Source organism: Cyanistes caeruleus, chromosome 25 (genome assembly GCF_971803275.1).
Source record: "Cyanistes caeruleus chromosome 25, bCyaCae1.hap1.1, whole genome shotgun sequence".
NCBI lineage: Eukaryota > Metazoa > Chordata > Aves > Passeriformes > Paridae > Cyanistes > Cyanistes caeruleus.
In genome coordinates this window covers 997,203-1,058,150 of record NC_141725.1, presented here as the reverse complement: position 1 = coordinate 1,058,150, position 60,948 = coordinate 997,203, and the positions used below count along the sequence as shown (strand labels likewise).

The following is a 60,948-nucleotide window of genomic DNA, read 5'->3' as shown; positions in this document are numbered from 1 at the left end:
CTCACGTCCTGCTGACTGGGAGTTACTTCGTTTTCCCACTCGAGGGTGCTGTTCCCATTGGCAAAGGCCACCCTTCTGCTTTTCCAGTGCCCAGCATCACGTCCCAGAGCTCACAAACAAAACGGCCATTAGGCTTGCTCAAAGCTTCATTTGGATTCACTGAACAGAGTTTTAGAGGGTAACATTCTCATGGACTCTAACTAGAGGATTTGTTTGACCTCAGAACACAATATCATCCTGTTCACAATGGGCATCTGCTGGATAAATTATTACATTTTTATAAACCCGTGTATACTCATAAATATACTGTCATATAAATACTAACTCAGCAGAGGTTCAGCAGTCCATATTCCAAAATAGTAAGTGATTTTTAAGTACCTCATATACTAATTGTTTCATGAAGTATTGAACAAACCTGATAGGTACGAGACTGTGTGTCCATCTTTGTCCTTCAGACCCCTTTGGATGTCTTAATGTACAGATCCTAAAAAGAAAGTCTCTTTCATGACTTGAAGGCAGAACTCTGCAGAGGGACTGAGTAGCAGTATTCAGCACTTGTAATTCTAAACTCACCATGATTTATGATTATGGACTGCTGAAGCATGCAGGATTAGGACTTCTACCAAGGCTCTGTTTTCTGAACTGCTTTGCTGTGCAGAGCCTGGCAAGTTTGTGCTGGGTTGTGGTGCTGCTGTGGGTCTGTGTGCTACGGACCCTCTGGTGAGGGCACACAGATGGGTCCTCCTGAAGGGGAGGACTCGGGTCATACCTCTGTAACTAAAAGAGCCACAGCGAACCCAAGGAAAATAAAAGGCAAACAACACCTGAGCACCTTCTTTTGCTCCAGGAGTCTTAGATGTTTTTGTTCCACCTATTGCACACACTGAAACAAGCAGACTTTAGTTCATAGGAAACCCAATCTCAATCCTTTGGAAGTCAGTGGGAGTTTTCATTCACATCAGTGAGTTTTGGATCAGCCCCAGAAAAACTGGCTTTATCAATATAGACATTGCAGATCAAGCACTGTTTAAGGCTGTTTCAGTGATGCCACACAAGGAGATACCGGACAGCAATCTGCCCGTAAGAGCACTGGGGTCCCCCGAGGCTCTGAGATGGCCAGAGTTTCCTGACAGGATTGGTAACTCCAGGGCCCCAGTACTTGGTGTAACTATGTTCTCTAACACGCTTTGGCAACCTGGCTACTGTAACAGACTGTTCACAAACTATCCCTTTGCCAGCAGCAGGACTGTGCACTGCCTAGTGGGAATGGAGCAGGTGGACTTAAAGAGGTAAGCAAGAAAACTATTAGCAAGTCACTGTGTTTGTTTAAAAATTGTTCACATTTCTGTCTGCAAAGATATTTATAACCATGCTCATCATAACCGTGCTGACTACAGCTTTAGAGAAGTCTGGCAAGAAAGAGCTGATGGACAGCATTTTGGTGCGACAAGGGAACACAGCCTTAAGTGCTCCAAGAATGCATTATAGCACAGGAACAGCAAACAGGATCTGTTCTCCCAAGGCTTGAGAGCGAGAATGACGGAGTGGAATTTTTTTTGGCCTGCGTAACACAGGACAGAATAGATCATCTTAAGGGTGTTTTCTTTCCGGCCTTAAAATCTACACACTGTACTGCGCTGATTCCAAAGCCGTGGTCCGCAGAAGGAGCACTTTCTCGTTGTTTCGACTGAAATACTATACATTAGTTTAACCACTGTTTTTCCGCGCAAAGAGCAGCTGCAATTTCGCTGAAGGAGTGCTGGGCCCCCCGCGCCGAGCTCTCCCCGCGAGGCCGCCGTGAGCCGGGCCCCGGGCGGGCAGAGCCGGGCAGGGCGGAGCGGGGCAGCGGAGCGGGGCCGGGCCCGGGCCCGCCGGGCTCGCTCCGCCCGGGAGCGCAGGGGCCGCTGGCGGAGCCCGGAGGTGAGCGGGCAGGGACGGGGGGAGCCCCGGGAACGGGCCGGGGAACCCTGGGGCCGGGCCGGGGGTGCGGGCTCCGCTCAGCCCGGGGCGAGACGGGGGTGTCGCTTTTACCCTGTGGCATGAAAAACGGTGGAACTGAAGGAAGATCTTCTTGCTGGCAGTGAAAACTGTTCCCAGAGAAAAGGACGGCAAAGCTGGAAAGGAAGCTGAGGTATTTAGTTTGTGGTTTGAATTGTTTTTAGAAAGATTTGTGTAATGGTCAAAATTCAAGTAGGGCAACGACAAAAAACCAAGCAACCAAACCAACCAACCCTAATTTTAGACTGGAGTTGCCGAAAACCTCAAATCAGATACTTGACAGCAAATTCCACTTCTGGAATCATTTAAAACCAGACCAGCTGGTAAGTTTTAGGAGGTAATGGCAATGGGATAAGAGTAAAGTCAGGTGTCAGGGCATGAGGTGAGCATTTCTGGAACAGACCGGTGTTAATTTGCAGTCTGATAGCTGAAGTTCAGTTCACCAGACTGGAAAATGCATCTTTATCTACATCAGTTTATCAAAATTTAAAGGTAATTCCTTCTCTTGAAAGTGTAATTGGGAGTTTTGTGAGTTTAGTTTTGTCAAAGTCAGATGGAAGGTGTGTATGAAATGGCACACATGGTGAAGTTTGTCCTCAGAAGGAACCAACAATGAAAACTGGGGTGAGGTGTGAGACTCGGTTGGTGATTGATGAATCTAGCTCAGGTTTATCAAGATGGCCAGAAAATGTAGAAGATTTTTTTCTGTATTTCTGTTTAAAAAAAACAAAACAAAACAACAAAAGTTTGTTTAAACCAGGGGTTGTAAACTGGAAGATAAGACTTTGTGATATGATTATGTACACAGCAGCAAAGAAAAGTCCATCTTATATTAAGTCAAAAGAGCTTTTTACTGTGAAGGAAAGCTGCTGAGAGTTATTAGCTGTTAACACCTGTTGGAATTAGCATATAATACTAATTTTCTTAATCTGATTCCCATCTCATGTCAGAGTTATGTTAATGAGATAGAGATTTTGCAGCTTGACAACTGCTTCCAGACAGGAAGGAGAGTAAACACCTACAATGAAAAATTATTATTTCCCTGTCCTTTTGTTAGAGTCTACCAAAATCCACATAGGTTTACTTTTGCTGTCTGTCACACCAGTAGCTACAAAAGACTTGGCTTCTCTGTTCATGTGGCAAAGATTAGATTCATGCTGCCAACTTTTCATGTTGGGTTTAAGGAACTAATTCTGTATTTCAGCTCTAATCAAAATAAAAACTCATCTGAGTTGGTGTCCTTTTCCCATGTTGTTGGACAGTGTCTGGGAAGAAAAAACCCTGCATTGCCAAAAGAGAGACAAGTGGTGCTTGAGGATGTCTTAACTATCTGCTCTTGCCTCCCAAGACTGTTTGGGGACACCAACCTGTCTGAACTCCAAAGCCCTGAGGTTGCGTAGTTGTTCAGGTATCATAAGAGGCTTCAAAGTTCAATTTCCTGGTACATGCCTTTTTGGTGAAATAGAGCTAAAGAAGGCTTCTTTTTAAATCTTCTCCTCATGATGGAGCTTTTTTTCTTCATTTCATGAGGTCACCAGATTGATGGAGTGCATTTTCATTGGGTTTTTTAATACCACTTACAGTTTCTGATGTCCTTTTGAGTGCAGAACTTAAATGATGTCTGATGTGAAGGAGAGCATGAGCTTTGGAAAGTCAATATCTTGACATCAGCCAGTCTTTTATAAATCTGGCAGTGCCTAGTAAACACAAAAAATAACTAAATCAGGCATTCCTGCAATTCATGTTTTTTTTGAAAGGCAGCTAATGAGAATCCTTGATGATATTCATGAGCCCAAGAAGGTTCAAGAAGCAAAAAGATGTGAGGAAAGTCCAATTGCTTTCTGTTCTATGAGATACATAAAAAGAAAATTGATTCTGTTTTTCTAAAATTTTATTCTGTATTATAACTCTTTTATAATACCCTAGACTCTTCTCTGCAGAGCTTTTGGGGGGAAATTGATTTCAGGTTCAGAGAGCTATCTAAATTTTTATTTTCTGACATGTTTATGGCAGAGAACAATACAGGGCAGGGAAGGAAGTGAAAGCCTCTGTAGATCACTTATTTTAGCATTATTCTAGGAAGCAGCTTATTTGGGCTCAATACCAAAATCAAACTGCAAACCTGCTAATTCTGCTTGTGAGAAGTGATTATGGTAAAGGAGCCTTTAGTCAATACAGCTGCAGGTGACAAGGCTCCAGCATGCCTAAGCTTTGTCTCTTTTTCTTCCAAGGCAGAAATCCATGGGACTTCTCTTTTTGGAGAGCACTGTGCACAGAACTAATACATGAGCTGGGTTTGTGACCAGTGCTTTCAGCAGACCGAGGGACCTCACAACTGAGCTGTTGCAGCTGGGTTGCCACCTGCCAAGGTCATGATCATTTGTCCAGACTTTGGAAGCAGTTGTTGTAAATGAAAGATCCCTCAGGGAATCTTCAGATCTTAATTCATAACAAATTTCTCTGCAAGAGGGTAAAATGCAGCTAGAATGTTATTGTACACTACTTTTTCATGTCTGAGATGAGGAGGGGATAGTTCAATAGGCTTCCTACTCATTCCTGAGAGAAATAGGAGAGAAATACAGACATGGTGTTTGGTGTGATATGATGCAGAAGGTGGGTCCCTGCAAGTTAGTTGTGTATGTACACCCAGAATTTTCTTGGGGCTGCATCTATCATATATTTAGGTTTAATTTTCTGGTTTTCTGTGTTTTGGGTTTTTTCTGTGTTTTGTTGTTGTTTTTTTTTTTTAGGTTTGTCCTAGTTTAGGGCAAATTTGGGAGGAAACTTCCAAAGGGGTCTCTCTAGAAAGCAAATTCTCTAGAAAGCGGCCCCTCCCCCTACTGGTTGGGGAAAAGATTTCTTTGGAGAAAAGTGGAAAAAAACTGTTTATTTAACAAGCAAAGTATTCACAAGCATAAAAATGAGTAATATTAAACAATAGAACCTCTTGCAGTTCTGAAGAGATGGCAAATTCAGAAAGTCTTTGTTGTGGGCTGTAGCTCAGCTCGCGCAGTCTCTTTAGCAGTCACTTCAGTGCTGGAAAATGCTGTGTCCCAGGCCCTGGTGGGCCACAGGTGTGAGCCCGTGGTGTTTTTCTGGGTTCTCAGTCCAGAGGCAGGGCCAGGTGCTTCCGAGGAAAAGAAATGCCACAGTCCAGGGAGCTTCTCTGCCTCAGCTAGCTAAAAAAAACCAAACAACTAACTTAAAAGAAAGGAGAGCTCTGTTTCACAGTGTGTGCTGCAGACAACACAGTCCAGAGAAGGAATGTGGGTAAGTAAATGCAGTTTCTGCAAACAAAAAAATGCGCTGCTTCTCCCCCTCTATGCTCTCGGAATAAGCCTTAAAGGTGCAGAACTTAATATCCAGCATGAACAGAGCAGAGGACTGGGGATGCAAACATCAGAAAGTCACCCTAGGACAAGGTTCCTTTTGCAGAGATCAGTAAGGAATTGATGATACAAATCCAGATATTTCCTGGTGTGATGTAGCAGATGGGTATTTGGAGCTCAGTGGAGGTAAAGCTCATTATCTTGAGCTGTGTTTCTGTAGAGAGAGGTGCTACATTTGCCAGGTCTGGGCCACTTGTCATTTCCCCTTATGCCTTGCATTGAGCCTGCACAAATTATTTTGAAGCCAGGAAGTGAATTGCACTGAGGGACTGGCATGGGGTAAAATCACCCCCAAGTGAAAACAAAAAGTTTGGTTTAAGCCCAAATCTTTTTCTCAAGCTTCTCTGTGGAGCCTCACAAATTCCTGCATTGAGCATGGCAGGGTAGTGGGAGAGCTGGCCAGGAATGGGTGGAGGCCAGGGTCCAGTCTTTGATGATTCTGTTGGTTTACACTGGCTGTCTTGAAAGGAACCTGTCTCAGCAGGGGAATCTTCATGCTGGAAAGTACAGCAATTTCATTTTAAGGATTGTAGTGGATCTCTCCACCCACTGATATAATCTTAAAGGAAACACATCTGTTTCTTTTCCCACTGTGGTCCTCCAGTCTTAGGCTTTGTTCAGGTGAAAGCAAACATAGAAGAAAGGAGATTATAAAATGTTATAAATGCATATCATATTATTGGCTTTTCACAAATATTATAATGAATAGTTATAGGTATAAGATTAGAAAATTTTGTTGTATTAATATAGTTTCCTTTATTTCTGTTATTGATGAAACTTAGAAATAGTGGTATAATACATATATGTTAGGCTATAACATGATATTAAGGCACAAACTACTTTTTTGCTTATATAACCCAGAGACTAAAAAAGAAAATAGTCAGAGACCCCCCTGCATCCTAAGATTATCTTGTCCAGATAAAGACAAGCAGTCCTCCAAGCCCTCCAAAAGAAAAATTTATGGCACCCGTTATCGAAGGACATAAAACCTAGTGGTACCTGGAAGATTGATCTATTGGGAAGGGGGGGCAAAGAAAAAACAGAGGAACACCAAAAATACTAAGAAGAATGTCTGAATATGTATGAGAATTTATGGATATGTAGTAGGATTCTGTTTTTAAGGGACAACCCTTTGTTAGTAAGGTGTGCTTTCTTGACTGAATGCAGAGACACCTGGGCATATCTTTATTTTTATCTCCCGATTGTCTTTTTATTAAACTTTTAAATTCTATTAAAAAAATATGTGAACCTCGTTTTTCACATAGAACATCAAAGAACTAACATGCATGAGTCAGAACAAATAGTCCATCTTGATTTTCCATACTGTAGGGTCTAAGTAACATGTACTTGTTCTTTGAAATGCTTAAAATTATATCACATTCTATCACAGCATTATCTGAAAAATCACATTTGTTTAATAAATTCAGACTCATGGGATGTATCCAGACATTACTATGACATAACAAGTGCACACTAAAATCCAGCGGGGGTGAAGTTAAACTAAGGGGCATGCAGTTTTGAACTGACTCAACTTTAGCTGTGAATTTAGAGACTGTTGATAAGAACAAAAGTGTCATGAGATTTATGGAGTCAGAGTTGTTGATTGTGCTCTGTGTTTTATATCCTGCTTGTATTTCTAATGATATAATGACATTTCTAATGTCTAATGTTCTTCCTGTAGGAGAAGATCCACACTTTCATGTAAAAGAAAAGCAGAAGTCAAAAGTCTTATTTAAAAATAGATTGTCCTTTAGGAAGCCAAAATCTTGCAGTTATTTCTTACTAGTAAAATTAATTATCCTTTTTCTAGTTAAAATTCATTGAGTAATTGAACACTTCAATGGAGTATGTAGCAGATGTAGAGTTTACGCATTTCCAGCACTGTTTCACTGCAGTGCACACACTGCAGGTTCTGTTGTAAAAGCTGCAACTTTCAGAGTCCCTAGACCCGGACTAAACCTGAGTGGAGGTGTACAGGAACCTCTGCCAGGAGCTGGGGCACTGTCCCCTGCCCAGCTGTGTGGACAACCCTGGCATGCTCAGCGCAGGCTCCGGTTCTGGATCAATTCCATGAGCTGTTACCCAGCCCAGACTGGGGCCTGCTGTGAAGCTGCCATGAAGTGCTAAGGATGCAAAGCATTGTTCTCCACTGGAGGCATCCTGGCCACCACAGATGTCGGCAGAGCTCCCCTCCTTGGGCCTGCTGTGCACTCATGGTGTGACTCAGTGATCCTGATCTCACACACTGACCTGGCTGTAGAGGGTTTTCCACCCTAACTAGGTGTCTGCAAGTCTGTGTTCTGTGCCCTTAGCCACCCTCTTCGTTCAAATAAAGGTTTGCATTTTATTGTGCATCTCTGCTATATGCATGCATTCACCTTTAGTATATTTGTATTAAAGGTTTAATATTTAATTCTGCTGGCACTCTATGGCAGGTTCTTCTTAAGTAAAAAGAAAACAAATCTCATAATTTTCCCAGTTTTGAAAGTCCACTTAAGGCTGTTCTGTTTGGAGTAATTTTTGTAGTGTTTTCATCTTTACTGACGAGTACCCTTCAGCAGGTTTGTCCAGAATTAAATAGCAATGTCAATAACCCAGTGGATGTTCCCCACTCCTTTTCCAATATGCTATAGTTTTAATTAATTCAGGAGTTTTATTTGGGAAAATAGGAAATATGTTCAAAGAGGACTGCAGTAATTCCATAAACTTCAAAACTGATTCACCTTTTACCAAAACTGGTTTTGACAAGAACTAGTGTCTTTGTTTTAAAAGTCAGTTCCAAAAATAAAGAAATTCTTCAACTACTTTTCTTTGTGAGGTTGCTCCGCTGGTAGCCACAGGTATGGCATATGGCTTCCAACCCAACAAATGCTGAGGCTTTGAATCAAAACAGATAAGGAAAAATGTGCAAGAGGTAAACTGCAGGCTTTGTTCAGATTATTTTGTTTGTAATAAGCAGTGTTATTTTTATCCTGAGGTACTATAAGAGCTTTTGGGACTACAGTTCCCTGTTAATCTGTCTGTCTTCGTACATATGTGAAAGATCCTTCTTCAGAGTTTGAAAGATGAATTGTCAGAGTTTGTGTTTAATGTTTTCAGAGAAAAGATCACAAGAATGTTTCTGTTTAGAGAGGATACTGAATTAAAAGCATGAAAGCAGAATTCCCCAAATAATCACTTCTGTGTGACTTGTAAGTTGTGGTGAATTGAAGCAAGGAGAAAGTGACCCTCAAAGTCACTTTGTACTGGTATTTTAAAAATAAACCCTGAGCTCAGCCAGCATGAATCAGGGCTGTGCTGTGAAAACTGGAGCTGCTGATGGTGTGCTGGGGGATCCAACTGGCTGAGACTGGCACCGCCCTTTGCTCGGGGCTGGGGTCTTCAACCTCTGCAGCTGCTGCAGGCAGGATGGTGTCGGCTCAGGCAGGGCAGAAGAGCTGGCTGCAGTGAGGTAAATTAGTGTCTGTTCTGCAGAGGAATTGGCCCAGGGAGAAATAAATGTGGTGTCAGAGCTCTCTCACAGATCTGCTGGTGCCTGCAGCAAACACAGGGTTCCTCAGCAGCAGAGCAGGAGGAGGAGTCCAGCTTCAAGAGTCAGAAGACCGAGATGACCACCAGGGCTAAGCAATCCAAATAAGCCATGTCCAGCAGGATCACTCATTAAAGCAGTCCCACTGCATGTGCAGTTAAGCCATCCCATAAATCCAGAATTGCTGGATAAATAGCACAGTGGTTGCAGCCTTCAAACCTTGACAAGGAATATGCTGTCCCATAGTGATTTGTTTACCTGTGTAACAGATGAAGCTCCATTGGAGGCAGGCATGTTAGGCACTACTTCAGCAAAGAAAAGAAGACAATGCCTATGGAAACAACTGGAGTTTTACATTCTGCTTTATAAGCTGCCCCTATCACAGAGCTTTTAAATTATCTGTGTTAATGAAGAATAATTCATATTCACATTTGTTTTTAAATGAACATCATTATGTGATAGATTGCAATACTCATTAAGCTATTATGCTTGTGAAAAGTGAGTCTCAATGCTTTTAATCTTAGAGAAAGGGAAATCTTTCTATCTGTTGCTCTCTCAATGTTTTCGACATACTTTGCTTTTGCAGTAATGTTGGGAATGTAAATGTTCTCAGATAAGGTTTTAAGTTTTGTGTTTTGAAATGAAAAATCATGAAAGCATGTACTACTTCTACAGGTAGGAGTATAATTTAAAATAATCTTAATTTTAGCCTGATTAATTTTTGTTTTTTTCTAAGATTTGGAACAGGCTGGGGAATTTGCTGGAACTAATACCTGGGAAACTGATGGAACTGTTGATACTGACATTTAAAGCCAACTCATAGAAAATAATTAAAGCCTGTGTGTTTCTCACATAAGGGAGGTGAGCAAGGGTTGTGTGTAAAGTCATTGACTGCTTGTGTAGGTATACTGCATTGTAATACAGGATTCCTCCCTCAACTTCATGCAACAGATTAATCCCAAATGGTAGGTAAGCACTTTTCTAATGTATGTTGGCATTCAAGATGATCCAGTTCCATTTTGATGTTTGATCTTTGCGATGTCTGGCAGAGGTTGCACAAGTCCCTCAGGCCTCCTTATTTAACACAGCAGGTTCTCTCGTTTTGACCCAAGATTAGTTGTTCAGGAGTTCAGTGCTTCGCTGAGATGGATGCTCAGAGGTGCTGATGTGATGAATTAGAAAATTTGTCTTTGGGAAAATGGCCTGGTTGGAGGAGAAAGAAGGATTAGAGTGCTTGATTAACTGTAGTGCTTGACTGTACGATTTAGAAGCAATGGTGATACTTTGGACTGCAGGGAAGTAGGAATTGTAGGTGAAACTACAGCCAAAGAGCTTCTGAGGGCTGCTACAAACTGTGGAACCTAGTGTGTGGCTGAAGGCAGAAGGACAGAAGAGGAGGAACTGTCCTGGAAGGGATCATAAGGGCTTGCCAAGGGTGATTCTTAGAGGATAGGTTAAGAGAGGGCCATCAGACTACAACAGTGGAACTATATAGGAATGTTTATGCTTCAAAGGGGCTGAGAGTCAGGTAATGCATTGAAGAAGCATTAAACTGTCCCATGAGTTCACAAGAAAGAGGCTTTATTGAGAGCAGTGTTGGTATTTTAATGTGACTCAAGTATGGCTTGGAAGCTGGAACCTACTACCTGCTTGTTATTATTCTCATTTTTTAATTTAGAATTAAACTTTTTGAGGCCTGGTTTGTGTTTGTTGAGTAACAGGGTTAGTGATAATCAGTTGAGTGATTTCAGTTGGCAATAGAAAAAGTGCCAGGGGTATGTATTGTCGTGACTGATCTGGGCAGGTATTTTTTGCTTCTCCAGTATCTGAACATCCATGCACATAAACTGGGTTGTAAGGCCAGAACTTGCCTTTGGAAGAGTGTCATGGTTTTAAAGCAGTAACTAAAAAAATCATTAGAAAACTTACTTATTTCTTGCTGTGAGATGTGGATTAGAACAAGAGCAAAACAGGCTTAAAACTTAAAAGGAATAAAGAAAGTTTATTAACAAAACTACAAGAATAAGAAAACCAGAATAAAATTTCCAGAAAACCCTTTTTCCCCCACTACCCAACCATTCTCTTGTTCACATGAAAACATAGAGACAAAGAAACTTTGGAACTTTGGTGTTTAAAACAGTCCCAATTCCTACTAGAGTCTTTTCATCAGTCTTTGTAGAGAAACAAGCCTTCTTCTGCTAATCTATGGAGTTTCTCACATGAAAACATTTTGTTATAGCTTTCTATTTCTCTGATGCCAGCTGCCCGGAAAAATCTGCCATCAGTTCTCTTGTCTCATTTCACATCACTCTGAGGTGTGTTATGGGTCAATGAGTCTAGGGATGTCATTTTTAAGGATGAGTTATTCAAAGGCAAAAGTTCTTTTCATCTGTCTCTGTGAGCTTCCCTGGAAACAGAAGTTTTCTCTTTGCCTCTCAAGGCCCCAAATCTTCAGCTATTACTTCTGCCCGCTCTGTTCCAGCACCTCACTGTATCACAATTACTCCACCTTTTGCTCAAAATCCACACTTTGAACACTCCATTCCTCCCAATATACTCTGTCATGAATTAAAGGAGCTTTTTTTCAGAAAGCTATTGTCCATCTCCATAGCTTTAACAGAAAAATATTTCAGCTTAATTAAAGCATCTCCTTATTCTCTCTTCCTCATCTAAAACTTAACTCTTTTCTTCACTGTCTTTGATGGTTTTATGATGTCTTCTTCATGTTGATTATTTCTCTCTCTCTCTGGGAAAAAAGAAGTAATCTGTAAGTCTCATTTAAGTAGTAAAAGAGTTAAAGTCTTGGAAAGCTGCAGATGTTCATGGTGTCAGGTTTCAGTTCAGCAGCAGAAACTGCAAACCAAGCCAGGCTGGCCGGCTCCGTTTCTCCCCCCCCCCGCCCTCTGCGGCCTTGTCCGGCCTGGAGGGGGAGAGAAGGCCGAGACAGCCCTGTTACCTCTTCAGAAGCCAGAAACCAAAGAGAACAAGAGATCCCTGGCTTTAGATCTTAAGGTAAAGGTGGTGTTCACAAGTAAGTTCACAAGGTAAAGGTGGTTTTCACAAGTTGATCTCACTTCTCAGTGGTTAAAACCGCTGCCAATTCTCAGAAATGACCAATAATTGGTCAAAAGAAAAAACTCCCATCAGCCTCCAGCAGCTTCAACTTCCCTAGCTCCCTAAACTATCTTAAAGGTAAAGTCACCCCAGGACAAAGAGTTTCTCACAAAGTTATTGCTGCCAGGGTCAAAGTCCTGAGCCTTACTCAGTGTGTTTTCTCACAGCATGATTCCTTTTTGAGCCTTCCTCTTCCAAAAGACTTCTACTGGTGTATGAACTGCTTGTTGGTACAATGTTTGTGGATAAACAGCATTTCTGTTTAGAGGCTTTTGGGCAGTTTTTACTGTCTCTTAACTCAGATTGAAGGACACAATTTCATTATGATTGCCTGACTCCTTATTTGGTACCGATGAATTTAGAGAAAGATCAGGTGAGCAGTTCTAGGAGAAGTAATTTCCCTTTTCATTTTTTGAGTGATCTGCCAACCTGATTTCTTAGCTGACTGTGGCCTGATGAAAATAACTTGATTTTCTTCCTCAGTTCTATCAAGTGATGTCAGACATTGACAGTTGTTTTTACTGAGACTGGAGGAAATTGTAGATGTCAGGAGAAAGAATGAAGAAAAAAATGCAAAGAAATTGATAAGTAGCTTATTTTATATTTATAGGTGTCTCCTTATATTTCACATTTGCACTCTTGAGAAACACACACAGGTCTGGGACTACGTGTCTGTGTTTCACGGAGATGTTGTAGCTGGTGCTTCGGGTGCCTTGGTTGCTTTACTTGGACACCAGTGGTGTCTGATGTTCTTACTAAGCTGTAGTATGGTCTGTAGCTTTCTGCAGAGTGATGTGGCCTTACCCAAACAATCAGCATGCAGTGTCCAGTGGTCTTCTGCTGAATTTTTTTTGTTGTTTGTAGAGTTAATGTTTGGTAGCAGAACATTGTTCCCAAGTGCCAGGACAACAAGGTTTATGTTACCTAACTCTGCCCTGGAAGTAGCACAGGAATGTTACTTCATTTAATAATTCAGCCATGGACTAGGTACCAGCCAAACAGCAAAGGTTTTCAACTTTTGTCTCTGTTGCTTTTACCCTGATAATTTAATACAGCACTTTGTTTTTCAAAGTGTTTGTTGATTGCTGCAGTTCAGCCCAGGTTTTGCAGCATTAGTAGGGAAGTAAAATTAGAAGTAGGATTTCCTCCAGATTCTTGGAGGAAAAATATGGCAGGAACACCTGTGGTATTTCAAAATTTGAATGTACCTTCTTGGGTTTTTCTTAACTTTCCAGAGAGCAGATCTGTGCTTCTTCAGGGATCTACTTGGCATTTTATGGGAGACTCTCCTGGCAGGTAAAGGTGTTAATCTTCCGGGACAGCCAGTTCCAAGCACATGTAGTCCATTGCAGTCCAAGGCAAACAAGCATGAGCATGGAACTGTTGTTTGAGCTTAAACACAAGCAGGAAGCTCAGGAAGGTGGGAGCACTATCAATGGCCAAGAGCATTACAGAAGTGTTGCCTGGGCAAGGAAGGATGCAGGTAGGAAAGATAAAGCTCAGATGGTGTGAGGTATGTGAAGAGCACCAGAACAGCTTCTGAAAGCACATTGGAAGCAAGAGGGAAGCTATGAAAAATTTGGGTGGACTGCTCTGTGCACCTTCTGATCAAAGACATGAGGAAGCCAGAGGTATTTAGGGCCTTTTCTCACCTTGTTTTTAGCTGAATAAACTAATGCTTGTTTTTCACTGGGCAAAACCAGGAAGTTGTAGTCATACCCCTCAGTGAGGAATGATTGAATGAGAAGAGCTGTCTGATTTGCATTCTGACGTGGTGAGTGACATCAGCTGAAACCTGTGCTGTGGGTCATACCTGGCAGTCTGCTTGGGAGCCAGGCACTCGCAGGCAGAGCAGCCCAGCAAGGAAGGAGCTGGCAGGTGGCGTGTAAGGTATGGGAGGTTAGTATGTAATTTATGCTGGGTGAGGAAGATGTTCTCTGCAGGTATAGGTAAGCAAGTTTGTCTATTCTGGAACTTTTATTTGCAGTTTCAAATGGTTGGGCTTTTTATGTTTTTTCTGGAACAGAGCTCTCCCAAAAGATGGTGTACATGAAAATATTGCCTTTGAACAGAGCAGCACATGACTTGGAAAATGAATTTATTATTGTGTAAGCAGCAGACATGAAATAATTTGGTAGGAAATGTCAGCTGGTAGATCTAAGTGAGGAGAACATCTGAAAGCTAGGAAGTTGAGAGTAACTGGACATTGATGGAGAAACAATGCTGCACAAATAATTCCAGATTTTCAATTACCTTCAAAAGAAGAGCATATGAAGAACAGAGTCTGGGTGAGGAGGGTGAGCCTGGAGAACATAGTGCTGGTGATTAAGAAGAAAAGGAGGTTGTGGTTTCATTTCTCTTGCTACTGGTCAGAGTTGAAACATTTTATTTCATGCAAAATCAAATAGAGGGTCTGTCAAAAGCTATAGTTTTAGGGAAAAGGGCATGTAGAGTCACAAGAGAAAGAGATGAGAAGGCTGGGGAACTAGAGAAATAAAGCAGAATTAGCTGCAGGTAAAAAGACATTAATACCAGAATCTGTACATGTGATTGGAAATCATGCATCAGTTTTGGCCAGAGCAAGCAGGCTTGTAAAAATCTGCAAAAGAAGTTCAAAGAAATGGAGGTGTAGAGGGTAATGGGTTCTGTAGGAACGTTATTTTAACAGGGTGAGGAGGCATGCTAGGAGAGCTAAGGTCAATAGGTAGTTCATGGACTGGAACTATATGGAAAGGTTTAAATATTTTTTCATTACCATGGGAAGACCTTCTTAGGCATTTTTCTTAATTGATAAATTTTAGCTGAGTCTCTTGGACACTGTCCATCCATGCTTAAATTTGCATTATAAGAAAAGCTTTAAAATGGTAAAGAACCAAGAGCAACATAATTTAAAAAAGGGATCTCAGGCAAAGGAAATGTTGTTTTGGATAAGGCAATATCTGAAAGCATGTGTGACTCAAGGATGGCTAACAGAGATGAGGAAATGGAAATGAACATATCAAAGCTGAAGTGAAATTTGAAATTCTTAGTGTATTCCCTTCAGGCAGAAGACTCTAACTAACTAATCTCCATCTCAGTATGCTGGAAATAATGCTACTTGTAATTAAGAATTTTGGAGCAAAGATTTTTTTTAAATCCATAAATTCTAGCAAACTTTTAGTGATTTTTTTTTAATCTATAAATTTTACAAAATTTTAATATAGATTAGAAGAAACTTACAAAATATTTTACACCAAAAAAAAAAGGCAAAACTTATTCTAGAACTATAATCCTATAATACCAATATTGTGGTCATTAGTGTGGAAGTTTAAAAAAAGAAAAACTTTTGGAAATGGAGATTAAGATATTAAATAAAATATGGGTGTTCAAAAGATAGCCTGTGCTGTATTAGTCAGAGCTTTATTTGTTAAAATTATTTCTTTCTGCCTAAAAGAGATGCAGTAAGTTTCATGTCTAAACTAGTAACTTCTCTAACAAGTAGTTTTAGATGAAAACATCAGGCTTAAGGGAAGTATCAAACAAGAAACTGCCTAGAAAAGTATCAGGAGAGGATTTACCCATGGAGCTCTTGAATAATTGCTTTCTTAGTATAATGAGTTAAAGGTTCAAATGCATAATAGGCAGTGGAAACTCAAATTTAGGCAGTATGGACCAGAATAGGGCAGGAACACAATGGCTCTACCAGTCTGAAATAACAGGAACCTTTAGAATTTTTGGAGGACTTTGTTTCTTAACCCCAGTATCTCAGGAAGATAGGACAAGCCTCTCCATTTTGGTCTCCAGCATATCAAGACTGAAGAGGCTCTTTTGGTTTTCTTTAGCCTTGGAAAAATAAAGCAACTTGACTCAAGAAGCAGCGTAACTGCATCCTTGTGGTGGTGTGCTTCCCCATTAACTCGTGATTTCCCCTGTGGCAGTACTTTGCTGCTAGGTATAATTGCATCCTGGGAAAGCAGGCTGTACCAGGAAGGCTGCTGCAGGAATCCCTGTGCTGGTCTGGCAGCCAGGTCATTATCATGATGCTGCACTTAGCTAATAAGACTTGGCTGACCTAAATGGCTTGGCCCGGAGCCACTGCAGGGATGTTTGTACCTGTGGCATGGTTCACCCACAAACCTGTATAATCCACCTGCCTACAATGGACCATGTCTGCTGTAATTGAGCACTTGAAGGCCTTTGTAGCCAGTTCTTTCCAAGATGTGTAAACTGTTTCTCTGTGTTTCATCTCCACCCTTATCTATTATATTCACACATGTAAATTTACATGAATATTTGTGTACCTATATATTCATGTTTTGCTTGGGAATGGAGCCTGTAAGTGAAGCAGCAGAGTAACTCTTTGAATATGTAAGCAACAGTTGCCTGGATAAACCTGCTTAGCCGTTTTACCTGTGAGACAAGGAATAACCTCTTTAGCTGGATGTCCTGCTTCTTCTCAAACAGTTCTGCTTCGAAAGCAAAACCAAGTATACACCTGGCTCCAAGGGGTTAAGTACAGTGATGTTCTGTGGCTCAGGGTGGGGAACCCTGCAGTGCTGCTCTGCTGCAGGCACTGCAGATGCAGCAGTTCCTGCTCTCTTTGGAGCAGCTCAGCAAGCCCAACAACAGAGTCCTTTGTAATACTTCAGATTCAGATAAAGCCACCATGTTCATAAAAAACAAAAAGCAAGCAGCACCAGGAAAGGCAAGATTCAACAAAGTAAATACAGTGGATGGGGCTACTGGGCTGCAGAATCCAGTTGCTTCAAGACCTTCTGACTGCGTCACCTCAAAGGAGCTCAGTGAATTCTACTTTGCCTGTCTCCTCTTGCTGCACTATGGGCTTAGGAAGTGCCAAAGCCTTGTCCTCCCTGTCCCCATGGTATAGCTGTGATATTTCTCTGGTTTTGATTTCATCCTTACATGTACCTTCTACAACCAACCTAAAGTTATTCTTTCAGCATTTACTATTTTGTTGGCTGTTTGTGAAGTCCTTATGTTGATCTGTCCAGTGTTTCCCAGTGTTGTTTATCTCTGTTCTTGCTGAGCTCTGTGTGAGAGGGTGTCTTCTCTGTTACACCTGTATTCAGAGCTGAAGGGCTTGGTTCTCACAGTACAAAGCTACAGTGCAGGACAGCTGCTGTGTGAAGGGTAAAGAACTTCTGAGAATGAAATAGGCCCACACACTCACACTTTTCTCTGAAAAGGGCCTTTTAGACACACCATTGTCTTCAGCTTTCCAGCAGCCTTGACTTGAGAACTTGACCTGTATAAATTACAAAAAGACATATGTGTTGCTTCATGTCATATCCTGTTCTGTATTTTTGCAATGTATAGAAGCTTAAAGACAGCTGTGAAGATGAAGAAATACTCCACAAGGGTAATCCTGACTATCTACATTTTGCACATGAGAGTTGATTACGTAATTGCTGTTTGCTTCCTTAGCACTTTGAATCTATATATATTCCCCCTAAGCAAATTGGACATTTATTTTGTATTCTCCCACAGAGAGTCCCCAGTGGAGTTCTGCTGCTGTTCTCTATCAAGTGTGGTTTTGTGTTGTTGCCAGATATATACAGTTCTGGAGGGAGAATGTGGGATTGTATAGCTGCAAAGCTGGCTGTGATGGCAGCTTTCTGCAGCATGCCTTTTGTCTACACAGTAGGAGAACCTACTGAAGAGATGTTTTTTGAAGAGCTGAGCCAAGAAGGAATTTCTCCCTGGAGTTCTCCTAATGCTTTTCCTGTTTAGAGCTGAGATTTTTAACAGCTGAGAAAGTTTACCAGCATTTTGAGGTTGCCTCTAAAGTTCTTTTCAATTCAGGCACCTCACTTAGGTTATCTGGCTCTTCCAAGCTGGTATCCAGTACTGTCTAAAGTGCACAAGCTGTTTTGGTGTGGCGTCACCATGCTTCATGGTGACAGGATGTTGAATTCAGTGTAGCTAAGCCCATATACAGTTTGCTTCTACAGACACACTCTGCTCTAAAAATGTAGACTACTATGGAAAAACCTGGGTTCACATGGTCAGTAGGAAGTTTGGGGATATCCTGAAAAAATGGTTCACTGAGGCTTGGAGGTTCAGTCACCCTGTCCCATGGGTACAGGGCTGTGTCACCCAAATGGAGCTGTACTGGTGAGCAGCATGTTTACTGAGTAGTCTGAAAAGCTTTTTCTGGCAGGTGTGTATGTGTGCTTCAGCTAGCTCTGTCACCAGTGAGCTGACACCAACCTCCGTGGTCCTGGCTTTAGGTGTTTTTGCTGGAGCAGTAAAGGCGAAGGAAGGGAGCTGTTGCTAAAGGATCCTACAGGCCTGCCAGAGGAACAGGTGGTTGGTAGCAGATGTTCCCACCTCCAGACAATCTTGGTGTGGACAGGTAGGTTATACTCTAGGCCCCAGAGGGATGTAGAGAGTTGAGGTTTGACAGACAATTAAAAAACTGTTGCATTCTGCTTGTCAGGCTCTTAAAACAGCATTTGAAGAGTCTATAAACCCTGTTTATCTTCATTTTGTGTGCCAGTGGTTTTTGTCCAGGCATTGTCTGGAAGGAGAGCTAGAATAAGGAATGGAGAGCAGCCTGGAAGTGGGATCAAAACTGCAGTTTCCAGCGGCCCAGAAGCTACATCAGAAAGAAAATACTATTGATTATTGTCAAACTGAACTCTGGTGAAAGACTTAGATGTTATTTTCAGTGCTAGTGAAGCCATATTTCCACTTCTTTTGGTTGCAGTTCTTCAGAATGTCAGGCTCTTGATTTTTAGGAGGATTTTTATGCTGTGGGTTTTACTATGAAAAGCTGAAATCAGGCAGTTCACAGTGGAGGAGAAGAATGCATTTTTCGTAAGCTGGTTTTCCATTCTCTCTGGGGAAAAGGGGGAATGTTTTCCTGCTTTCTTTATATGATATATAAATTCTATATGTAATATGTGGTTTTTTATAAGTGATTAGAAAATTTGCATCCACTCACTATTACTTAGACTATATTTTTAATCAGCTTTGTCCTCAAACCAAATTGACTGTGCATGTGCCAGGAGAAATTACTCAAATTTGAAGAAACAGCATCGTGTTCTTCCCTGATGTAGTCAGATCAAAAGACACATTGAGGTGAACAGTAAAGTCCAAATCAAGAAGAGATGTTAGATTTCCTTCCCGTGCCTGAAGGGAGCCTACAAGAGAGATGGAGAGAGGGCTTGGAATGACAGCACATGGATGAATGGCTTCAAACTGAGAGACAGTAGATTTAGATTAGATATTAGGAAGAAATTCTACCCCATGAGAGTGGGAAGGCCCTGGCACAGATAGCCCAGAGCAGCTGTGGCTGCCCCATAATCCCTGGGAGTGTCCAAGGCCAGGCTGGACAGGGCTTGGAACACTTTGGGGTACTGGAAGATGTCCCTGCCTGTGGCAGGCATGAGATTCAAGGTCCTGTCTAACCCAGCCCATTCTATGACTCCATGGCATGATTCAGAAAATGTCCCTTAGACTCCAAACTTATCGAATGAGCTTAACAGAGAAATTGCAGCAGAATTAAAGATATCTTCAAAATAAAATGACTGATTCATGTTTTATTTAATAGGCAGTTCTTGCAGAAAATGGGCCAGGCCTTAGGACTGTTCTTGGAGAAAAGCTTTCTAATACTTGGGCCAGACACTTTAATTGTATGCTTTTTCCCTTGGTTTCCTAAGATGACATTTCCTGTGCACTGTTCTGATTACCTCAATGAACATTTCATTCCCATTTCCTTCTTCTGTGCCTGCACATAGTGTGTTTGACTTCAGAGCTTGTGTTTGGGATGTTGGTTACAGCTAAGAATGAGCAACCTGTATTGGAGGGTGGAGAAGCTTGCATTTGTGTACAAGGTAGAGTTATCTAGAAACAGTATTTGTGTGTTAATGGTCATACCAATATTCTGCTGCCCTTTTTGCTGCTAAATTCACTCATCATACACAAAGATTCTGATAACAAAGACACTGATAATACATAGAGATTCCACATTCAAACATGGTCTTTAAAATTACATTAAGAATCCAGTACAAAATCCACCCAGCACAACAATTCTTACCTAGTAGTACCTTCCTTAACAATTCAAAGTGAAAATCTGAGGTTTTTTTTCTTTATAAGGTGAAGTCTCAGAATAATAAGTATAATGCATACACACACACACACAGATAATGGAATTACAATCTGTAAATAGAAACAAATAAATAGAAAAGATCAAAAATTGAAAAATAAGGATATATACATAAAAAGTAGAGATTTCTCACATCCCCACAGTACCAAGTTGTAGAGAGGAGTCTGTGAACCTGAGAAGTTTGACACTAATATTCTGTTAAAATCTGAGGCACTTTTTTCCATTTTAACCCTGTTTTGGTTTGGTGCCAGGAGTCAGCATTTACCAAGCACACAATAAGAATCTGTGAACAGGTTATCAGTTCCTTGGGCAGTGTTGCATCCCACAGCTGTTCTGCTTCAACAGCCAGATGCAACCTCAGCAAGGGTGTAATCCTTCCTTGGCTTCACTGGCTTGTGCTGACAGGTCTTCCTGTGTGCAGGGCTCACTTTATTCTGGTCTCCCTTCCAGGATGTCTCGCTCTCTGTATGAGTGGCTGTGGCAGCATGAGTTCTGGCTGCCCCCGGGAATCACCTGGGAGGACATGCAAGAATCTGAAGACACTCATTACCCTCAACCTCGTGATCTCCTGCTCAGTATCCCTTTTGCTTTAATCTTGATAGTCATTCGATGTGCCTTTGAAAGGTAAGTAATTTAATATTGTTTGGGGTTTCTTAGGTACAACCGGAGCAGTTTGGGTCCAAAAGCTGGCTTTATTATCTGTGCCAATGCATGACTGGAGTCGTCCACAGAGACTCCATGTCCCAAAGTCTGCTGACATAGATACATTTTTCAGCTCCTTCTTTTCAGCCCTGTGTACTGGCTAAAGAAGTGTGTTGAATGTAGAGCACAAGCCCTACCCTTAAGGTCTAATTACAAGCATTGTGACTTCCTATACATAAAATATGTCAGTCTAGATGAGGTTGATGTGTGTGCTTTGCTGGTTTGTGTGTGTTGAATACTACTTGCTGTTTCTTGGTCAAGTGTGGCAGAAATCATATTAAGGCTCCATCATACATTTAAGTCTCCTTTATCATGGGTGATGGGGATCTGGAGTATTGCACCTGATAGCTGAACAAGATGCATCAGATTGGGCTGAGTCCTGTGCCCTGAGCATCAGCCCTGCCTAGCACAGGGTGTGTGTGGTACTGACCACCATGTGGGCTCAGCAGTGCCACTGCCCTCCTCTGCTGTGGAGAGGCATCCATAGCTCCTTCCTCTAACTTGAGGTTGCTACAGACCCCTCAGTGCTGGGCCAGGATTTCTGCTCCTCCCATTCTACCAGATTTGCTTTTGGGGCTGCTTTTTGCAAACTCTGTGATATCATCCTCCAGTGCTGGCACAAGTAGTTACTCTGACTGAAGGAGCTTCCTGGACAGAACCATTTGAGTGTTTTACACGTTGCGATTCAGGACAGAAAATTTGGGGATTATGATGAAGGTATAGCAAGAAATCCTGCAGGTATCATTGACTCTGAGTTTCATTAAAGTCCTGAACTGGTGCCATTGCTTTATTCAGTTTGGTCAGTAGGTAATGTGATCGGTGACACAACATGATTTGCTGGTGGAAAACTGAAATTTACTACAGGATTAACCATTGTCAAGACTGCAGAGCAAGTCCCCTTTCATGATTTTGAATACACTTCAATGTGTTTTTCAGTATATTTAAAACCCAGTATTCTTAGTAGCTCTTTGAAAAGGTAATCTTTTGAAATCTTCAATGGTTTTAAGTTTAGAAAAGGGGTAAAATGGCAATTTAAAAAACATTTTATCATTCTTTTTTGAAAAGTGGCTGCACAACAAAATGGAAATGGACTTTCCTGTAGACTAGAAAGATTTTTCTTCTACAGATTCTCTGTGACACAAGGGTACTTGGAAAAGCATATAGAAGTTGAAATGATTCAGAGCTCTCCTGTAAGAATGTTTTTATGTAAAAATACTGGCTGCAAGTTGGGGTATTTTATTAAAACTAAATGTGTGGATAATTACTGAAATAATAATTTTAGGACGATACAAAATTGGAATTAAAATCTCTTCTTTGTAAACAATATGTTTATGCATTCCATAAATTCCATGGTTTTTATCATGCACTTTCCTGGGGACACAGGCATCCTGGCTACCTCTACTCATTTGGAAACCAAGGTGCTCTAAGTAGCCATTAAAACACAAGTGACTCACATTTCTTTCCTGCTGATGCGTGAAACCTGGCTGGACTCTGTACTCCTTCAGGCAGGCCCTGCTGGTCAGTGACATGGACGTACTTCTGGTGTGGGGCTGGAAACTGAATCCATGTGCCACAGTGACTGGCACTTGGCCAATTTATGGCTCCCCAATGCAAGACGTGGTCAGGAAAATGGAGGAGTCAAACTCTTCCCTGTGGTGGCTCACAACAGGATACGAGGCAATGGGGACAAACAGAAATGCATGATGCTCTATCTGCACATACAAAAACTCTCTTCTTACTGTGAGGGTGGTCAAACATTGGAACAGTTTCCCCAAAGGGGGAAGGAGTCTGCATGGGCAGAGATACATGACACCCAGCTGAACATAGCCCACCCAGCCTGCTGGAGCTGGCCCTGCTCGAGCATCATAGCTGGTCTGGGTGATCTCCTGAGGCCCCTTTCAGCATCGATTCTGTGCTTCTGGGACTCTGTCCTTTATTTGCCTACCTCAAGCACACCACTTATAGTCAATCTAAATATCTTTTTCATCTGCTTTTAGATGCCAATGGCCAAGTAAAAAGATTTTTTCTTTCCCATCCAAGTGCTGCCTCAGCTGGGAGTGTTTCTACAGGCCTGATCTTACTCATTAATTTTAAAGTTGTTTTGATTCACAAACTTCATTAAATAAAAGCTGCATGTCACACCCTTGAAAAAGATAACATCACAAGCCCATTTTACAGGTGCAGGAAACCTATAATCATTGCACTATTTTACCTATGCAAATTACAAGCCAGTGTTCTGAGCTGTATTCTTGTTTGTCCTAACTCTGCAGTAATTTATTTCAGCATGACTTTTTCTCATTCTGAATCATTAGTGTTTCACATCCAGTTCATCCTGGAGAAGAAAGCTTCCTGTGGGAAGGTGAGGTGTGAATCCAGCCCTCAGTTTCTCCATTGCCTTATCTGTATCTTTAAACAGTGGCACTGGCCCTGTTTAAAATAATTTACACCAAGTTTGAGAATTGCAGAAGGAAATGTGTGTTTATTTCTCATTTTCTGTGTAGATAACCCTATGTATCTTTGTACACTTGGTCTGCAGATCAAAATGAGTGTCTATAACTAGTAGATAGGTTTGGGTTTGGTGGCTGTAGCTTGCCCTCTGGCAATTTATTCTACCCTCAGCCACCACCAGCTATTACTTGCAACTGTGCACTGGGTACTGAGCTTTTCTCTTTCTAGATAGTTCCTGGTGGTGCCTGCTTTGGGATTTCAGACATGTTATAATGTGATTTAACTGTCAGAAATCCAGATAAATAATAAGAGGCAGGGGAAGTCTGGGACCAATTGTTTCATCCTTTTTTTGGGCATTAAACTTGTGAAAGAATCTGCTTCCTCAAGGATGGATTTTCCTCTCCTTTACTCTGGCTGGCTGAACTGGGGAAAAACTGAGACAGCAACATCCTTCTAAGAGCCAGCTATGCTGGGGATGAGGCGGTGGCTGTGGGAGGAGGACCTGCAATGTCTGGGTGTGGCCTGGGAGAGCTGAGGAGGTTGTGGGTGCAGCCCTGGGGGAGAAGAAACAGCTCACAGGCGGTGAAGCAACACCCCTGTGAGCTGGTTTGTGCTGAGGAAGGTGGGAAAGAGTGGGTTCAGTCCTGGAGAATAGAAAGCCCATTACTACTGCTGTGCTGAGCTAGGCCACAGTACTGAGGCAGGAATGGGGGGAAGCAGTTAATGATGTCCTGAGAAAAGAGAGGACCTAGAACTTGGGAACCTCCCCTGTTTCTTCAATGTTTCCAGATTATGCTTGTGAGTAGGAGATATGTCCTGCAACCATAATTTGGAGCTTTATACCTCAGCAGAACTTCTCCCTGGACATAGCCATGCAAGGATGTTGGCTTCTCTTCTAATTATGTAATGTTTAAGACTATTTCAATAAAAATCAAGTCCTTGGAATCCTGAAGGAATATTGAAAAGTGTTTCTTGCCGGCATAGTTAGTAAAATGTGGCAACTACAGTGCTTTGAGGGATAGTAAAGCCATTGAAAACCAGACTTTAAATACAGTTTTTGATTGTCTGATTTTGGACTTGCCCAGGGATTTTTGGATGTTGTGCAATTGAAAGGAACTGTCAGTGAATTTAAATCCACACAGCTCCCAGCTTTCACTAGAAGAGGATTTTAGTCAGAAATACTAGGTGTCTTTGTGGGAGGCTGGTGACAAGATGTGAGCCATATGCTGTACATTTAAAGAAATGGATACTCTTGATCTGTCAGGAACAGATACTTGAACTCAAAACCAGAAGAAAGGACACCAATTCTGAATATTTTATTTAGAAATGTACCTTTCTGAAGTTTATTTTGCATAAAGCCTTCTGTTGTTTAGTATTTAGGAAGGATCTGGAAACAGTATCCTGTTAAGGTCTTACAGGCAGGGCTTGGTGCAAAGATGAGGGACACGTTGCAGCATTTAACTGAAAACAGACCTGACTCAGTTTGGACAGCAGCACTGTGGTGAATCCAGACCTTGTACCAAATGGAACAGTCAGTTTAACTGGTGTGAAACATTCTCCTGCAAGCAGGAGAAGGCAGAGACTACGCCAGGAACAGAATGATAGCTCTATGCCGAAGGAAAGCCGGAGGCTAAAGACACAGTGTAGCTCAAAGAATGGAAGTTCAGATTGCTGCTTTCACTGGTTCTGCATTTATTGTTCATACCTTAGTACTTGAAGGTATTTGCAAGGGGCACCTTTATAACTAATAAAAAGAATCCACCCCCAACATTTAATTTTCTTGTGTCTCACACTAACTCTGAAAGCCTCTGCAGGATTGTAGTCCAATTTGAAAGGTGAGGGAATAGTAGTTTAAGCCCCTTCATGATAAATCCATTCAGTTTGAACTTCAGCAGATTTTTCAGTTTGTTCTGTGATTACTGAATAAAGTGCCTTGGTCAGACCTCTGCCATGTAAACCATGGCATGAGAGATGCTCACTGATGGAGAAGTAGGCTGGTGATGAGAATCATCTCCCTGTGTCTGACTCTGAGAGGGGTACAGTTTAGTCCTCAGATTTACCCTTTTGTCTTGCAGAGAGCTGATAAAGTGCCATGATGAGGCTGTCCCTACCACTGAGATGACATATCTGTGATGCTGAAATCATTACAAGCATCATCCTCTTTGGGCTGTGTTTTGAACAGGACTTAACTGAGAACTGCATCAGAGCATACAAACAATATGTGCAAATGTCCCTCAGGAAGAATTTCATGCCTTGATTTCCCAATGATGTTCGTAAAAGTAGGATTGGTTCCATAAATCATGGGTAAAACCAAAACCTCAACAACAAAGTAATTGTAACTGGTTACACCCTGTGTTCATCCACTTGTCAAACAAGCCAACTAAGCTTGTTTCTGTTATAGTGAGATTTTATGCCATGACCATAAGAAATCAGCAGGAAATATAGAGAAGCAGGGATTAAACCGAATTAAGAAATTTGTCAGGACACTTTAATTTTTCAGAAAACCAAATTTGTTGGCAAGCTGTGTTGAACCTGACAGAAACATTCTCTTTTCTTTAATGCATCTGGACAATTTCATACCTTTCAGTTCCCAATTCGGCCTGATAAGAAATGACAATAAGGTTGTTTTCAACAACAGAATTGAATCTTTGAAAGATCAGGCCCACTTCAAGGAACTGTTTAATACAAGAACCAAGATCTAGTGCAGAGCTTAAAGTAGATGTTTTTTCAGCTTTAGTGGAGTTATGGATATTATTGAAATACTGTGTTATTGTTCTTAGCACAAGACCTGCTGGTCCAGTATCACTCTTATTAAACCAATCGCTTCATATTAAAAAAGTCATTAGATGCACTTAAAACATTCCTTGACAGCTGTCAGAACCAAAACCCAGAATTCCCAGTGATGGCAATATTCCTTTGCCATCTAGCAGTAGTGCCAGAGTGCTGCTAAATTTCACTGAAACTACTCAATGCTTTTGTGATCTCCGTGTTTTTGTGATCACTATGCATTGCCAGCAAGCACACTTATCCCTGGCCCTTCTTTTATGGTAGAAACATATAATTTTTATTGGTCTTGGTACATCTTTGAATGTTCCCATAGCCAGATGATGACAAAGAACAATTGATATACAGGCAGGTGGGTTGGCTATGCAAAAGAAAAGTGAAAATGAGCTGTTATATGAGTGAGTAAAATGAATGAGCATTCTGTGGTTTAACAGAAGTTATATCAGAGTTACAGGTCTTTTTATAAAATTGTTTTTAATACTTGTTAATTAAATTAAGAAATGAGTTCTTGAAAAGAAAACTTCTGAAAGACCCTTCTGAAGGATGTTGGACCTGAAATAGTCCCTAAAGACATGCATATGGAGCATAAGCTCTATGACTAGCAGAAACAACAGGTAACCACACCAGCTAATCACAGCCATAAATACACCCCATACTATTTTGAAGTAGAACACCTTTAAACACCTGCATTTGCAACGTTTCTAAGCAAAGTGAAAAAAAATCTTATTCTGTGTCCAGATCATTACAGAGAACTGTTCAGAGGATTTCCCTGGACAGCAGGAGTGACCAGGCAGAGCAGGTGTGGGGCTCAGCACTCACTGCCTCTGCTTGGTGGTGTCAGATCAAACCAGCTTCAGCAGCAGTTTGTAGTAGCGCAGACACACTTTCCCAGTGGCAATGTGTAAAAGGGAGCAATTAATAAGAAAAGCTAATTCTTGAGAAGTTCAAGTAAAATTCAGATGATTTGGGTCTTTTTCTAAAAAAAAAAAAATATTGTTTGACAAGTTTCCTCTTTGTGTCATATTTATGCAAGATCTCACTTCACACCTTCGATGAGGATGTTTCCTGCTGCTGAGGTAGGGAGGAGTGTTGGTACTGGAGTTGAGTTGTTGAGCACAGGAATTCTCTGAATAGTTTTCCTTGGATAACTTCTTTCTATTTATGCAGATTTTTTTTTGTTTTGCTTTATTTCACTGTGAAGGACTGAAGATGCACAGCTAGTGCAAACATCCATTCCTTGTGACAAGGTTTCTAGTTGCCACGTCCTCATTTTGCAACTGTGTTTGATTTATATTAGGAAACATAGAGGTAAATTACTCAAGACCAAATGGCTTCCTGTTTCAGCAGGACATTTCTTCTGCATTAATACTATTCTTCTGGCAGAGCCTCCCTCTTGATCCTGAGCCAAGGCCTTAGTTCAGATGCATGCGATGGATGTTCCATGTTCTAGATCAAGCAGGGAACAACATTTAGGCCTTATCATCAGTGTGGTACTCCCCATCAGCTGCAAGCAAGCTAGAGACATGATTTGGTGATTCAGAAGTTGACAAAGGAGGATACAGCACTTGCCAGCCTAATGTAATTTTGACTATCACAGATCAGAGCAGTAGGGTACAAGTCCAACAGTTTCTACTGTAATTTTGGGATTTTACCTGCTCCACATGATACTCATGTTTGGATTCACATATGGGAGGCAGCTCTTATGTATTGTATCATTGTCGCCCTGAAAACTGAGCTTCTGAGCTTGCTGACATGGTTTTCTAAAGACTTTCCCAGGACAGTAACTGTAAACATAGATATGTGTACATTCTTTCTGTTCCACGTCTTGTGATGGGCATCTCTCATGGCCAGTGCAGTGAGAAAGTGTTATCCTGACCATCCCATCCCTGGCTGTAGTCAGAAGCCTATAAATCCTGGGAGGAAAAATAAACTCTGCTCTTTCTTTCACCACATCTCGACCTGTGTCCATGTGAGCTATTCATCTTCAGCAGCAACACATCATGTTTTAACAGTGGTGCAAAATCAAAAATCACTATTCTGTTTTTGGCTGACCCTTTATGTTCTCTTTTGCAGAGCCATAGCCCTGCCCCTCAGTACCAAATTGGGTGTGAGAGACAAGCAGAGACCAAAAGCTCAGCCCAACCCTGTGCTGGAAACATTCTATAGTACATACCGCAAGAACCCTAAAGAGGTGAGTCCGTTCTTCCTTTGCTTTCCTGTAGATTTAGCGTCTTTAGCCAAAGAAAATCCCATTCGGAATCTTCAGTTTAGCAATGCCATTCACATCTGGAAGCTCAATGAAGGAAATGCTGTAGCACTGGTTACCTGAGAGCAGCCAGCCAAGAGGGCCCTCCTGCAATGCCATCAGCTCTGAGTTCTGCTTCTGAACACCTGGGAGGAAACTGCGCTCCCAAAAGAAACAGTGACTGCTCCTGCTCCCTGCTTATCATCTACACAGCACAAACTGCAACACAGGGGGCTCTGCCTTGAACATCAGTGGTACTTTCTTACTGTGAAGGGGCCCAGGGAGGTTGTGGAATTTATACCCTTGGGAAAACTCAAAGCTCTCTGGACATGGTCCTAGACACCTGGCTCTAGGTGGCTCTGTTTGAGCAAGGCCCATTGTACAAGGTGATTTCCATGGTCCCTTCCAACCTCAGTCACTCTGTGATGGCTTCTTTCCATATACTGGCAAATCCTGTAAAAAATTAGTCACATCATCTGCTTTGAGCTCCCACATTGCTAGTCCCTGCAGCTCAGCCCATGTGTCCTGTTTCATCTCCTAGTCCTAGACTGGGTCATTCTGTTGTCATGCAATCCATGAGCTTGAGATTGGCCTTGCAAGAAACCAGAGTCTTGGTCATCATCACAGCGATTGTGAGGGGCTTCAGTTGCTAACACAACTGGTGGGTAGTTTTCCCCTGAGGGATAAGAAGAGTGATTTTCAAGAAACTGGTAAGATGATCCAGAGTTATAATGGCTGCTGCTGATGGGAAAAACCACTAGCAGGATTGTGAATTGTCAGGCAATATTAGAATTTAACCTGGTCAGTGAAGTCCCTGTGTGTGAACTCTGTGGTAGGGAAAGGAATCTGATTTTCTTTCAGCTTGTTTTTGTAGGCTTTCTCTTGGCCTTGAAACAGTAGCTGTGAACTATTATCAAGGATGGGTGAGCAGGGGCCTCACCATGGGTTCCAGTCCCAAGGAACATTCCTACTCCAAACACATTGCTTTGGCGAGGCTGGTTTGTGCTGCAGTGGGGCATGAGGAGCCCCAGGACATGCAGTACCAGGTTAGAAATAACGGAAAAGAGGCTAAAATGAAAACATAGGCATTGATCTGGGTTGTGCAGCCAGCCCATCTCTGCAGCAGTGGGAAGGAGTGTTCTAAGGGACACTTGTCAGTGTGGTAGTCCCTGACCTTCCACTTGCCTTTCTTTCCCCAAAATCCAAATACTTCTGAGTATAACTGCTTCTGTGGCAGAGATCTAACTCAAGATCTGGCTTTGCCATCAGGTTTTTCCCACAGCTCCCTGCAGCCTCATTGCACTGAAGTGCTGCTTTTCTCCCAGCACATCTGGGATGCTGAAGCAGATCCTCACCATGAGACAGCAGTATGAGGTAGAGCAGGAACTGCTGCCTGGCTCTCTCCAGTCACTGGGTACACCTCAGCCAGTCTGCTGGCTTCCTTCCTCTCCCATGAGCTCTCCAACCACTGCTTAGAGGCAGCTTTTACTTGTTCAGTGCAAGATGAAATTTTGCAGTTCTTGGCAGCCATTTCTTGGGAGAAATTCCACATGATGGAGACTTGGAGAATGTAAATTAGCATCTCCGTTTGTCTCCACCACCAGAACAGAACTCAAAAAACAGCATATCTGAAAGCAGCATATCTGAAAATTGGTAATGAACTTATTTTTGTACAGCATGCTCAAAGTATGTAGGCCACTCTCACAAGATACCAATTCAGGTAAATGCATTCCATGAAAAAACTATTGCTTTACTTAAAAAATAAGGCTAACCATGATGACATTTCCAAGGAAATATAAAACATGACAGCCTTTTTTCATGTTGTATGCTAAACTCATAACAGCTTAAGGACAAGAAGGAAGGTAATTGCAGGATTTCTGTGAGTTATATACTGAAGAATTACCCCTAACAGGTTTACCACAAAAGGAGAATATCCAGCAGGAAAATGATGTTGCATCTGTTCATGACATCCATCATGATACTGAATCAGAATGGTGAGAGGCATGACAAGATTCAGTGTGAAACTATAAAAAATTATTTAAGCTGTGGTGCTCTTTATTGATTTGAAGGATTTGGTCCTTGAAGACAGGGTGAGGAAGTGATTTGGCAACAAACTCATGTGAGGAGACAAGACCTGTTTGAAACTGGGGAAATTCACATAAGAAATGAGAAGTGTCAACATTAGCATTTCTAAGCAATTGATTAGAGGGGAATGGAAAGATTTTCTAGTATCCAAGATCTTTACACTAGGAACAGTGTAAGGCTTTCAGAAAGATGCCTTAGCCTGAACAGACTTGGGCTGCCCAGGGACTCCAGCTGGGCTCTGTGGTGGGTCAGATGAGATATTGCCCTATCAGACCTTTGAATCTGGATCTGAACCTGCTGCCTCACCTGTTTTCCAGGGTGAGCTGCTCAGCTTAGCCAAGCAATGTGACCTGCCAGTGAGGAAGGTGGAAAAGTGGTTCCGGCGACGGAGGAACATGGACCGGCCCAGCCTGTCAAAGAAGTTCAGCGAGGCCTGGTGAGCAGGAGCACAAGCCATGATCTCAGGTTTTCACTGGAGCTGAGCTCCACAGACAGCTCACTGCCTTTCCCTGCCCTCCATCCCTGCACTGATCCCAGGTCCCTGTCTGCCCTCCATCCCTATGCAAAGAGATCTCAGCTCCCTGTCTGCCCTCTGTCCCTGTGCAAAGAGCATCTTGGGTTTTCCCTGACCCACTTAGCTCTGAAATAATTCTCTACTGCTCCTCAGTTACAGAAACATTTATTTCTTTTCCCCCTTATTTGCAATCCCAAGTCTCCTTTTACTGCTGTACCTTTATTCCTTACTGGGCCCTTGTTTCTGACTTTCCCTCACTTTGTCAGATTGACATCCTGCTTTGGCACACGTTTGGACCTGAAAAACTCTCTGCTGTTTACATCTTACTACTTTGCTGCTGCTTCAGTACCTACTAAATAGGCATCCTTTTGTTGCCTTTCCCATAGTTTCCTTTTGCCTCTTTGCAAGGAGATTCCTTCTGCTGCACCTTTTCTGCAACTAGTTTGCACGCTGTTGCTTTCAAAAGCTACAGACTGGATTTGATTCTGCTGTCATTTGACTTCATCATCCTGAAAGTCACAAACAGCACCCTTCCATGGGGGTGGAAGCTTGTGAGCTAAGAACAAAAACTGCCTTGACAACAGCTGTGTGGAAATGCTACTTTTTATGTGGAGGCACAAAATAAATCTTCGGTCAGACAGATCTGAATGTCAGTCCTGGCTCAGGTTTCCACAAAAAAGGAGGATTCTCCACAGCTTGGTTGGAATGCCTTATTTACAAGAGGCTGCTCTGCTATTTGTCTAAGGAATTGGTTTCTCCCAGGAAAGCCCCATAGCCAAAATAAATCATTAAATCCCTGGAGTAGTATTCATCTATCTGAAAGCATGTATCCATAGGCTAGGCATCAACTTTGAGCTCATCAGCATGTGCTCCATTTAACACTCCACCTGTAATTTGAAACTCCTGCCTAAAAACCTAATTCAAAAAGAAGAAAAGGATGTGTATTATTTATTTATAGCATTCCATATAGTTACAAATATTTACAGAAACAGTGAAAAAGGAGTTGTAAAGCAACATGTTTATTCTGCCTCCATTTGGATGAAAAGCCAGCTCTCCCTGCATTCTGATGACTTGTAGTAAACAGTAACAGTAAATAGGAGATAGTAAATCCTTTTCTGCCTCAGCCCACTAAGGATGGTGTCCTTCCACCTGCTCTCTGTCACCATGTGCAGTCTGTAGACAGTATGTCTCTCTGATGTGACATAACAGCTTTGTAGAGTTTATTACTGGAATTCCTCGGGGTTTCATTGACAGGTGGAGTCTCTCAAAATGCAGTTACATCTGAATTGTTATGGAGGTTTTTGAAAATTAAAGTACTGGTTTAGACAGTTTTACTCCTTTGAATATTTCCTGTGGTTCGTTTATTAATAACTTGTTTATTCTGTTGGGATGAAAGTTCCTATCATTCCTTACTACATGTATGAATGTTCAGGTGACCTGCCTCTGTCCACTGAACTGGGCAAACAGTTTGTATGTACTTCTGTGTGGGTTTAATGTTGGTAAATTGTAGCGTCAGATGGAGGTGACACTACCTTCCCAAAAGCACCTCCAGAGAACAAAACATCTGGGCAGGCCACAATCACACTCACACACACACACAGACACGCCACAGACAGCTAAGCAATGACGGAGAGCTGGGAAGGGTCTTTGCATGGACTCCCAGTGGAGTTTATTGTAACCACGCACTGAAGGGATTCAGGAACAAAAGCAAGAGCAATGAGGGCTCCAGGAATATATATGGGCTGGAGGGGGTGGATCCAAGGGTCCAATAGGAACAGGATAAAGTGGTGCATAGGCGGGGTCAGGGACAGGGAGAGCCAAGGGGATCACAGGGGTGGGGCATTGCAGCAAACTGGGGCCAATGGGGAAGCAGGGAAGGAAGAATTTTCTAGGGAAAGGACATATGAGGTAAAAAGGGGAGGGACAGCCTGCAGGCCAACTGGGTACATAGAACTGGGGTGCAGTAACATGGTGGTGCAAAGAACTATGGGAAAAGCTTTTTCCTACAATCTTAACGTGGGGGAAACGTTCCTTTTATGCTCTAAGTTCAAACCTTAGAGGCCTCCTTCCACACCATCACTGCCTTTGGCTCCAGAGCCTCCACAGTAAATCATTATTGTCTCCTCACTGGGCCAAACGTGACAGTAATTAGTTACTGTACATGATAACAAATTTATCAGGCTGGATCTCTAAAGGCCTAGGAGAGAGATTGGCATTGTTTCACTTTAACAGATGCATCTGCTACTGCTGGGAAGTTTTGGGATCTCTTTGGGATTTTAGTCAAGCAAGATTCTTGTGTCTTCTATCATCTACAGAAAAGGAATTGCTCTTTGTGAAGTCAGTGAAATGTGCTGTTACTGTTTTGGTCAAACCTCGAACATACTAACATGTATCTTTGCCTTAAGGGTGTTATTCTTTGAATCAGTGTGAGGATTCACAGATTTGCAGCTCAGGGGTTAATGAATGGGATTCTAATGCCCCTCGTTTTGTTTGTTTGTAGCTGGAGATTTACATTTTACGTCGTTTCTTTCTTCACTGGACTCGCTGTCCTGTATGATGTGAGTACACACGCAGTCACCTGCTGTTCTACCCAGCCAATGCCTGCAAGAATGGCAGATTTTGTTGTCGAACATGCCTTTTCAGATCTTCTTCTAGAGGTTTTCCATACAGGTTGGTGTGCATCCCCTGCATAGCACACTTAGGAGACCAGACATACTGGACCATGCATATTTTTAAGGACTCCAGAACTAAGATGTTTCCTCTTATTCTGGAAAAGGCATTTGGGATTGTGTAAAAGTAAATTTCTAAAGGTTAGGAGACAGAACACTTACCTAACCTGGAAGCTGCAGGGCTTGTTTGTGTGTTGTATCCAACACCTCTTTAAGGTAAAGAAACTGGGCTTCCTTTGGAGCACAGACTGCAATTTAATAATTTTATCTTCTAATTTTCTTTTCCTTACCCAGGGTGTGATTGGTTCAGGCTCATGCCTCGGCCTTTTCTCCAATTTGATAAATAGTGAGTTCTCTAGATACAGTTTGAACTGCCAAACCAGGCAGAAATGGTCATAGGAGCCATGGGTGTGCTCTAGTTCCTGAGCTGTGGTCACTGAGCTGGGACTAGGGGCACTGGCCATCTGTTGCCTCTGTTTTAAAGGTTCCGCTGACTCTTCAGCTGTGTCTGATTCCCTAGGTGAGCTTTGCAAAGTCTTCTGGTACCATGAGTTAAGTGATTGAAAATGTGCACATGCCAAGGCAGCAGGCACAAACTCTCCTTGTGACCTCTCATAGTAACAAGTAAAGGCCTTTTGAACTTACACAGACTTTCAAGTCAGATTTTAAAGTACTCAAAAGTATGACAATTATAGGATGAGCTGGCTGAGGAGTGAAGGTATCTAGATCCCAGCTTCAGTGTTCTGTGGATTTGTACATCAAAACAGAAGGACAGAAGGCTGTTTTTGAGACCAGCTATTGAAATTTAGTCTGAATGACCTGCTTAGCATTGTACAAGAGCCCTGTGGCAACAAGGGACGAAATCATATTCTTCAGCATGTTTTCTGTCCATTATATGGATGAAATGCCATTTTTAGTTTTTGTGACTCATGTCTTTATTCAACACACATCTTACAATTTTCACAAAAAAGGGAGACATCCATCCTACAGACAGCACCTCTAGATCCTGTAGCAAATATATTATTCTGTTACCTAAATTGCACTAAAATGACTACTTTAAAAAGAAGGACAAAGAACTAACATGACATGGCATATATACATGTGAGATTTTCTGACTTTCACATGCTAACTTTGTAACCTGAGTAGCTTTTTAACTTGCATTTGTTTTTGTGAAACTAATTTATTTAGGAAAAAAGCAAATGTTTAAATTCTGTATTAATAGTTTTGGACTGATAGCAAAAATCTCTACCTGTGAGTCAGTGAAACAGCCTGTAACAAAGGAAAGTTATCTTCCAGTAAGCCACCAGAAATCAGCTGTATTTGCTGAGAGTAGAGGAATGATGAAATTCAAGGATCTGGAGTTCCTTTCTAGCTTAGATAATTGTTTAGCTTAGATAGTTGTTTCATGGTTTTTGCTTTATCTTTTCTGGTTCTATATCACATATCTCTCCTAGTCCTGCACATGTATTTGCTGTAAATTCTACTCCCCACCTCACTCCCAGTCAGCAGGGACTGTGTCTGTTCCAAGTTACCACTGCAGCTAAAACTACTGCCTCCCGCTTCCCCTCTGTTTCACCACAAACCAGCAGTGGTCAGTGAGAAGAAATGCCTCAGCTCTGATACCTGAAACCCTATAGAACTTAGAGAAAATTACCCTCGTGGGTGTGAGGCATTGCTGTGTTCTGTGAGCTCTGACCCAGTCTGGGCACAGCTCTGGGCAGAGCATGCTCTATGCACGGAGGACTCTTGGGGACTTTAGTTGCCATGTTTCTGTGAAAGTTTCAAAACCACCAAGTTCTAAACTACAAATTTTTTATTGAACAGAGTAGGATCTTTTCAGAGGTTTGTTACTTAAACTGCAGCATAACCTTCACTGTTAGAGGAAAAAACCATATACCTTATGCACCAGTTTTCAACCTTCTATCCACATTTAAGTGTTATTGTCTAAATCACAGATATTCCTAATTAAATACTTGTAAGATTATTTTTAAATGCTCAAAACATCATCATCAAGCTTGTAGAAGGCTGCAAAAAATTGGGAGAGATCTTCTCTGAGCTGTTTTGTTTGGGACAGCTAAATAGTGTGTGATATTTTAGGCAAATAGCCAAAATTTGGAAATGTCACAAGCAGATGCAAGTCCTTGTAGTGGAAATCTCTTGACAGTTTGATTCCAGACAGTGAGACCAGCTCTGCCTGTAATAAAACACAACAAAGTCTATAGCAGTAACTAAAGGAATTAGACAATTGATAAGGAAAGAACTTCTCTGATATTTGTTGCCCTGAAAATTAAGCCTTCTGATAATGTTTTCATAGTTTTAGTTACTTTCCCAGAAAGTCCTGTAAACATAAGTTACCACATTCCTTCTAAGAAGTGTCTTTTGATGGACATTTCACATGACCAGTGTGCTTGGGAAGGTTAATTATCCAATCCCTGGTCATTGTCGAGAATCTATAAATACTGGAATCAGAGAATAAAGTGACGGGTTTTTGTTCTGACACTGAAAGCAGTGGTGTGAATCATTTTGTGTCCTTTAGCAGCAGATATTCTCACATGCATGTTGCATATTTGTTGCAGAAGCCTTGGCTTTGGGACCACCGAGAGTGCTGGACAGGATATCCACAACAGGTGAGTCACACAAGAAGAAAAATTTGTTAAAAATCTTGTATTGTGTTTCTGGTTTTTTTGAAAATCAGATTATATTAGTGACAAAAAGAGGACACTGAATTAAATTCAGACACAGAAGACACATGAATTCAAAGCCAGACACTCATCTGGAAAGAACATCTTCGTATCTGGTATCATCTAGATGCAAGACAAGATGAATTGGCAAAGCATTTTGTCACTACCAAGAGAAAGTGAAGTCTTATGTTTCAGGGTTTTTTGTTTGACAGTCAAAGCTAGAGCAAGACCCCTTGACTGTATGTGGAGGTTGCAAACCCATAAAGGGAAAAGTAATGCCCAATTCTAACAGTGGGAGCCACAGGAAATGTAATGGGACAAATGACTAAAGAGTGAGGCAATGCCTTTCAAGACAAGTCTCTGCATAATCCAGTATTGAGGGAAGGCAAAAATTTTAGGGGTAAATCTGTAGTTTTATGTAAAAATTAAACCATACAAACAAGTGGGGCTTGAATAGGAATGTAAGACTGAAGGGATCACTTGGGTCCTCTGTCTCCTGCTCTGTACACTTGCAGAGTGTGTCTTACCAAGAGGTGAGAGAAAATACAGCAAAAGGCTCACGGGTTGAGATAAGGACAGGGAGAGAGTACTCCCTGGTTACAGAGGCAAAACAGTCTTGACTTTGGGAAATATTAATTTACTGTTAATCAAATAAAAGTAGTTCAATAAGAAATAACCCCAAATCTTAAAAACATCTTCCCACACCCCTCCCTTCTTTCTGGGCTTAACTTGACTCCAACATTCTCCACCTCCTCTCCTGCAGTGGTGCTGCGGGATGTGGAATGGGGGTTGTGGACAGTTCATCACACCTTGTCTCTGCTGCTCCTTCTTCCTGCTCCAGCTCTTCCCCTGCTCTGGCAGCAAGGTTCTCCAGTGGGAGACAGCTCTCCATAAACCTCTCCACTGTGAGTCCTTTCCACAGCATGCAGTCCTTTAGGAATGGCCTGCCCCATCATGGTCCAGCACAGGTGCTGCCAGGAGCCTGCCCCAGCACAGGGTCTCCACAGGCTCAGAGCTTCCTTAGGCCACATCCCCCTGCTCTAGTCAGGGGTCCTCCAGGGACTGCAGGTGGATTTCTGCTCCCTGTGGACCTCCATGGGCTGCAGGGGCACAGCCTGTATCACCATGGGCAGCTGGGAAATCTCTGCTCCAGCACTAGGAGCTCCTCCTCCTGCACTGACCTGAGGGTCTACAGAGTTGCATCTCATACTCTCAGTCCTCTCTCCACACCACTCTTACCCAGCAGTTTTTTTCCATTCTTAAATATATTGTCCTCAAGGTGCTGCCACTGTCGCTCATGGAGCCAGTGGCAGATCCATTTTGGAGGTGTCTGGAACTGGCTCTGTTGGACAGGGGGCAGCTTCCGGAATCTCACAGAAGCCACCCCTGCCTCCACCCTGCTACCAAAACCTTTCCTTGTAAATCCAACACACACCCATTTTCCAACATTTGTAACAACCAGAAAAGACCAAAACCAGGGCTGGTCATGTCTCACTGGCAAAGAGCAAGGCAAGGACAAACCTGTGTATTAGCAGGAACAACAAATGTATTAATTACAATTTCTACTAAACAAACCATGCCTTGTGCTACAGACAATGACAAAAGGAATACCAGTTCTCTCAGACAGTCTGTGTTTGGGGGGGGAAAAAAATAGCTTCTGATCCAGAGCTCCTGTTTGGATAACCTGGAGTGTGACCAGCACATACCAGCTAGGGAGATGTTCATATCCTCCCTGGAAGCCCCAGGGCAACCAGCTGTGTTTCCTTTTGTGCCCAGTTGCTGGTGCTACAAAGGAAAACAAACTGAAATTTATGAAGGCCATAAATAACCAGTTGGCATTTGGGAGCACAATACTTCATGTTCCTTTGGAAATGGTCGCAAAGCCCCTTTAGTCATAGTAATTATTCATCAAATAGATTTAGGTTTAAGATCATATTGTGCCACAACAGCAAAAATCGCTTGTTAAATAACAAGATCTTGCTGAGTGGGTCTAAGCTTTCAGTTTCCCAGCTGTAAAAGCCCAGATAATTTACCCAAAATAATGTGAATTACATCTCCTGCTGCGGTTGGATTTTCCCCCAATTTGATTAAACTGGAAAATCTGTGACAGAGTACAGGGTATCTGAAGCATCCTCAGGCCTAAAACCAGAATGATTTATTCAGCTACTCTTTTTCCACAATAATGAATTGGTTTATGTAGTTTTTAAAACTCTGTACTGTCTGCTCAGAAATCTGAATTGTGCTAAAGAAATCCTAAAATTATTCAGGATCTTCATGGTGGCTCCCTAAATGTTTGACATGCCATGGTAAAGTGGAATTTCCCCTGCTGTTTGGTTTCATCTTGGCACAGATGACATTTAGTAAGTGAGTGTGTTATTCGGTTGAAATATTTTTCCCCTGTAGCTGCAGAAGCCAGCTTTATTGATTTGGTTGTTGTATTGGGTTCTAACAGCCTGATTTTGGTAGCAGGAGGCTACAGAGGTGGCTTTTGTAAGAAGTTGCCAGAATTTTCCTCCATGTCCAGCAGAGCCAGTCCCTGGTGGCTTCAAGGTTGAATGTGCTGCTGGCCAAGGCTGGGCCAATTAGAAATAGTGGTAGGACCTCTGTGATAACAGATTTAAAAAGAAAGAAAAAATATAAAAAGTTATTGCACAGTTGTATTTGTAGCCAGAGAAGAGCAGGCTGAGAACATGGGAGAGGAGCAACTCTGCAGACACCAAGGTCAGTGAAGGAGGAGTGGCAGGAGGTGCTCCAGGCACTGGAGCTGAGATTCCTCTGCAGCCGTGGTGATGACCGTGGTGAAGCAGCTGTGCCCCTGCAGCCCATGGGGATCCACAGGGGATGCAGAGATCCACCCACAGCCCATGGGGACCCCTGGGGGATGCAGAGATCCACCCACAGCCCATGGGGACCCCTGGGGGATGCAGAGATCCACCCACAGCCCATGGGGATCCATGGGGGATGCAGAGATCCACCTGCAACCCATGGGGATCCACAGAGGATGCAAAGATCCATTCACAGCCCATGGAGGAGGTTCCCACACCAGAGTAGGGGAATGCCTGGAAGGGAGGCTGTGACTCCATGGGAGACCCATGGAGAGAGGAGTCCTGCTTGTGTGCTGGAGCAGCCTGTCCTTGAAGGACTGCACCCCATGAAAGAGTGACCCACACTGCAGCGGTTTGGGAAGGACTGTTTTCCATGGGATGAACTTATATTTTTATTATATAACAGTTCACAAAGAGCTGTTGCCTGGCATGGGCTTACACTGGAGAAGTTCATGAAAAATTGTGAGGAGAGACCCCACAGTGCAGCAGGGAAACCCATTCCTCTCCCTGAACAGGAGGAGAAGCCATGGGTGATGAACTGACCATAACCTAACTGAGGTTGAGCTGGGAAGGAGGGAGGGACAGGGGGGAAGGTGTTTCTAAGGGTTTATTTCATTTCTCATGATTGTGCTCTGATTTTGTTAGCGATTAACTTAATTCATATCTCTAATCAGAATTTGTTTTGCCCATGACTGAGCAACCTGTCCCAGTCCTTATCCCAACTCATGAACCCTTTGTTATATTTTCTGTTCTCTGTCCAGCTGTGCAGGGGAGTGACAGAGCAGCTTTGGTGGCTGCCTGGCATCTAGTCAGCATCAACCCACTACAGTTGTCTTTTGCCTTGAAAGGAGTTTCCACTTGCAGCCCTTGCACTAATTTATCTGATGTGTATTTCCCTGTCTCTGTCTCTCTCACAGCCTCTCCAACCCTCTCTGTTCTGGTACTACATGCTGGAGCTCTCCTTCTACTGGTCACTGGTCTTCACCTTGCCCTTCGACGTCAAGAGGAAGGTGAGTGGCAGTCTCAGGAAGAATCAAGTGCAAACAGGATGCAAGCTGAACACTTAGGAGAGTGATCTTTAAGAGCATATGTATAGTACTAGTCAAGGTTTTGTGTGACTCTCTCCTTGCTCATTCACAGGAATTTTTATTCCCAGTCACTGACTTTCTCTACTCTGGGAAGTGAATTATACCAACCCTGACTTAGAAAGGTGCAAAGTACTGCAGAATTCTCAATCCAAACTTAAAATCCAAATACAGAAATTGCTCTTCTGTAACTCTTCCAGGCTGCTTCCTAGCCTTTCCTAGGCTTTCCTAGGAAAGGAACTACCTCCTTTCCTACCTTCCAGGAAAGGAGGTAGTTCTCTGCCAGTAAAGCTGCTTCTGTTCCTGGTGCCAGTGTCCCAACAGACAGGATGCAGCATTAGACCATGGCTGGTGGAGGAAAAGAATGTTCTTTGTTGTGAGATCCTCAGTTTATACCATGAGCTCTTCATTCCTGGGTCTCTTGGTTGCCTACATTTCTAGAATGCATTTGGTAAAAGAATTACATGGGTAAGACTTCGTAGTGGGAGGTTTCTTAGTCACTAGATAGAGAGATACCATCACCCGCAGGAACCGTGTCTGGACTGGGGCAGGAGGTGCATTATGTATTTTATTCTCTGCTGTTCTCCTTCTCATCAGGATTTCAAGGAGCAGATAGTCCATCATGCTGCAACCATCTTCCTGATCAGTTTTTCATACTGTGCCAACTACATCCGCATTGGGACACTGGTGATGGTGATTCATGATGCTTCTGATTGCTTTCTAGAGGTGAGCCAGGTAGAGCCTAATCAGCAATGGTGCTCTTCAGTCACAGAATGTCCTTCTATCTAACACAAAATGGGCCAAGCACTGGGGTATTCCACAGATCCAGCTGAGAGCTGGGCAGAGCTGTCACATGCAGGTTGTGTCATACCTGTCTCATTAACCCCCTGGAGTGTGTGCAGATGCTGTCTTAGCTGCTGTTTCATTGTTCTTTCTTCTTCCAGCCAACTAAGATATTCAATTACATGAAGTGGAAAAAAACTTGTGACAGCCTCTTTATGATCTTCTCAGCTGTTTTCCTGATCAGCCGCCTGCTCATTTACCCCTACACGTGAGTCTGCTACAGTGAGGAGACATAGAAAAGCAGCCTTCAGAGAGACAGGATGATTAGCTGGGTGCTGCAGCCTTTGTTTTTTGGTTGTGGAGCATGTGTTCCTGCTCTTTGCACAGGCTGGAGTGCCATATGGCTGTTGCACCTGCCTTGGGGTGAACCGGGCTGCTCTGCCTTGGAGTTTATAGAGCAGACCTGACGCCCTGCAAGGTGCTGCAGAGGAGGAGCCCTGGGCCAGTGGCTCCATCCTGTGCACTTTGGGTGGGGAACAGATAACTGACGTGTGATAGGCAAAGATGGAAGGGCTGATGTGAAACTTCCTCTGTGACTACAAATTTCTGGGGCTTAATTGTGGCCCTATTAACAAGATGCTTTCCCTCCACTGCAATCTCCTCTGTTTTGCAGAGTGCTTTATAACACCTACTATTACTCAATGGAGATATTCCAACCCTTCTTTGGATACTACTTTGTGAATGTTCTCCTGATAATTCTACAGCTGCTCCATGTCTTCTGGTCATGCCTAATTATTCACATGGTCTACAAGTTCATCCTCCAGGGCACGGTAAGCATCAGTTTGTAGTATCTTTTACATCACACAGGGAGGGAGGGTCCACCTAGACTGCTTGACAATACAGGGGTCCTTCTGGCATGGGTTCCTTACTGTTCTAGTGAAATTATACTTGTATGTTACCAACAGAGAGGTGGAACTCAGTAATACTAGGGAAGGTTGACCAAAAAAATTTTTATGAGTCACTACAATATTGGATATACTTCTGATGCTTATATTCAGCAATTGGATGGATTGGACTCCAGGAGACATGTCTGTGAACAAAGCCAGTGACATCTGAGTAAAAATCCCAACACTTTGTGCAGTGTGATTTGCATTTGTAATAAGTCCAAGAAATGAAGGGAGGAAAAATTGTCATGATTGGTGAGGTCAGTGCTGAAGTGTTTCCCTTTATTGTACAGAATTTTCAATTACAATTGTGTTACGCTGCTGTAGATTTCACACAGTAGGTATTTCTGTCTAAACCAGCTGCCTGGGCTCTTCTTGCACCAGTGGAGGGCAACAAGTGTGCCCAAATTATGATCCATTCCGTACTGCACCTGGCAGTGCTGCTCAACAGGCACAGAGCAACCAGAGATGAGTATCTGAGCTCCAGCTGTATAAACTGAAATGAAATGCATCCCACATCCCACTCTTTCTGGCCTGTAGTATTTGCTATGAGTCCAAACTGCTGCTCAGCATGAAATTCTTCCAAAAATCAAAGCCATGACTGGCCACATGCCAAGGACACAGTACAAAGGTGACCAGTCAGTGCCTCGTGGGAACTGACCTCAGAACCCAGGATGATTTGTTTATTAGTATCCAGCTGAGGAATTCTGTCTTACAAGAGCTGAGAGCAAGCATTAAAGGCTCCTCTTTATCTGTATTGTTCCTATTTTCTTTATCTGCCTTCTCGTAAGGTAGCACAGAGCAAATTGTGCAGATCAGGAAACAGGGCCGGAAATGAAGACACAACTGAAGACAGACTTTTATTGTTTTCCTAGTTTTTGTGGGGGCTAAATTACCACTGCAGTTACTGTAGTGTAAAATGATGAGGAAATAAATAGCATTATTAGAAAGAAAAGAACCATCAAGAAGGAAAATCCTGAAGCATATCCATAATTTTTCCTATTTTATCTAAAATCAATTGGCCAAATTTGATACAAAAATATATTTGAGAAATTTCTGTACTGAGCAGTAAAAATCAAAAAAGAATTGTCTTGAACAGATCTGTTTCAATTACATTAGTGTTTAGTAGCCCAAAGCATTATCAGCAAGAATACAGGACATTCTCTCTTTGAGAGCCATGAAACTCCTGCTGTAATCAGTTTATGTTGTTCTTGCTGGCCTTTCTGGTCTCCACAGTTTTCCCTTCTGGCTACAGGATAATCTTTACCACGTTCTCACATGATGTTCCCTTAATCTCAGGTAATTAGATGTCAGGCTTGATCCTGAAGTACAAGTTTTATTCCCTCGTAGTGGGAGCAGCTTTATAGTTCCTTTGGGAATCTTGCCAGATGTAAAGCCTCAGCCACATTCTCTGGATATATTTAGAAATATTGACTACAATTTGTCCTTATGCTACAGATCCCAACTCCTGCCTATTTCCTGATCTGTAAGTTCCAGAGTGATCTGAGGTGCAGGTTGATCACAGCAGATAGCATCTCCCATCCACATTGTCCTTGAAGGCAGATTGAATTCAGTGCAAGTTTAGACTTAAACAAATCCTGTCTGCATCTGGTTGTAGTGATCTCTGGAAAGACCCCAAATAAAGTTCTCAATAGGATCTGGAAGATCTCAAGAAGAATGGGCAGCCATAAATAGAGACTGAATTTCTGGGCAGCACCTGATTTGCCCCTGAGCAGTTTCTAAAGTTCAGATCTCAGAAGGGGTTTGCAGCTTCCCCTCTTTCCAACAAGGACTGTGACACTGAATTTGTCCCCAATATTGGCATTTTATTTGGCAGAGTAAAGACAGCCTGAGAAGCCTGGAAGTGCTAAGCTGCTTTTTCTAAATTGTCATTTTATCCCATTATTTCTTTCTTGCCTTCCTTTTAAGGCTGTTAATTAAATACTTACAGAAGTGGATTGCAGGTGTCTCAGTCAATAAACAGCAAAAGGAAAAGCCTGACCATAAAACTGAATGTAGTCAGAGTGGAATGGCTTTTTGTTGAGCCTTTGGGAAGCATGTGTTTCCAGCCTGTCCCAAGCAGTGTTGTCAGCCTGCAGCCACCCAGGCCATGTAGGCAGAAGCTAGCTCCTTGACCCTTTTGGAATGTGTAAAAGTGCTTGATTAACTGCCTCCCCCATCCTTCTCCCACATGCTGATGACCAGGGCAGCAACGTGTATCTCCTCAGGCTTACACAGTTGTCCTCAGTCCTGGGCATTTGTGGTTCTGTTCTGCTTCAGGAATTAGCCTCTAATTCCTAGTGTGTATCAGGATCAGAGATGAGATCGCAGCGAGACTGAAATCAGAGGCAGGGAGAATCTGTTCCCAAGTGTAATGTAAAAGCTGAGGGGACAGAGCAGGACTTTGCTGAGGGTGAGTAGCTGAGGCAGCAGGTGCATGATCAACCTGTGGCTCAGCCATCACTGCTGCTTGTGCAACTGCTGTGTTTTTCTGGCTTCTCACTTACCTGTTTTTGTAGATGGAAAAGGACATGAGAAGTGACACAGAAGAAAGTGACAAGGATGAAGAAAGAGATAAAATAGGAGAAAAGAAGAAAAATGGTATCATGTATTTCAGCAACGTCACAAGCAATGGTTACATCCAGAGGAATGGGTCTGAGCCTCTGGACAACAGACCCCACCTTGCCAACGGCCATGCCAAGGAAAGATAGCTGCTGTCCATATGCTGCTGGTCTGGCCTCCAGCGAACCCAGGCCACCATCTGTAGAAACAGTCTTGCTCACTGTGTAGATAAATTGGAGTGCAATTGCAGTATTGTAGCTGAATTCCTGCTTCCCATAAAATGAAGTGTTTATAGTCAGTAATATTTGAAGGAAGATCTTTGTCTTCCTTCAGTAAAAGCTTACTATAGGTTATAGCCTCAAAACAGATAGCAAGGGATCAAAGTGGCTTGACTTGTATTTAGACTGTACCATAATTGTCAAATGTATTAATCTTGAAAAATGCTTTAAAAATAAAAAGGTGGATAAACTCTGACAGTGTTAAGTTTTACCCACCTAATGTTTGATAGGAATCTGTTTAGCTTGGATCACCCTCTGGAGAACCTAGCTTATTGCCAGTAATTGTTATGGCTGACAAGTGACAAATCTTACAACTGGGATACCTCTTCTGAGAAAACAGATGCCCTGTATACACTTACAAAATTAAAACAGCATAGTGAAATGAAAGCTTTGGAAAGGCATAAGATAAAACATGTTTTTCTCAAAGGAGTAGAATATTACTGGTCTTTGTGCCAGTAACCAGTTTTGTAATGGTATGGATCTCAGTCCCTATTATTGCCCCTAAGGAGGGAACTCTAAAGCCCAGGCTGGAGGAGTACCCACCCAAATCACATTGGAAGAGCTAAAATATCCAGACAGCTGTTTCTCAGCTGTCAGGTAATCCTCTAAACCTGTCTTGGAAGGAAGTAGTCAGGAGAAGGGAGGTGACAAGGAACTATGTATAGCAGACAGCACTGATTAAAGGGCTCATGTTTTCACTTAGTGCGACTGGCACAGTGGGAAATGTTTACAGAGTCAGCTTGTGGCAAGAAGGGGATACATTTCCCCTGCTCTCAGAGGAAGAAGGGTCCAGAGAAAATCTGCTGAACCTTTTGGAATAATGCTTTAGCATGGCCTTCTAACTCTAGGGCCTTAGCCTAGGTGTGTCAAGAATAGTAAGTATAATGCAGTGGTCCATGAAATCATGATGTAGTGCTGATTCAGTTTGTTTAGTTGTCATTTCTTGTATCACGTGTAGTCTTAGATTTTTGGATAGTGCAATCTCTTAAAACATTTAAATTATTGTTATGTGAATTTTTGTTTTATGGGTCACTTAATCTATGATACCAAAGTATTAACAGATTCACTGTAATGAGTGCAGGGACTTAGACTGCTGAGGCCATGCAGACACTTCTCTTTATGTACTGAGTGCTAACTGGGCAGGGATGGGACATGGACCAAGGAAATGCCGTATTAGAGGAGGTGGTGCATATGTTTAAATTATAAAGAAAGTTACAGCACAGAAAGACAAGAGGATTATCATCTCTCTACTCAGGTCACCTGAGATGTGACTGAGAAGCTTTGATCTGAGCTTGTGTATGCTCATCTCCTGTTTCAGTCAAAATACACATTTGGATAATTGGATTTCTAAACTCGAATTGGATAATTTCTGAAGGGAAAAAGTGGTTCCAGCATGCATGATGCCAGGGCAATATGCTGTGGGAGGAAGCTCCTGCATTGTCATTTAAATCTTGGTTTGCTGAGGATAGTCCATCTCTGGAACCTTAGTTCAGCTTTTGAGAGCATGGTGTTAATAATGCCAAGGTTGTGGGTTTGATCCCTGTATGGGCCATTTGTTTAAGAGTTGGACTTGATGATCCTTGTGGGTCCTTTCCATGCATAATATTCTGTAATTCTGTGATAATTGGAAGTTAGAAGCACATGTTCTGTACCCTGTGAATTGAGCATATGGTCTCACCTCTCTGCAGGTGGTGTGCTCAGGAGGGATAGTTATATATCATTTTGTACTACTGAATGTAAATGTTCTTTATAAATTACTTTTAAAGGTTTAATTGTCTGGTGTCTTTTCTATTTCTTGAATTATCAGGAGGTAAACTTGGCTGGCTGCACCTTACAGGTGGATGTGTGATGAAGGAGACCCATGTGGGTGCCATTGCCAAGATGAAGATGTTGCATACACAGGACACACAGCCACACTGAGCCATGCCAGTAAAGACCTGCAGCTGCCAGGTTTGTCCCCTGCTCAGTAATACTGTGTTTGGCCCTGGAACAAGGGACGATTTGGGACACCCCTACACTAGACCTGGGGTGTCCAGGTTTAGTGCAAATTTGGGAGAGAACCTCCAAATGGGGGTCCCCTCAGAAAAGCAAATTCAAGTGGCCCCTCCCCCAACTGGTTCTGGAAAAAAATATTTCCTCAGAGAAAAGTTGAAAAGACCTGTTTATTTAACAGAAATTGAATAATATTAAACAATAAAACCTCTCGCTGTTCTATGAAATGGCAAAGCCAGAAAAAAATAAGTCCTTTTCACATGGTGCAGCTCGGCTCACTCAGGTTCTTATCGGTCCCTCTGGCTCTGGAAAGTGCCGAGGCCCAGGCCCGGGTGGGCCACAGCTGTGAGCTCCTGGGATTTAGCTGGGTTTTTTCAGTCCAGAGCAGGTTTGAACAGATACAAGAAAAAGGGAAAAAAAAGTCCAAGGAACTCCTCTGCCTCAGCTAGCTAAAACTAACTAAAAGCAAAAGAGAAGCTCTGTCCCGCTGTCTGTCCATGCTGCAGACACCACAGTCCAGGAGCAGGATGCAGGGGAGTGGTGTTTGTCCTCAACACAAACTGTGGCTTCTTCTTCCCCCCTTCGCTCTCAGAGCCAGTCTTAAAGGTGCAGAACTTACTATGTAACATAAGGTGATTGGGGATACGAGCATCACGAAATCATCCCAGGAAATGTGGGCAGGCCAGGTTACTTGGTACTGCCAGGACAGTGACAGTACCACTGTCCAAGATAGCAACACTGGGGAGGTGCTTTGGCCTTGCAAGAGTAGGAGGAGTGAAATGAATATCTTTTCTTCTTTTTTATGAGGTTTTAGAAGGCTAGGGAAGATCCCTATTGTAAAATCACACCACCTCTCCTCTGAGGAACAGAATGCTTCCCAGAGTTTGCACAATGCCCTGTGGAGACAGTGTATGTTAATGCCTGCTGGATTTGCTCTTCAGGGCTTTGTTGGGCCCAGAAGATTGAGATAAGCTTGTTAGGAGGCAAATGTGGTTCTTGTGAAAGATATGTCAAGGATACAGGAGAACTGTTGTTGAGCAAGACCTACTGAGTGCTGCCCTTAGGTGAGGAACTGAGTGTAACAGTGATGAGTCATTGAGGCAGATCAGCTGCTGAATTTGTTTTCTTGCCATCAACTTGCTAAGGCTTGAAGATGCATTCAGTTTCTTCCCTGCACTGTTCCACCTTCTTTCTTTATGTTTCCTCCAGGGCTGGGAAGCTTCTGAGTAGTCTGATAATGTTTAAGAATTTAGTGTATCCATCCCCTCCTGTCTTTGCCCATGGGAGAACAGTTCTTGGAGAAAACTTGCAGCAAGTCTGTCACTTGTGTGCTGAGAAACCCAGCAGAGCTCAGATCATGGAAACACCAAATCCATTAGATTGGGGAAGGCCTTTGAGATCATCAAGTACCTGTGACTGGTCACCACTTTGTCAATCAAAGGAGAGCACTGAGTCCAGTCACTTCTTAATTACCTCCAGGGATGGGGACTCCACCACCTCCCTGGGCAACCCATTCCAATGTTTAACAGCCCTTTCCATGAAAAAATTCTTCTTGATGTCCAACCCATACCTCCCCTGGCATGGCTTGAGTCTGTTTCCTCTGTTCCTGTCACTTGTTACCTTGGAGCAGAGCCCAGTCCCCACCTGGCTGCACTCTCCTGTCAGGGAGTTGTAGAGAGTGAGATCACCTAAGCCTCCTTTTCTCCAGGCTACTCCAGGCTCCCAAGCTCCCTCAGCTTCTCCTCATAGGACTTACTCTCTAATGGAGAGTTCCATCTCCAAATGAAGCATGGGCACCTGACTCTCTTTCCCCCTTACTTTTATCCCCCGTATGTTACCGCTGAAGATGAATAGATCACACGGACACAGGTCGAGATGTGGTGAAAGAAAGAGCATCCTCCCAGGATTTATAGGCTTCTGACTATGGCCAGGGATGGGATGGTCAGGATAACACTTTCTCACTGCACTGGCCATGAGAGATGCCCATCACAAGACGTGGAACAGAAAGAATGTACACATGTTTACAGTTACTGTCCTGGGAAAGTCCTTAGAAAACTATGTTAGCAAGTTCAGAAGCTGAGTTTTCAAGGCAACACCCATATACACAGATGAAACGTGCATCACATGATGTGTGCCCACATAGTAGTGTTAGTGAGCAACTGTGGGAGATGAGGCATCCAGCTCCAGGTGAGCCATGAGAAAAAGAGCATATGTGGATTCCTCCAGGCTGCTGGGAGTTGGGTGAGTCAAGGCTGGCACAGTATCGCCCCCAGGCTGCCCTAGCCCAAAATTATGGCTGACATGAATCTGCTGACTCCCATAGACATGGACATCTGGTGCCATTTTGGATCTTGTTTTAAGAATAATTGGCCCAGTTGTTTCCTTCTTCTTGCATGCAGTAAATTTCAAAGGTCTCCATTATCACACTATTTCACATTATTTCATTCAGAGATGTATGCCCAAAGGAATCTTTTCTTGGATGGCTGCACTTGGAACGACATTTCATTTCTTATTCTCACGGGTACAGCAGACACAGTGCCTTCAAATAAAGGCAAGGCCTTGTTCAAAAAGCTGAAGTCATGTGTAACAAGGGAAAGGATCTATAACTTTGTCAGATGAATGTGCACATGTGCTAAAGCAGACCAAGAAATATCCTGAGAAACAATTTGAAAGGCAATACCAGTCTCTGAAACATTGGCAAGACGGCTGGATTCAGGGATGATGGTGGCAGACAGGAGGAATGGGTCAGGCTAGAGACAAGGAATGCAATAAACTGCCCTGTATGGCTCCCCAGCTGAGGGAAAGAGACTTCAAGCCAAGAGGTGAGAAAATGTTACCTATCCCACAGAATAACTGAATAACAGCAAACCGTCAAACCCACTGCAGAAGGAAATTTGTTCTTAGAGGAGTTCAATTACTAACTGTGGAATGCCATTTTTTTGTTTCAAATCATCTTGTTATCAGAAAAATTTAAGAAGGTTCCAAGTGGGAATGTGAGAAACTACAGCTGTCTGTAGTCTGATATGCAGACTGGTCAGAGCAGTAGAAAGTATTATGTGATAGAATTTTTGGAAACAGATATGAACATAATAAGAAAGAATCCCTCTGGGGTAGTCTGTGAGGAAATTGTCTCACTCTGCTGGAGTTGCCCCAAAGAATTGGTGAGCTCGTGTAGTGGAGGGAACCTGCACCCTGCTCAGCTTTGTAAAGGCATTCAGAAAGGTCCCTCACAAGCCTGAGGAAACCCACCTGAGCTGACTATGAGAGACCAACACAAATTGTTTACAGCTGTATATTGTTGCAGGTATGCCCAAAAAGGGGGAGGGAAAGACAGAGAGAAAAATCAGCTGATAATGAAGGTTTCAGATGATGGTATTGTGGATTGCCTGCTGCAGTTCACAGCACTGAGAGACTGACAGAACACAGGTGAAGCTGAGTGGAGCAGAGGAAAGTGGTGCACAAGAGAAGGTGTCCTGAAGTGCTGGGCTGTGTGTGAGCACTCCAGAACTGCTCTGGGGAGTAGTGCCTCAGCTTTGTGCTCAGTACAGGATGATTCAAAATGCAAACAGGATATGGGATGTTGCTGGCCAGGATGAAGGAACCAAAACTGAGACTGCTGAGGCCTTGAAGATACCAGGAGATTTTAATGGATGTGGACGGTCTCCCCTGGGGCCTCCATCCACACCCTCTGCTGGGTGTCAGAGCTGAATAAGGAATGAGAGCTGTGCAGCCTGAGATGGAAAAGCCTGATAGAAAGAGGGGGAAAGATGCCTCTGCTGATAGTGTCACCAGATAGGTGTCATCTGTGAAGCAGAGTGAAACTGCAATCAGCTACCTCCTTGACACCCTCTAAATTATTCTCTTGTACTAGGACATCTTACCCCACCTCTAAGCTCACAGGCAGGTTAAAACAAATAATGATATTTCAACTAGTCTGACATACTCATGGGATTGAGCAAGAGGTGGGGACAGTGAGTGACGAGGTGTTGAGTGGGGAATCCTGTTTTAGAAGTGAGCTTTATGCCTTACTAATACCTGCTTGCTGCAGGCAGCCTCTGGTTTCTGTGCCCATGGTCTTGACCAGAATGGGAGTGTCAGAGGGGTTCTGGCACCATGAATACTGGCTGCCACCTGGAGCTATCTGGGAAGACTTGAAGCAGTCTGCAGACATATACTACCCACAGCCTCAGCACCTTCTACTCTGCATCCCTGTTATTGATCTTTGTCCAATGCATCTTTGAAAGGTGAGTGCAACACCTCTGGTTTCTCCTGTGCTGGTTACCACAAATGTTTTGCAGGGCTGCTCCTTACCTGCCTCCTAACCACTATGAAGTGTTCATGGGATTGTCCCCAAGAATAATGCATCTCTGCTTTTCATACTATATGGTATTTGTGTGGCAGCTCTTTCCCCTGCCCTCCCTCCATCCTGCACCTGTAGGTGTGAAAAGACAAGTCCATCTCTCAGTCACACCTTAGAGTGGATAGGTCCTTTTGGAGACAGTCCAAGACAGATAAGGGAACTTGCAGCACAGATAAGGAATTTATTTAGTATGTCAGTGCTGGGAGCCCCTAGCTGAGGCAGGGTTCAGCCTGATCCTAGAGGATGCTCCTGAAGGTGCTATGTAAGCTCCCTACCCCAGAGCTCCTACAGGTGCTGTGGGACCTCTTTGCTCAAATCACTCTTTGCCCAGCTCTGCCCTGCTTTCTTCTCCTGACACCAGAGGACCCCAGTTCTGTCAGGGGTCATGATGCACTCCACTGTCCTGGCTGCAGACATGTCACCCCAGGGGAGCCTGAGGACTGGCCTAGTGTCTCCCCAGAACCTGTGTGTGGAAATGAGGCAGATCCACATGGCTTGTTCCATGAAATGGATTCAGGGCTTTGAGACTGTTTTCTAGGAACAAGGACTGACCCATGAGGTACAGACAATTGTCCTCATGCTTGGACAATTGGAAGCCAGTCAGTTAAAACAGGATTCTGCGCCAGTGTGGGCAGAATTGCCAGAATGCTTCCCACCAGGCAGAGCAGGACTTCAGGGGGGAAGAGGGGAGGATGTGAAGTGTCAAAGCTGTGGTCAGCAAACCTGCCCTAAGCTGTGACAGAGGGTGTCTCCTGGAGGAGCCAGGAGAGCACTGACCCATCTGTCCTGAGTGCTTGCTCCTGGTTGCAGTGCACAGTCTTGTGAGAAGATGTGACAGATGAGGGCTGTAGGAAGAGCCAGAGTTAATTCCAGGGTCACCAGGTCTTCCCTCAAAGAAGGGAAGGCAAGTTGCACTTGCCTGGCTTCCTAGAAACATGATTTAGAATGCAATGCCTCCCACTAAAGTTTTACTAGGGTTTCCTGAAGGAACCAGCATATTCCCACGTGTTCTGTCCTTGGCTCCTGCTGCAGCCAGTGGTCAGGTACCCTAGACACAGAGCTCATGGGACACTCAGACACCTGCAGACTGATTTTGTGACATCCTCTGGACTGCTCAGGAGCACTGTAAGGAGAACCAGCATGTACTCCAACACAGCAGCATGCTGTGTGTCCTGTTGCCTCAGCAAAATTAATTACTGCTTATTTAGCTATCGTTACTGTTGTCTCCACCCTACCGTTGCTTTGGTGCCATTATGTTTCTGAAAAGAGCAGTGACCTGATAGAGGCACCAAGCATTGAGTGTGTGCTGGAGTAGCACTGGGAGCTTTGGGTTGTGCCATGGCCTGGTGCATGAGCACTCTCAGGGTGCTGGGGCAGTACAGCCAGCACAGAACACAGCACTGGAAGCATCTTCCTGTTGGCTGATCCTAGCTGCCAGTGTGGGCACACAACTCCTCTCCTGCCAGAACTCTTTCCTCTTACAGAACCCTTGCTCTGTCCTTGGGCAGGGCATTGGGGGTGAGCAACAAGTGGAGATTCTAAGTTCAGACCAATGCCACACTGGAAGGCTTCTACATTCTGCTGGGCAGAGCCCCAAAGAAGGTGAGTGTCCCATTCTCCCAAGAGCCCAGGCAAGCAACACCTTCTCTCTGTCTCTACCCCAGGCCAGGCCAACCAGCCTCACAAGCAAGGTTACTGTTAACCACCCTTCCAGGGAAGAGATGTATAAGCAGATATTGCAGCAGCTTCCAACATGTTCAACAGCTGCAATCGCAGCACCTCCTGACCTGTTGCATGTCAAACACAGCAGCTGCTGTGAGAGCTGCTTGCTCCGGCAGGAAGGCAGCCACTACTACCTCTTCAGGTAGAGTCTATTAAGGCTGCTTATTTTGGCAGAACCGCAAGTCCTTCAGAATCACAGAATCATTTAGGCTAGAAAAACTCTCTGAGGTCACCAAGTCAAACCATTCTCCCAGCACTATCAAGGCCACATCTACACATCTACATCTACACATGTTTTAAATCTCTTCAAGAATGGGGACTCCACCACTGCCCTAGACAGTCTGTGCCAGGGCTTGCAGTTTTTCCAATCTAAACCTCCCCTGGCACAACCTGAGGCTATTTCATCTTGTTCTACTTTCTCTCAGGGAGTTGTAGAGTGAGAAGGTCTCTCCTGAGCCTCCTTTTCACCAGGCTGAGCCTCCCGCAGCTCCCTCAGCTGCTCTGTATCAGCCTTGTGCTCCAGACTCTTCCCCAGCTCTGCTGCCTTTCTCTGGACATGCTCCAGCCCTTCAATGACTTTCTCATCATAAGGGGCCTAAAACTGAACCCGGGATTTGAAATGCCACAGCAGTTCCTAACACAGGGGACAGCCACTGCCCTGGTCCTGCTGGCCACACTGTGGTACAGGCCAGGTGCCACTGGCCATCTTGGCAACCTGGGTACACCTGAGCTCATGTTCAGCCACTGTTGACCAGGACCACCAGGTCCTTCTCCACCAGGCAGCTTTCCAGCCCCTCTGTGTCACACTGTATTAGGAACAGCAAAAGTGACAACACAGACTCTCTAGCCTTAGTTGCAAAAGAGAGCACATTTTACTCTTCCAGATCTTCTTTTATTCTTTATTATAGTCCCAAGAAGGTCCAAAAAGGTAAAGCTTACATTGGTCATCAAACCAACACATCACCATCACTGCACAGTTAAGAACACCCCGTGACTGTTTCTTACAAGTAAACAACAAGGCAGCAAACAACACCTGCAAAGGTTTTTTTCCTTCTCCAAGGACTGTTTGGGTTCCTCCTTATGATTTCCCAGGCCAGAGTGAGAAAGTTGTGTGCTTAACTTTCCCACAGGCTCAAGCTAGTGCCTGAAGCCTAAAAATCTCTTATTTGACCACTGACAGTTCCCACATCTCACCCTTTTTGTTTTTAAGGCAGAAGGCAGCATCTGTTATCTCCTGCAGGGCCCTTGCAGGAAAGAGAACAAACACGGCACCAGACGTCTCTTTAGTAACCTGTCAGTTACCAAATGGAACCTCGATTGGATACCGATTTAAAATGATCAGGGATATTCTTTGTCACATGTTATCAAATCCTTCATGCACTACCATCAAGTCTTGTGGTTCATTCCTGCAAGGAGTCAGTTACTAATAGCTAACTTAGCCCTGGGATTACCTTCTATTATGAAAGCTGGTAAATTGGTGCTATTTTAGTCCCCCTGCTCCCCTGGGGCCATGTGCCCAGCCACAAGCCACAGGAGGGGGGAGTTATATCTAAATAACAAGGATTAGAGGTAAAAACGAGGCTCTTCCCTTCCTGGGACGATGTCCCCACTTTATTCAGGGAATCCAGCACAGAAAATAGGAAGAGACTGATCCCATGCTGCTTTTTGAAGGAAGGGGGAAGGGGGAAGGGTTACAAATTACAATCAATAGGAAAACACTACAAGGGAGGAGTCAGGGGAAGGGACTAACCACTGTGCAGCTCAGAGGGCATCTCTCCAGATCATACCATATTTCTTAATGCATTACAACAAATTGGAGTGACTCCAGATGTGCAGGATGTAATATAAATAAATTTAGACTTGAATTGCACAGAAGTTTTCAATAATGAAACAAGGTTTCATTATTGACCTCTTTCAGAAGTGAATAATCCAAACATTTGGTTATGTCTGCTATATAAGCAGATTCAATGACCAGTTTCAGGGATACTTCAAGAAATTGTTGGAATGCCATGGCAACAGCCCTCAATTCAACCAACTGGGCCAAGCCTGGTTTGTGACCTTCTAGCACTTGCCAGTCAGATTCATCCTTCCAGGGAACAATAGGTTTTCCTGTTCGTCTGAGCTGTCAGGAAAAGGTGGTGGTCCTTGCACTGGCACCCAGCTACTTTTGGCTGCAATGACAAATTGGTTGATTTTATTAATTTCAATAATTTGTGGCTGGGTAGATAATAAGCAATCTGCCCTGAAAGTTTGCAGCACATTTTGCAAAGGAGCACTGTTCGCTGTTAGCAAAGTTCCATTAAAAGTCTTCCCTGCTATATTGGAAAAACAGTTTTTGCAGGATCAGCTGCCATTAATTGCAAACACCGTTAATGGCATTTGATAATCAAATAAGCACCCACAACGTGGGTGCTGGGGATTTTTTTTGGTTTTTGGGGGGTTTGTTTGTTTGTTTTAGTTGCAAAGGCATGTGAGGATGTTTGTTGGGGCCAAAATGGCAGCCTGTGACCATGCTGTGGTTGAAAAGATTGTTCAGGCAGCAGCTGACAAGATAACCTACTTCCCCAAGGAGCAGAAAGTCTACTCCAATAAAGGCTGAAAGACTGTACAAGCCAAGTCATTCTACCTTGAATCTCCAAAGCACTTTCAGAGATTTTGGAAATCTCTGTATTTGCACTTACACTTCTCTACCATTGCAGGAAGTGTGTTGAAAGTACCAGAATGAGCCCAGTATGGGCTTTGTAGCTTGCACATTCCAGAGAGACCCACTGAAGGATGTGCAGGATCAGACTATTGCTCACTCAATTGGCCAATGATACCTGTAGGATGAAGATCTGAATTTGCTTGATAAACCTGATTCCCAAAGATCTACATGATCCAAATTACCACAAAATAAAACCACAGCCTTTGGTAACTATGAACCATACCAAAGGCATGTAAGATATTACATGAGGTAAAATTACATCTTTTTTGGAAAATTAGTAATTTTTGCTTTAGAGTGTAAATAAATGAAACTCAGGGAAAAGTCCATCAGCTGAAGACATTGATCTCTAGCATCAATCCTGAAACGGAACAGCTTTAGAAGGTTAGTGGAAATACAGTCCCATGATGCTGACACAGGGCTTTTGTTGTCAAATTGTTTCTATAACTTTCATACACAACTGTCTCTTTTGCAGTCACTCTTCTGTTGTTGATCTAGCCAAAGGCTATGCAATATGTCCCTTTTCACTCTTCAAGGGCGATGCGTGTCTGATGTGACTGCTTAAATCTGCTGATGATAAAACACAGGCATATCTTCTCCTAAAATTAATTAGGTGTTACTGTTGTTAGTCAATCGAAATTTAAATTTGATAACTCATTTTCCAAATTTCTAATATAAATGTTACATTGTTCAAATTTATCTGTTGTCTATAAATTTGATCAGCACAGAAACTGCAAACAGCTAAAGTGCTTATGTCCAGTGAAGACCTGAACACCTCTCCCAGGTGAGGGTGTCAGGCTCACTCCAAAGATCGATCCAGTTGTTATATTTACTGATCAAATTGCTGAGTCAAAGAACTCGTATGTAATCTTTGCTGCAGGAACATCTGGGCCTAAAAAGAGCTAAGGTATGTCCAGTGTCTACCCTCACTGGAAAAGAATCCCCTATGTGAATTTTAAAACAAACTTCTAAAGAATCCTGGGATAAAAACTAAATGAACCCCTAATAACTGGTCTCCTCCAAAATTCTGTCAGGATAAGAGTGCTTTGAGCTCAGCAAACTCTTGTAGTGGTATGGATGCTAAATCTGAACCAGAGTGCCTGTAGTTATTACAGGCCACATAGCTCTCAGGCCTGACTGAGGGCTAGCCTGAGAAATTCATGAGAAAGAATTAAAATAATTCTCAGAGATACTAAACAGCCTTGCAGGTGTTGTTTTGCAGCCTGTTGTTTCTCCTTGCAGGAGAGAGTCAGGGGGGGCAAAGTGCCCCTGACCAATGATGGTGATGTAGTACTTTGTTAATCAATAAGAGTTTCCTTTCTGTACTTTTCCACGTATCTGTCTATAAGACAGAGCTGAAACAATAAACTAGGAATTCTTGTGTTGTGACTCCCTTGAGAGTCCTGTGTCGTTCTTTAAAGCCGTTCCCAATCGGAGTGACATCTGGTGACCGCCCGACGTGATGCTACACCGACCCCTGAAGTCCGGTAACCCGACATGAACTGCAGCCGACCCCCGAGGTCAGAAAGCAACCGACGTGATCTGCTAATCCCCTGAGGGTAAGCAGCGAGCGGGAAAAAGCCAGCCCTTCCCCCTAGAGGGGTAAGTGGAATTCTCCCGGGCTTTCCAAGAGGAAGCTGGTTCTGGAAACCAACGGGATAGTGGAGCCTGCCTGTGAGTGGGTTTGGAACGGCCATCTTGGTGAAGCAGAGCTCAAAATTCCCGGGTCTGAGCCGTTAGTGTGTGCATAATTGCATTCGCGGAGCCGCCAAGATAAAGTCCTCATAATGAAGGACTGTACTTCAGCTGATGAACAGCTGGCCTACCTTGCATGGCAGGATGCCCTGCCCCGCATGGGACTCAGTGTTTCTGAAGATGCCATGCGTGATTTATTTCAGTGGGTGAAAGAGCAAGGTTTTGATATAACTATGGACAATGCCTTTGATCTCGAGACTTGGTCGTCGATAGGTGACTATTTATGGTCGGAATTGACTAACGGAGATACCAGCGTGGGTGGCCTAGCAGCCACCTGGGGAGTGCTTTTTAAAGCGCTGAAACAGAGCCAGTCTGAGGACAGTGAAACCAGGAGGAGAAACTTTGATGCCGAAAGTTCCTCCGTTGTACAAGATAAGGGACCGGGAGATGAAACCGTAGATGAGCTGCATAGTGCTCTTTTAGCTCTGCCCAGACCTTCAGAGGACTTTAGCGGCGAGCGGGAGCAATCTACAGCCCGAAAATCTCCCTCTCCAGAGAGGTTTGAGCGGCCGCCATCCGCGGAGCTGGGCGCGCGAGCTTTGCCAATGGGAAAGCGGCAGGAAAGCAGAGACTGTCCGCCTCCGCCTGTGCCACCCACAAAGCCTCCGCCGGCGCCAAAAGCGCCACCGCCGGCTGCCGCAGAACCTGCTTTCTCCAGCCCCTCCGCGCTGTCCGAGCTTCTTCCTTCTGTGCCGCGAACAAAAGCGCAGACATCCCCGCTGCGGCCCGTCAGCGCGGCGGGGGAGGGGGAGAGAGTCAGTGCTCAACTCCCCCGCGCCCGGCGCGCGGGCCGCCGCCGCCGAGGAGTCCGAGCGCAGCTCCGAAACACGGCGGGCTGCCACCGCCGAGGGAGGGGAGGGGCCCGCCCAAACAGACCCCCCGTGTACCAACGCGGCGGGGCACGCGGCTCCCCCCGGCAGAAAAATGGCGGGGGGGACCGGCGGCTTTGCTCGCCCCGCGCATGCGCGAACCAATCCCCCCGGTACCAACGTGGCGGGGCGCGCGGCTTCCCCCGGCAGAGGAGCGGCGGGGGGAGGGGAAACAACAACCTCGCCTTCCCCCTGCGCCTGCCCGCCACCGCCGGCCGCGAGAACACCGAAAAACCCGAGCTCAAGACGCTGCCCGCCGCCGCCGGCCGCGGCTCAGAAAACCATCCGAGCCCTCCGGTGCCGGCCGGCAGCGAGAACCTCCATGTGTGCGGCGAAAGAAACAGTGCCCCCACAGCCACCCGCGGGGCCTGCCAGCGCCGCAAAGAAAAATCGCCACCCCCGTGCTCCAGCAGAGAGGCGGGGGGGGGGAGAGAAGAGCGAACCTCGCTCCCCCCGTGCGCACCTGCGCGACCCGCGCGTCCAAAGAACCAGCGAGAAAGCGCAGGCGGGGGGGGCCAGCGACCTTGCTCGCCCCGTGCGTGCGTGGGAGGCGCTAGCCCTGCGCCCACTTCGCTCCCCCCGCGCTCCAGCGGGGAGGCGCGGGAGAGAGAGAGAGCGCTTGCCGTGCTCCGCTCCCGATCTGAACTCTAACAGCAGCCCCCCCGCACCCATAAAGGTGGCGGGGGGAGAGAAAGACAACGGCGGGCCACTCCACCGGGACCTTCTGCACCGACCCGAGGAGATGCCTCAACGAGCCCGTCGGCTCCAGTGGCCTGAGCCGTGCCAGCGTCCTGCAGTCCCTGCGGGACCCAAATTTACTCACTCAGTTTGTATGTTTTAAGTTTTGTGTTTACAGAACTGACAAGTTTTGTGTTTACGAAACTGACAACCAGCCACGAAGAGATGGTAACTTCAAATTCCCTAAACCTTCCTGAAATTCATGAACTACTGTTCAAACCCGATGAACAATAACAGCAACCATGAAAACTTTATAAATCCCTCAAAAATCCCTCAATTGTATTTGAAAAAAGAAAAAAAAAAAACAAAACCAAAAACAACAAAAAAAAACTGGGATAAGAAGAGGGGATCAAAACAGCATAAATTGCATTGTGCATTGTTTTTATCACTTTGGTGTTCTTTCAAACTACTCTATTGACAAGTTAGACTGTCAATTCGAACAGACTAACAATGTTGTATATAGTTTTGTATAGTGTGTGTATTAATTCACTGAATTAGAAATATTAGACTCAACCATCAAATCCTTGCAAGGAGAACAAATCCTAAATACCAAAACATAAACCAAAATTCTAAATTAATTCTAGATCAGCATCCATTCAAAGTTCTAGCAAAAAACCTCTTGAGCTGTGTTTGTTCTTTATTCTACAAGGGCCCAGTAGAATATAGAACAAACACTGCTTTTTTATTTAACAGAAAAGGGTGAGTTATGGATGCTAAATCTGAACCAGAGTGCCTGTAGTTACTACAGGCCACATAGCTCTCAGGCCTGACTGAGGGCTAGCCTGAGAAATTCATGAGAAAGAATTAAAACAATTCTCAGAGATACTAAACAGCCTTGCAGGTGTTGTTTTGCAGCCTGTTGTTTCTCCTTGCAGGAGAGAGTCAGGGGGGGCAAAGTGCCCCTGACCAATGATGGTGATGTAGTACTTTGTTAACCAATAAGAGTTTCCTTTCTGTACTTTTCCACGTATCTGTCTATAAGACAGAGCTGAAGCAATAAACTAGGAATTCTCGTGTTGTGACTCCCTTGAGAGTCCTGTGTCGTTCTTTAAAGCCGTTCCCAATCGGAGCGACATAGTGGTATGTGACCAGAACTGGAACCACAACCCAACCCCTCAGGGCAGAAGAAGCATTGTACAAATCTCAGATAATATTTCTTGGAAATCTGAAAAATACTTTGCAAAAACCACCATAAACAACTAGAAAACAAGGAAAAAATCCTTGAGTGACACGTGTCTTATAGGCAATTACAAAGAGATAGTAAAGTGTATGAGAAGAAGAAGCAGCTGGCTATAAAACTGTAACTTCTCAACAATATCGTATCAGTGAATTCACATTATGTAATCAATATATCAGTAATAACTATCTTAGAGAGTTAACACTTAAAACTTAACCATTTTGTGTTATCTGCGAAAGCACAACCAAGATTGCTTTTTCAGTAGCAATGAACAGGGTGAAGTAGCGAAGAAAGGGTGGCGGAGGCAAATCGCGGTTCCCCTTGGCGGAGCCGCTCCGAGGAGCGGGGGAGCCGGGCTGGCCCCCGCCGGGCTGTGTGCGAATGAACGGTCTGGATGAGAAACCTGAGCCACTCTCTTTCAACCTCCTCGCTCAGCTGGCCGCCCCTTCCCTCTCCGACCCCACACTTGGGGGGAGCCTCCCCCTGTGGCGTTGCAGGGCCCGAGGGGAAGAGAAAAACTCAGGTCGGGTCACTCAGAGCCGCCGCGGGGCGATGCAAACGGAGCCTGCGGCGCAGCACGCACGGACAGACGGACAGCAGCGCAGCAGGCACAGACAGACGGACAGCGGCGCAGCAGGCACGGACAGACGGACAGCGGCGGCGCTGGAACCCGGGGCATTCTTTAAAACAGACACAGGAAGAGTTAAAAGGCATAAAACACTCATAAGGTGAACTTTTCGCCCCGAAACCCACGGGGCACTGGACGGAAGGTGGAGCGGGACCATAGGGAGCAATCTCTGTTACAGGGTATTTTGTCCAACTTCCTCCCAACTTCGGGGGCACGGTGTTCCGTGCAAAGCTGTATCAGTGGAGGAATTCTGTGTCTTCA

The 60,948-nt window shown here is 43.8% G+C and overlaps 2 protein-coding genes across 8 annotated transcripts; both read left to right on the top strand.

Moving 5' to 3' along the window:
- Positions 1–996: 996 nt before the first annotated feature.
- CERS4 (ceramide synthase 4) lies at positions 997–46,517 on the top strand. Of its 7 annotated transcripts, none has more exons than XM_086862849.1 (12): positions 1,853–1,920; positions 2,082–2,131; positions 20,591–20,764; positions 28,148–28,265; positions 30,722–30,840; positions 33,419–33,476; positions 36,164–36,214; positions 40,011–40,103; positions 40,776–40,904; positions 41,123–41,229; positions 41,635–41,791; positions 44,425–46,517. In XM_086862849.1, exons 3-12 carry the CDS (start codon positions 20,592–20,594, stop codon positions 44,614–44,616), a joined length of 1,197 nt encoding a protein of 398 aa, XP_086718975.1. In that variant the 5' UTR covers positions 1,853–1,920; positions 2,082–2,131; position 20,591; the 3' UTR covers positions 44,617–46,517. The 7 variants fall into 7 exon arrangements, with proteins under 7 accessions (XP_086718974.1, XP_023798899.1, XP_086718975.1 ...); XM_023943129.2 differs by lacking the exons at positions 1,853–1,920; positions 2,082–2,131 and adding exons at positions 11,824–11,928; positions 18,261–18,385; XM_086862848.1 differs by lacking the exons at positions 1,853–1,920; positions 2,082–2,131 and adding an exon at positions 997–1,289.
- Positions 46,518–56,844: 10,327 nt separating this feature from the next.
- Positions 56,845–59,905, top strand: LOC111940205 (uncharacterized). Its single transcript, XM_086862847.1, has 2 exons — positions 56,845–58,105; positions 58,391–59,905. Exons 1-2 carry the CDS (start codon positions 57,308–57,310, stop codon positions 58,793–58,795), a joined length of 1,203 nt encoding a protein of 400 aa, XP_086718973.1. The 5' UTR covers positions 56,845–57,307; the 3' UTR covers positions 58,796–59,905.
- Positions 59,906–60,948: the final 1,043 nt, after the last annotated feature.

Excerpts from the sequence above, each read along its gene's own strand:
- CERS4 (XM_086862848.1), top strand. The coding sequence starts at position 1,045 with ATGCCACACAAGGAGATACCGGACAGCAATCTGCCCGTAAGAGCACTG. Across the intron at positions 1,290-20,590 it reads GAGCAGGTGGACTTAAAGAG|GATGTCTCGCTCTCTGTATG; the intron begins GTAAGCAAGAAA and ends TCTCCCTTCCAG. Across the intron at positions 20,765-28,147 it reads ATTCGATGTGCCTTTGAAAG|AGCCATAGCCCTGCCCCTCA; the intron begins GTAAGTAATTTA and ends TCTCTTTTGCAG.
- LOC111940205 (XM_086862847.1), top strand. The coding sequence starts at position 57,308 with ATGAAGGACTGTACTTCAGCTGATGAACAGCTGGCCTACCTTGCATGG. Across the intron at positions 58,106-58,390 it reads GAGCGCAGCTCCGAAACACG|ACGCTGCCCGCCGCCGCCGG; the intron begins GCGGGCTGCCAC and ends CCCGAGCTCAAG.